Source organism: Coptis chinensis, chromosome 5, assembly GCF_015680905.1.
Source record: "Coptis chinensis isolate HL-2020 chromosome 5, ASM1568090v1, whole genome shotgun sequence".
In the NCBI taxonomy this organism is placed as follows: domain Eukaryota; kingdom Viridiplantae; phylum Streptophyta; class Magnoliopsida; order Ranunculales; family Ranunculaceae; genus Coptis; species Coptis chinensis.
Genome location: NC_141460.1, coordinates 84,162,351 through 84,223,298, shown reverse-complemented (window position 1 = coordinate 84,223,298; position 60,948 = coordinate 84,162,351). Strand labels below are relative to the sequence as shown.

Here is a 60,948-nt window from a genome sequence, read left to right as displayed (position 1 = left end):
GACACATTTTTTAGATTAATTCGTAAGTTGGGAGTTCTTGGCATTCACTCTCCAACTTGAGGGGGAGTATTAAAAGTTGTTCTGCATGTCAGAGTGCAGAGCGCGCATGCGCTCTATTCAAGTACAATTAGAGTGCGCCCACGCCTCACATCCTGTTTAGAAATCCATTGTTTGTGTTTGTACAAACTTGCACCGTTTGTGTTTGTTCCTATTTTAAGAACTTGTAATCTCTATATAAACCATTGTAATCTCATTAGAAATCAATCAAGTAAATATTCTTAAATCTCTCTCTCTAATTTATCAGTAACAGGGAAGTGGTCTTCCAAATCACTATATATATATATATATATATATATATATATATATATATATATATATATATATATATATATATATATATATATGGTAATGGTATGGCTACAACTCAGATGTCGGATTATGTTCAAGCACGCCCATGAAGGTTTCAATCTGCTTTAACGAATGCTCCTAATTATTAAGTAGTTAGGTTTCAAAATGGAGCTGTCGGTATGTGAAACAGATATACTAAGATCTAAGAAGTGGTAACTAAGAAAACATGAAACTTGGTAATAAAAGATTAAAAGTACCTTTCTTTACTTTTGCCCAAGTATAAAAAGAAAATGTAACCAGATATTTGAACAAATGAACTGCGGCATAGCAAGAAACAAGTTCACCATATAATGAAAATGACATTTGCAAAAGTAAGTCGAGTAACAATTTGTACTTCACTACTGTAAGCGTATTGAATTTTGTTCATTCCCATTGAATTGTTTTGGCATCTTAGCAGTTTGGCTAATAGTTGTGACGTGGTCCCCAAGTCCAGATCCGTCCCGCTCATTTATCACATCACACCAACCTCTAGGACCATCCAATGCTGTCAAGAACTCATTGCATTGAGCATCCGATGAAGAGTGATTATTACGTTTTGTCAGAAGTAGCAGGCATTTCCTTCCACTAAGAGTGCTGACATAACCAGTCATGCAGCTTGTTTTGTTCATCAACTGCTTCTGTTGGTCAGCAAAATGAACTGAGCTAAATATCCAAACTAGTATACATGAGTCCCTGAATTAGCATTTTCATTTCAATGAATTTGAAGCAATGAATTTCTCCCATTTGTTTTTGTGTGTTTGTTTTTTCTCCTCAGAAACAATGCATTTTGTATTGGTTGGTCCCCGACGTCTATGAGGATTCAACATCAGGCGCGCATAAACTAGTACGTATGTAGTAAGTCTTTATTTTATCTGTCATTAGAGGTTTAATAATGGTGTAATCCGAGGAGTGGGAAAACAATGCTAGACTTAATTAGGTTTGAAAATTCAAAGCTGAGGTTTACTGAGCAGTAAGAAACTAACTGATGCTGTCGGGAAAAAGTTCAAATGTAGGAACACTGAAAGATGAATTGAGACCAGAAAGATCCATGGTCTAGTCTTCTTCGGTGCAGTGAGAAAGTAGATTACATAAAAAGGTATGCAAATGTTAGACTGAAACAAAACTCATTACTGTACAGTGACCAAGGATCAGCAAATTTACTATCAAATCGACATGTCCCATTCATGATCTGGCCAATATTTCATATGTTACCGCTGTGGCAGTGTGCAAAAAGCATTTCTCAAGTATTACCATGGCTAAAAAGATTAATGAATGTAGAATTGTAGATTGAGATGATTTTGTGCTCTCTCTCAGTTAGATAGTTATACCAGTTGCAAGTTTTCAAAGAAAGGAGAAACTAAACTCATCAGAAAGATAGGCATTTAGAGTGAACTGAATGAAAGAGCAAGAATCGTCATTCAGCTGACCAAACATTTTGTATATTTTTATGTTTTAGGTGTCTAATTAACACAGACAACAGGAAACTTCATTCTTCATCTACCAAAGATTTTTGGGACCATCTAATTCATCAATATCCACTGACAGTGATGAATCTGATGATAGATTCTCCTTTTTCTTCAACTTAACACAACTGAAAGTGAATATATGAAATAAGTTACTTTTGTCTCCTATTCTTTTTACAAAGAACAATCCCCAGCGAAGTCTTTTAGAGATACTCTGGTCACCCCCCTTATTTCTACTGTTAACTTCATGAGCAAACATTCCTTCCTTCGTTTCACTATCAAGAGGAAAAACCTTTTTCGCAATCCCAACAAAAACACCATCAGCTGTTTACTTTAATACTACTGAGTTCCTTGCTTTTGACTATTTCTTTTTCCAGAACGCTATTTGCAAAATTGCAACAAAAGAATAAAAAGAGCAGTCAATTTAATTTCAAAAGAAACGGAAGAGAGGACTGAGGAGTACCGAGTATGAACTAGACCCAATAGAAAAGGAAAAAGAAAAGAGCCCCGGCTCTTCTTTCTATAACTGGTACACAATCACTGCGGCCAACAAATATCTATGATTTAATGGACCTAGTTTACTATTTTATTTGGATTAAGACCAGATCTAGCTATTTTATATATGCCTTTGAAGTTATGTTCTGAAGTTCGAGAATGTAAAGAGTAATTTACTAAACAAAGTTAAGAGAATCAGAGGCTTGTTTTACCTGCTAACAGATTTGTGAATATGCTATAAAAATTGGTATCTTAGCAATGGTCCCGATTTCCATAGATTAACTACACCAACCTATATCACAAGGAGCTCCTGCAAAGTTTGTTCCTTCAGAGTTCAAGCTTCAGAACGGGGTAATAAATTTTGCAGTCAAATTTACTGATTACAGTTGGGGCACTAGTACACAGTACAAAAGCAAAGACAGCAAAATGGAGATGTGAAGAACAATTATTCTGACAAAAGATTTCCTTAGTATGGTGTATATACACTCAGAGTTAATTCCACGACTGGAACATAAGATACACATTTTTCTTCCCAAGTCAGTACACACTCTAAAAATGACAATATATTCACTCCAAATATAGGAATGTGTCTGTATAACATACACGAGCACAAGAAACCATAAAAACACAAAGCGCGGCCCAGATGAAGAAAAAGGTGTCTCACTGATCAACTTTATTCACTCTTATCTCTATAAGTTCCTCGATTGGCTGACGACATATAGGACACTTGTTCGTCTGAAGCCTCAATTCTTTTGCACACTCACTGCACATACACTGAGAAAACCAATACAACCATTAAAACCAGAGCAACTAATAACAGTCAGAACAGCTTAGATAAAGAGGTTAATGATACAACTGCCTAAAACATCTCAAATATTAAGTAAAATGATGGCCATAATTTCAAATTATATAATTACAAACAAAAACCAGAATAACATCAAACTAAAAAGGAGGCCGGTGTTTGGAAAGAACTAACAACTATTTCTCATGATATTATCCAATATATCAAGAAACGTCAGTGATTTCATTGCATGTTTCGAAAAGAGCACAAGTGTAAATACAAATATTCTATTGGAGCAATTTTTCCTTGAGGTTAATATTTTCTGGGGTAATACGATACGATGGTGCGAAAATCCATACGAATATCTTATCCATTTTCACAAATAAGGTAATTCTCGATTATTTTTTCAGAAAAAAGGTTGAACAAAACTTTGCCACCGTTCCCTTAGAGCTGTTAAAATCAATGGGATCGAGAAGGAACCTTGGTATTGCAACAACATTCTAGCTTCTATTAGAGGTGTCTCCAGTTTTTTGTTTTTTGTGTGTTTTTTTTTTTTTTTTTAAGAGAATAGAGTAGCCGATCACTTGGCATCTATTCCAAGTGCTAATGAAACACAATTTATGTTCTATAGTCCTCCAAATAAGTGCTAGACTTGGTGATATCGTAAGGGACGATTAAGAAGGTAGAATATATGTAAGAGCTTAATTTAAGTGAATGCAGGTTGGGTCTGCCCAACCCCACCACCTTATTCGAAAAAAAGAAGAAATTTTACCACCATTGTGATCTGATCTATCGGTGGGCTTCCTTTTGAGCACAAACAAATCCTCCCCTTGAACAATTTCTTTAAATATAGTTCGTAGATGCTCTGCACCCAGCAGAGCCTCTCGAGTCAAATCAGAGGGGAGAGAATAAAAAAAAAAGAGGTGGTGGTGGTGGTGGTGGGGGGGGGAACCTTCTTTCTTTGTTATTCTCAGCTCCAATCAAAAGCTCAAAAAGGTGCGCAAAATATGAGAACCTATGAAATGGTCTCTTTCTAAAACTACTGTTCTCATTTTCTGTAAGCATCCATTGGTTGTTAAAGTTTGGAGTGTAAGTGTCCTTCACTCGGAGTAATTTCTTGTGTAGATTTACTTACTGGTGAGACCCAGTAAATGGTGAGTCGCATCTTGGCATGCACACCAAAGCACCGATACATACCTACTAGCTATTGCTTATATTGGTCACCCAAATAAAGAGGGGGTGTTATTTAGGAGCTCTTACCATATGTCGACAAGGCAACACAGCTGTGTCCTTTGGTTCAGACATGCAAATCACACATTCCTTTCCTGGGTCACTGTCGTCAAAGCTTGTTTCTGAAGATTTTCCAATTCCATATATTTCACGAAGCTCGTAGCGTACCCCATCAACCCACAAAATCTGCTTGATTACTTTCGCCTGGAATGCGCCTGCACTGTTCTTCTCTATGATGGCTTGAGTAATCTGTGCATTAGATGTAGCAGGTCGAGGATGATCAAATTGTTCATCAGACAGCGGAAGTGGTAAGCATGCTTCAGCTAGAATCACAAGTGGGAATACATCTTCCCCTGGAGATGGTTTTGAGAGATCATCCAACTCAAAGAAGCCAAGGTCAACACCAGTTCCTGAAGGCTGACGAAACTTTTGGCCCAATCCTTTCTGGAAAGGAACTCTTACTAACATACGGGCGTCAGGATACAGCGGCGTAAAACTACAGTCAACCCCTTCCTTTGCAAAATAGATTATGGTGATGCTGTCATTTAAACAAATAAAAGTATCATCATAAATAGACCAACCCACCAATCCATAAAAGGCTTCCTAAGAAATAAACAATGACGTATACAGTCATCAACAAAATTGTGATGCAAACTAAATTCCAGGTCAAGAGGTCAAATGTAGATTCCGTTACGCTTAGACAGCTTAGTGACAACCAGATAGGAGGATACAAGACCACCAAGTGCAAGTTTAAAATGGGTAGAGCCTAAATATGAATAGCCAGGTACCGTAGGGCACACCTGCAGTTTCTAGATTAATCACCGTATTCCTACTTCCTACCCCAACTAACTTTCATACAGAATGTTGACACCAGCATTAGAAAATGGTTGAGAGAATATAACACAGTCTCCCGGGGGGAAGTTCGGCAATCCAGCGTTATCAATTCATGGGATCAGATGCAATTGGCAAGACACTGATATTAGAAGAACGAATATAGGACTAGACAAGCTACATATTCTAAGTTCTAACATAAATTGTGCCACATGTCGACAATGTCAACACCTTACTATGGTACCTGTCTTCAGCCTTACCAATCTCCAAAAATTTCTTATGGTCGTCCCCAGTTATTTATAGAATTAATTGAAGACCAGATAATTATCCAGTTTTACCCAACCAACTAAAGGGTCTACTCAATTTTTCTTCTCTTTTTATTGATATTTGGTAATAATCATCTGCCATTTTTCTCCAAAATACAAAAACAAGAATTCCTTTGCACACACAAGCACAAAACATGAAGGAAAGCTTAGAAATCAATAAGACTTATATAATTTTCTATTTACAAGATGAACCATGTTCTCACTGTCATTGGGACAAGTTTATACCTGGGTTTGTCTTTTTTTTTATTAGAAACTGTGAAAAGCTCAGTCTAATGCAATTTATAAATAAGGAATGAGGGGAGCCTTTACAACCCTTAAGTCACACAGTATGGAGTTGAATATTTTGGAGCTTCAGCTGTAGGTCATAGATGACCCCCCAAATTCTATTCTGTAACACTAACACATACGTGGTCGTTATATTCATCAGGTCGTTGGCAGATTCGCTGGTCAACATGCTGCATGTGATCTACTAAAAAGAACAACTCCTAGAGAAAACAAACAATAACTAGTAAACTAGCTGGAATAAGAAATTATGCAGTGCCTAGTCATCCTAGTGGAAAATACGAATAAAAATAGGCTGTGTTTAGGTAAACTCGACAGTTTGGAAACCATAAAATCCGACCACCTCTATAACTTCCTTTAAAAACTTATTTTGCACTGGATATACATGGGTACCAAAAATAGCTGTTTAAAGCCTTTTCTCACTGCAAATTACAACTTTTAAACATGTCAAGGCACTTCTGGAGTATGATAGACGCCATTAACTTTAAAAGAAAAGAAGGCTAAAATACCAGCTTACGTAAACTCAAAGTTGGAAGAGTGCAAGCAAATATATATAAGAAACTGACTACAAGAGCAAACAGTAGCTAGTGAGCCTACGGATGGTCATAACACATAACAATAACACATAGTAGTCCAAGCCCCACATATAAAACTTCTAGGTTGTGCATATCTTTTCAACCTGCAAAGTATCAAGCAAAACAATAGTACTGAATATCCATTGTGATATAACATAATCGTCAATGTGTCACAAGAACCAGTAACTAAAAGAAATATCAGGTAACTCCACCCGCAACTTGGACAAAATAAAGGAAGGCCGTCTATTGATAGGATGATTTGCTAAGCTTTATCACTTGCCTTAAAATGTCACTTGTTCTTCTCAAGCCAAATAACACCACATTACAGCAAATGGGACTAAGCTCGACAAGTGATTAACCATTCGAAGAGTAAACCCTTGAAAGCCACGATATTACGAAAACCTTCACAATTTATACTGAATCATCAATCATGAGATTACGAGATTATGAGATTATCAGACCCATCATTCAAATGGTTCAGATGTTCAGTAAGATAATTTGCTAGAGCTACTAACGCGCATAACAGAATTGTGTTCAACCCAACTTATACTTGTAAGAGCATTTTGTGTTGCTTTGAGTCTGTTTTTCTGTTTGAAGATCAACATTGCCTAGAAGTCTTCAGGGTGGGAGGCGGCGAAAGCACTTGCTGAGGAAGTTGGTTGCGTGACAATTCAATAACTTGCAAATAGACTAAAAGAGGTACCGAATGTTATATTGCTATCAAATGTTCAAGTGCCTTTGCAATAAGAAGGCCTTGTCGATGGGGTAATCTCATCATTTGAATTCATTCACTCTAGGTCGAAGAAAAAGAGAGAGTAACCAGTAATATCAACATCGTGCAACTTCACAATCACATAATGTAAGTCTTCTTTATCTAAATTTGGGAAAGAAGACCCTTGTGAAAGTGGAGAGTTAGGATTGAATTTGAAATTTCAATTGCTTCACTTTTTATTCTTGTCAATGGATCATTAGTCGAACTATTAATAAGTTTAAACAGTCCAAAGCATAACTCTATAAACCACTAATTCTGGAAAAACAAATGGAAGGACTGAATTGTTTCATTCCATGCATTTATGAGGTTCCTTATAAATTATCAGACATGAACTGATATAAAACAGACTTGTTGGAGATAGCCTCAAAGACAGGAACCTTCCGTAAACTCAAACCAAGTTTATGACCACCTAATAACGTCAATCACAGTGCAATTTTACTCTTCTTGGGCAGCTATTCGAATCAGCTGCCAAGTGTATGAAATGAGGAATTTAAACTGCAGCATCAATAGATACCCATCTGACTAACACTTCACATCAGCAGGAGTGGTACTCATATCAAGGTCTACCTATATGGCTCTATCCATAACAAAGCCATGGAAACAAAATACTTATTAAACGATAAACCTAACCATTCTTGATTGACTTTCAACCATTTTAATATAATAGGTTCCCTTTCTCGGTAACTTTCAACTGAAACTGAAATCAATAAAAACTTGAATGAACACACATAGATATCAAAATGCATGGTTGATTCATCTCTCTCTCTCTCTCTCCTCCGCTAAATAATGTCACATTGAAACGCAGACACAAAGTAATTCAGTTACCAATACAATGAGTTTCACTCTTCACATTAGAATGCTTATTATGTTCATGTCCACATCTCTTATATGAAGTAATATATTCCTAAAGACCACTGATAAATATTATGCTCACCATCACACTACTAAACACGCTAAACATTAAAAGCACAATAGGAAATGAAATAATTTAAACTAAAACTCAAAAATTATCAATAATGGAAAAGTAGTAAAGACCAAATACCTGCCATCAACCAAAGCATCCAAAGTCAAAGAAACCAAAAGCCCCTCCATATTCTCCTCATCAGCTTCAATCTTAATAGTATCCTTGTGCACATTCACATCATTCCTAATCTTTTTCGCCATCTGATGATCCACATAAGGCACCGGCACAACCGGGGTTTGCGAAACCATAGGTGGTGGTCTAATTCCATGCCACCCATTATTATTATTATTTTGAGAGCCATAGTAATAAGATGGTGGATAAAAATTCAACCTGTTGTTCATACCAACCCCACAAGTGTTATACTGATAATATTGTGGAGGTAGTGGTGGTGCAGGTGGGTGTGGATAAGAGTTTTGAGGTGGGTGTGAATAGGAATAAGGAGCATTTGCTGCAAAAACATAGTTTGGAGTTGAAGAAGAAGAAGATGGTTGGTCAGTAGGGTATGATGAACTGAGTTGAGAAGATGGGTTTTGAGGATGGTGATGGTTGTTGGGTCTTCTTCTACTCAAGGAAATCCCCATGGGAGAGAAAGAGGGAGGGTAAAGTGGGGATTATATTATTATTATTAGATTGTGTATTCGAAATATATAAAACTTTTTCGACACTCAAAGATTGAAGAACATCCTCTTTTTTTCTTCTCCACTTTGTGTTCTAGAGAATAGAACGAAATGTTCCGATATTTCGTCGAACGAGATATGTACTATCCTATCCTAAAATGTTAATCTAATCAAGTATCATGCAAAAGTACATTTCAAAAATTGGTTAACCTAACTCTACTTTTTTTGGCAATTTGAAAGAAAATATGAAACTCGATAACTCTACTTCTTTGCCATTGGTAATAGACTACCAATGAATTGGCAACCACACTATTTTATTTACTACCAATTAATAGTTGACTACCAAGGGATTGGTGAATTTTTAGTGATGGAAATCCAAAATATATTAATTTTAATGTGGAAAATTTGAGCGTTGAGTTATTAATTATGGGGCCATTCATTATTGGCTAACATATATATAGTCTTTGAGAGATCAGATTGACAATTAATTTTTTTTATAAAATTCATATAATAACTGGATTCATTCACATAAAAAAAAGGGTGATCTTGGACATACCCATAAAAACACTTCCGTACCCCAACTTTGAAATAAATAAATAAACATCAAGACAGTGCAAAAGGGGGATCTACGCCTATAAAAGGAGGCGTCTTCGATCTCCATTCTTAGGGGAGACCAATTCTTCATCTTCTCGATCATCTATCTCCATCTCCCCTCCAATATTCAACCAATTAATCAAAAGCTCGAACTACATCTGACTTAATTCGAGTTCACTAAAAAACTCGATACATAGGTAGCTCGACATAAACGAGTTCGGTCGAACAAATACTGCCTCTACACAAGGCACGATAATGTCAATTTGTTCTCAGCTCGAGAATTATCAACAACTTATTGCAAAAAGTTGCTGAAATCCACAAATTGCTGATGAATTGCAGTGTGGTCTTGATGACCATGGATCTAATTAGGAAAAAAATGACATTATCGTGTCTTGTTTGGGAATTTACCCTTAATTATGCATGTGACAACATGTGGCGGTTTTGTTCATATTGCAGTAACATGCATTATAAATCAAAACTTGTATTTGTTTTCTTATGATTGGAATCTTTGCATTCTGGGGTCTCTACTAATTTCAGCATATAATAATTAAGGATATGATGCGATAAGGTTGATCAATCGTTTATGTCACAATCATTTAATTTGCTTGACTTATATATATTATAGCCAAACAGCATCTTAAGTCAAGAGATCCATTACGGCAATTTCAAAAGGGTAAAACTTTGGTTGGTCTTGACGAAAGAATAGTGAGGATCAATGGAGGGACAACTTGAACATGAACTGGAAGTAAGTGTGCCTGCTAGTGAGGTCTGGGATGTTTATGGAGGTCTTAAACTTGGAAAGCTTGTTTGTGAATTACTTCCTAATGTTATTGAAAAGGTTGAACTCGTTGAAGGTGATGGAGGGGTTGGAACAATTCTAAAGGTCGTATTTCCACAAGGTATGCTTTGATTTATAACTGTTGGTAAACAAATTTAGGTACATGATGATTTTGTATATATGCATGGAGCCTTTTTTCGCTGGTTTGGAATATATATAGTCGTGATTCCTACAAAGTTGGATAGACTTTATAGGCATTTTTTTTTCAATTCAAATCCAATAAAGTTGTTATGTCATTTTTGTTTTATTTATAACTGCTACACGTCTTAATTGGGATGGAAATGTTATGGACAAACTTAAAAGTGGATTGAGGTTGTTTCATTTCTGGTTGACTTAATTCTATATATTCATTAAGGTACGGTATCGTTTTGATTGATATCTGATTAGATATATTTAAGTAGATTAGCATTTTCTAGCTTAACTATTTATTTCAACTAACCGAAATTAATATATACCGGCCTTACAAACAGTTATGGAGTCTCACTGATGGGTCAGAATCGTGTGCGCCAGACGCATCTGACGATGATTTGTTAGTTCAATCCAGCGTCTTAACCCGTCGTTAGCATAAGAGTTCTTATGGGGATGCTATATCTATTTTGAGGACGATGAAAAATGTGGTTGCAAAATGATGGCTTAAGGTGTAATTCGTACCTATTTTGCTTAAACGGGAAAGGATATTAACGATGTGATCAGGGCTGGCTCTGAGGGCAGGCCAACTAGGCGGCCGCCTAGGGCCCCTAGCTTGTTGGTTAAATTTTGGGCCCCCAAATATAATTTTATACCCACTAGACCACATGTAAATGACTCAAGGTTGTTTAGTCCAATCAAATTATATGTAGTCCAGTCCACTCAAACATTGGCCTATGTCCCCTTGTGTAAAGACTTATTTTTTTCTCAATAATATAGACTTATTTTAAGAAACTCGCCTTGGGCCCCTCAAAGTTCAGAGCCGGCCCTGGATGTGATGAAAAATGATTTGAAATGAGTGATAAAATCAAAGTTACCTAGCTATTTTACTTCATTCGCTGTGGTATAATTTGATCGATATCACACCTTAAACATCATTTCATCCTTTTTGTCATTTATGTGCACTCCTCATTTATGCCGAGTTAGTATCACCAGTCATCATCAGTCAAGAATTATGCTTATGTTCAATTATATTACAAGTCATACCTTTTTTTGTTAATAGGAACACCTGGGTTCACATTTTACAAAGAAATGTTTACGAAGGTTGATAATGAGAAGCGCCTCAAAGAAGCAGAGGTAGTAGAAGGAGGATACTTAGAGCTTGGTTTCAGCTTGTACCGGGTGCGCTTTGAGATCATAGAGAAGGATGCAAAGTCCTCAATTATCAAAACAACCATAGAGTATGAAGTTGATACTGCTGCCAATGCTTCAATAGTTTCTAGCAAAGCTCTAGAATTGATTGCGGAAACTATTGCCAAGTACCTCACTGAAAACCAAGTATAATGCACGAATTCTGTGATTGAAAAGCAAGTTTACTGTAAAGTGTTGTTTGTGTCATTGTGTGAGCGAAGGAGAATGACTTGTCTGTAATTTGTTTGCCTAATTTGTTTACCAACAAATAAAGAACATTGACAAACTATTGGCCATATTTGCTGGACAATTGCAATTCTACAGGCCTACAAAAGAAAATTGTTCTTAAACAGTTAGATAATTTAAGAATAACACGCGACTAATTTAGGGTGATCTTGGATATACCCATAAAAACACTCCCGTACCCCAACTTTGAAATAAATAAATAAAATTGTTTAAGACACATTTAGGTTCCTAAATTACCCTTTCTTTTATTAAGTATATCAAAGACAAAACAAAACAAATGTTTATCCTTCCAGCAAACACAAACCCTTCGCACTTATTTTCCTTTTTTTCTGTCATTTTTTTTCTCCTTTACGAAAGAAATTAGAAAGAGATAAAATTGTATAATTTAGTCTTCCTCCTCCTCTCACTCATCAGCCATTAATGTATTTTTTTCTCATTGCAGCTATTTGTCTTTCTCATTTTCCACTTGAGAAATTTTCAATTTGATATATTTCTACTAAACTCCTCTAACCCTTCTACAATGATGAAGAAGAAGTAATTGCAATAAGAAAAAAAAAATCAAATTTGAAGCAACTTCTAGAATAGGAAAAAAACAATTTGTTTTTTGGGCATTCTTTTACTTTTATTATAAATTCTCTTATTGTGTAGTGTGTTGTAGTAGCACAAAGATTCTTCAAGGTCCAGAGTATTAATTTTCAATTTTTTTTATTTGTTGTTTTCTTTTGGAATGAGTCTCCCTCGGTCTTTTTGTTTTTTCTCTTTTTTTACCCCTATTGGAAATATCTCAAATTAATTTGGAAGATATTATTGGATTGAAGTGGTTATTGGAGTATGACAAAAACTGAGTTAGTTATGTGGTACGGGAGTATTTTTATGGGTATGTCCAAGATCACCCAAAAAAAAAAGCAAAATAATAGTTAACAAAATTTCAGAATTTGGTGATTGTTTATGTGATGAGGGTGTAAAATAGAAAGACAAACTCGGTGCCCACTTTTATAGCAGGATGTAATTGAATATAGTGTTGGCTGTTGGAAATTCTTACATAGGTGGAAAACTAGGACACAAGATATTTAAGCAAGCCATTCTGGAACGGAAGAAGTCTTGTTACCAATTTACCATTGAATAAGCTGAATTGAACTAGTATAAAACATTCATATTTTAAATTCCCTTTCAAAATATTATCGTTTTTTCTTTTTTAATCTCTAAGTTAAAATGTTAAATGTACCTCCATACCTGAATGATTCAACCAAATTCCTTGCAAAATCTGAACGCTTCAACAAACTTCTCAAGTTCTATATTGGTTTACTAATTTAAAAGGTATTAAAATACTCTTGGAAAAGAATATGAGTACCCAAAAAATATTTGAATCAGGGGCCTATATTAGGTTAGGCTAAGTCCAATGGTGTACCAAAACTCTAAATACGACAAAAATTATGATTCAATGGTGCGCCCAAAACATCAATATAGGTCATTTGGAAAAAATTGACTATATACAGGTCAAGTTATAGCACAGAAAGCAATGTGATTTGGCCTATGCAGGTCTCGAACCTGCGACCTTGGCGTTATTAGCACGACGCTCTAACCAACTGAGCTAATAGGCCAATTGTTGGCTAATATACCAACATTGTTTTATTTATTACAAAACCATTTAACATGGAAAGAAAAGCATTCAATTTTCTAAAATTTGAAATTGTTCTAACTCCATCGTATTTGAGTTCATGTATTGTCAAGATGATTAGGGGGAAAATTGTCATTATTAGAGCAAGTCCAATGGAAAACTGCCAAAATCAACTGCTAAAAAGGTGCCACCTCATTTTTTTTTGGCACTTTTAGTTGGAAAGTCAAATTTGACATGCCAATACTTTTGAAAACAGTTCCAATGGGTCGGTTCAATTTCTAACTGGTAAAACATACGGACAGTACAGTTTCTGCTGTTCGTTCATTAGTTGTTAATATAAGTTAGAAATAGATGGGGCAGACGAAACAATTTCTGCCATCCGTCAAAATTTAACACATGGACGATATAAATTGTATCATTTATCTCCTAAAACTTAATTATGACAATTGCTAGACAATGTCACAATTTTAGCTAAGTTTATCACACCAGCCAAATTTAAGATCCTTCTAGTAACTCCATTGGAATGATCATTTGGTATTTGAGTGCTATATGGCTTTTAGTAGCTCATATAACACCCCATTGAATTTGCTCTTAGGGTGCTTAATCCCATGGTTGGTAAACGAATAAAGCTACTCAAACTATACTTACTCACATAGTACAAAATATCATGATATGGGTGTTTATCGATACTAAATTTCTTGATATGTATCGTGAATATATAATTTTTTTGGAGATATTTTATATTGTTTGATATGCAAATATTGTTGATATATCTAAAATATCAACAAATATTATAAATATTATAGATATTTATTGATATATCACGATATATCATTTATATTTATTTAAATATAACGATAAATATTAAATAAAATTGTTATCTAAACAAAATATCACTAAATATCTCCAAATGTCCCAATATATCTTAAAATATCAAACATATCGTTAAAATATCACTAATATTTACAGTTGTATGTATCTCCGTGCAGTTTAATGGCCGCATAAGCCTATGCGCTACTACACCGATCCGATCAGGTAAAAAGTTTGAGGTCTGACTGGGATTGAAAAATCGGGTGATTTGTGCCGCTTAATCGGATGATTTCCGATTAACCGATTTCCAAAAATCGCCGCTTAATAGTTTTTGGTGAAGAGTGAGAAAAAGATTGGGTTTGATATGTTTGTGGGTTTGACTTTTAATGAGTTTTATTCCAAGTGTGGAGAGATGGGAGATGCTTTACGAGTTTTTGAAAAGTTTTGTGAAGTGGATGTGGTTTTGTATACTTCAAATGGTTACTGGGTATCTTCATCCTAGAGCTTGAGGACGATGGGTCAAGTCAGACACCTTTTGATGGGTCAAAGTCCAACACTTTCTGACTTTTCTAGCGAAAAAAAGAAAATAATTAATCAGAAAATTAGTCTAGAGGAGTTAGTTATAAATATTTAGTAGTCCTAAGACTCCTCTTAAATTTGTTTAGAATTTAATACCCCAATTTGACCAGAATATGGAACTAACCACCTGTTATCCAACTTTACCAGGAATAGACGAAAATATCCTCACTTGGAAACAAACATAACCGACTATCTACCGAGTAACATAGTGGGATACAAAACAAAAATTCACACAAAAAAATTCACTTATAACTACGCCTTCACATTTAAAAATGCATATATAAAAAAAAAGAGGGCATCTAGGGTGCATTAGAGTGTATGAGTCTTGCAGGAATGAGAGCCCTTGGACAATACTTCTTTCTTTGCAATACACCAAGATTTGTGCCTATATGAGTGGCCCGGATGCTTTATCTGTTGAAAGTACACCCTCAGCAGACACTAGCTTTTCGGTAATGAAAAAACTAAAAATATTATGCCTCCAATATTTTGTGGAGGCATTTGACACTAGTCGTTAAGTCTAAACTCCAAACCACTAGACACTAAACCTAAAATCTTTATAAACTAGACCCTAAGCCTAAACCCTAAACCTTAAGACACTAAACCCTAACCCCTATAAACTAGGCCCTAAGCCTAAAGCCTAAACCTTAAGACACTAAACCCTAATCCCTATATTCTAAATTTATAAACAATAAACTCTAAACCAACCCGTTTCATTTAATAGTAGTTAATCAAACCCACAAAATAAATAATCAAATGCATTTTGTATCAGTATTTTAAAATCGTGGTGTGTGTATGCATTTTAAAATGTATAAGTTTATAACGTAGTGCATCTGCATTTTAAAATATATAAGTTTATAATGTGGTGCATCTGTGATTTTAAAATATATAAGTTTATAACATGGTGCATCTGCATTTTAAAATGTATAAGTTTATAACGCCCACATTAGGATGAAACAGTAGTGTCAAATTTAACTTTTGGAGCAATACACGGTACTTTTTGCTAAATTCTATTCAAACCCAAAATCTACTCTTTTGTTTTTTGTTCTAGTAGTTATCTTATCTAAAAGTAGTTATCTTATTCAATCTTTATTATGGTAGTTATCTTATCTACAAGTAGTTATCTTGGAAGGGTGAAAAAAGAGAATAATTTATATTAAAAATAGGTGTGGCACCTTTGGTCTCGAGTCAAAAGCTTAGATTCTAAAGATTTTCTATAAAAAAACACTTATGGCGAATAAAAACAATGTAGGGGTATTAAAACCCAAAAAATTTATGGATAGGGCTTTAGAGTTGTTTTTTTTTTTTTAAAATGAGACTCTCTAGCCCAATTTCTTGAATAATTAATATGGGACTTGCCAATAATGTGATTCAGACCCATCTCTTTGGGTTTTATTTTTTATAAAAAAAGGGAGAAATTAAGTCATAAACAAATATTATGGTAAATAAAATAAATTTAAATTTAATTAATTGCTGATTAATTCTGATTAATCGCTATAAGCCCTTTGGGCGATTTGTTGCCGATTAAGCTTAAATTGAACATGTATCTCTAAACTTATAATTATATTTTGGGTGATCTTGGACACACCAATAAAAACACTCTCTATTCTAATTTTAAAATAAATAAATAAAATTATTTAAGACATATTTAGGTTCCTAATTTTTTTTTATTATTTAAAAAAATAAAAAATGTTCTTGAATTATTCTCTAATAATTTACCTCGCTCTCTAACAATATTTCTCTCACCAATAAACATGATTACAAATCAACAACTAATTATTTTGAATTATGAAGTGCAATATTATAAGGCCAGGTATTGTTGTTGCTGTATTTTTTTTTTTTTTTTTTTGCTCTTATTGGAAATACCTCAAATGAATTTGAGAGATATTATTGGATTGAAATAGTTATTGGAGTATGACAAAAACTTTAGTTAGTTATAGGGTATGGGAGTGGTTTTATGGGTGTCTAAGATCACCCTATATTTATGTATCTTTTGTTGAAATTGTGATATTTATCGCGGTATTTTGCTGAAGCCCAACTCGTGTTACAAATTTACAATTTGAACCGAACCTGAACATAGCTTGATGCTCAGTAACTTTTTCCTAGATTCTTCTCTTGCAGACTTCATACTCAAATCAGTGATTGGAACCTTGAGATGAGCCCATATCCAAAGAAAGTACGGAATGCATCGATGACATTGTCCAAAACACTGTAGAGTTCCATAAAGTAATGAAGTAATATCATTGAGAAGCTATTTAGGGCAACAGACAGATAGTAGAAGATTTTTCACCAGAAAGTGGCCTGGCCTAAAGCAATTACATTCTTGATTCTTCATCAACGTTCTTTGTTTTATAGTTGTGAACTTGTCTTGAACTCTTGATGAAGTAACTGAATAAATTAAAACTTACATTTCAGGCAAATAAAATAACTTCCTGTGCATGAGTTTACAACAAAGTCAGAAATTTCTGGTAATTTAATCACCAGAGTCCTTCCTTCAACATCTTTAAGAAATAGGACAAACTAATGTTTGGGACCTCCATAGAACCGGATTTCTTCTTCTTTATCCTCGTCATCTTTGACATTTTTCCATCCTTCGATTTTGTAACAGTTACGGAGACCAAGTCATAGAACTGTTACGAAAATGACAAGAACGACGTTAGCTGTTTCATAGTTCATACCAAGGGAAAGCCGCGATAAATAAAGCCAAACCACTTATATTAACCATAAACTAATGAATGACACATTGACTCTGTGTTGGTATCCATAATGATGGTTGACATATGTCTGACCATCTAAAGGCACTTGAAGTCAATTGGGCTGTAACTGTGGAATCCAGCCTTGTATATACTTTTATAAAAAAGTACCACAGTACCCAAACAGAAACTAAACATATGACCTAATAATATCTTGGACAACGTATAATGTGATAAATCAGTCAAGCACATGATTGGGCTCGGATATTTAAAAGTGTTGCAAGCTTAGCAAAGGAGCAACATCTGAGTTTCGGTCTAATCAATCCCTTTACAGCAACTCATTTCTCCATTTAGTCAACTATACCGGCATATAACTGAAAAATTGGTTTCAAAATTGTCTGAAGACCAAGGACATGGCCTTACCTCTCTCTAATAAGATCATAAAGTTCGAGTTAAAAATAACAGCTTGAGGCTGTCAACATGATTCACGCTATATATTTTGCAAATTAAAGTAATCTCGGAAATGTATACAATGAAAACTCACCTCACAGACGCCATGGAGCAACAGTCTGCGAAAAGGATCTTGAACATGTACTACGAGCATGTCTCCTTCTCCAGTCCCCTTGACGAATGTCCGTAGACATTCCTACGAAAATATAAATTTATTTCCGTTAAGGCCTGATTTATTGACCGACAGAATTATAACAAATATAGTTATGCAAGGCATAAGTAGGAGATGCATAGAAAAAAAAAAGACCCTTACATAGTTACGTGGCACAATCTAATCAGCAGGGTACAATGTGTTAAATATACGGTTCTAGAACCTAGATATCAGGCTACCACATACTAATGTCGAGGTCTTCTGAAACCACTTGGCACCAGATATTATAAGAACTCTAAAGTTAAACATGCCCAGGAAGGATCAATGCCAAGATGGGTAACCTCTTGGGAGCAACAGGTGAGAAAAATGTTTATTCTTGAAAGCAATAGGTTCCTATTCGGTTAGTTTTTTACACCAACTAGGCAAAAAGAAATGTATTACTAAAACCCACAGAGGCACAGAACAATTATGAAAGGAAGACACAGGCAAAACACAATAAAAAACCAGTTTTTCAGATTTCACATGCCTCATAGCCTTCAATAAGTTCGGAAAGAAAACTACGTCGAAGTGCCTCTCTTGTTCGACAATCTACTCGATACCATGCATTGAGAGCAGCCATCTTTTCAGAGTCAACATGGCACTTTTTCTTTGCAGATGATCCTTTGAGGGCTTCAATCATACTAGTCTGCCACCATATAGAAAACAAAGGAACCATAGATAAGTTAATAACCTTAACAACGTGAGGCGTGCAGTGCTTCAACCCATTAAACTATATTGACAAACTAAAGTTTGGAATAATTCCTTCGTAATTACACTCAGAAATGAGCAATGTTTTGAAGTGCACAATTATTTAGTAGTTATTTCGGTTCAATAAGGTAAAACCTACAACAAATTAAGCTGGTTCTGCACTTCTGCACAATCGAGTAAACTTTGGACACGATTCTATTTATTCATCTCTGCTTGCCTCAATGAAAATGCAGCACTGAAACATGCTTCTGTAAAGCCAAAAGACACAAACCTCTTCATCCATGTCAATATTCCTAAAAGAGTCCCACTCTCCCACATTTGTCATGCAAAATGGTGACAAAGGTACACTATCACCTGCAAGGATGAAATGTGTTGAATCACTCAATTAAAGAGAAATCATTATAAGGGAGGAAAGTATTCAGCATAAGGAAAGATATTCAAACGCATGAACACACTCGGCTGAAAAAGTGAAAAGCGTAATTATGATTCATAATACACAAAAGTACAGTATCACAAGTTAAACGGTATATTTTTCTTTCCCAAACTTCCAACCTTAAAATAAATAATGTCAGTACCAATAAGATATTATATGTATAAATAAAGATTAATCACTCGACAATGCAACATCACAAACTGAAAGGTAACTCTTTTTCAAAATTTTCAACCTCTAGATAAAAAAGGTGTTACAGACATAAGCTATTAGCAAAATGCTGCATCATATGCATTTCAAAAAAAATTACAACTCTAATTTTTTGGGGCAAGTCATTACCCCATGGAGGTGGAGCGAAGAGCCCTCTGATCTCCTCTGCATCCAAACGAGGGACAAGTTCAATCAATAGTCGATCATTCAACCATCTACGAGAACGTCGATTGCTAACCTGTAATGAGTACGTTGGTTAACAGAAAAAATAATTATATCTAACAGCTTTCCTCTATTCAAATATGTCAAGATTACAATACGGACCAGCAGTTGTTAAAATATAAAATTGTCGCACATGTTCCAACATATAATGGGGATTCTACATCACAATATATACTACTCCAGAGGAACTTAAATTTGCCTGGACTTTCTTTTTGTTTATTTTATTTTATTTTGTTTATTTTTTGTTTCCTTATTCAGTTCTGATTGGGGTTTTGGTTTGTCATACTCACCTTTATCCTGTTTTCTTTAACACCATCTTATTAGGATTTGGTAATTGCTTATGCGAGATTTCAAGTTACATTCAGCTGGGACTCGACTGTATAACAGTGGCATGGCTTGTATTGCGTTTGTCAAACTACTCCTACTCTTAGCTTCTTGTGAAAAACGAATAGATATGAATGTCTGCATGTGCTCAAGAGTGAAACTATGCAATAAACTAATGGCAGAAATATATCTAGCCTTATCTAAAGAGTGTCACAAAATAGAAAATTTGTGGACCATCAGATTAACATGCAGACAACTTTGGCAGGGTTCAGAGAAAGTCAGAATAAATAAAGTTCGGAGAGCGAGCCCAAGGTTCCGGTACTGTTTGTCATGGCGCCAAAATCTTTAATATAAACATGACTAATAAATGCCAAGTAAACACAATAATACACATAGTAATGGATTACATTAATTATAACACATAACTCACATTGTAGAAAATCATAACTGAACTAACATGTTTAATCTCGGCAATTCACCAGAGAATTTCCATATCTGATGAGAGGCATTAGTAATATTCCGGTGCTATCATATCAAAACGGTAACTTACAAATCATATCACATATTTTCCACTTACCATTCACTGTCAACAAATATCAAAAGTCTATATACTCAAGTCATTATGTTAATACATCAAGAACTCAGGACCTCTGATAAAAAAAAACCTAATGGTGGCTGACAAAGTCATTTCTAGTTAGATTAAAGTTTCGAAAACAACTGGAACTTCATAATTTCTTCCAGTTAGTATTGGCATATTGCACATTACTAAATTACGAAATTCACACTCGAGTACTTGCATATGTCCTAGAACAAAAATTCTTAATTCTTCTTCTTCTTCTTTATGTTTCTAATTTAGCAAGTTCAGTGATTACCATATGTCACATACCAAATATGACTAACAAGTCCTACATCTACGAATGTTTTACCTTTCCAGCTAAGTTCTCAAGGAAGTCAATTTTCTTCTCAATCAACACACCACGAGACTTTACTTTCTCTCCTGCAAAATTTTACCAAAACCACCAATCCATACAATTTCACAATATCAAAACATGCCCATCTCTCAAAAATCCATTAAAAATGTTAAAAAACAATACTTTATGAAAAATTACCACTTGGGCAATCGAATATAGAAGAAGAGAGCACATCTTCTTCTAGTCCTCTCTTCAAAACGTCTGATGTCGTCATGATTGATTTTTTTTTTTTTTTTTTTTTTTCTTGTTCTGACTTCTGAGATGAAGAAGAATAAATGAAACAGTAGTAGCTAAGATCTAGTGCACCTGCAAACCGGTTAAACTTCCTTTTCTTTTGGTTAACACGTGTTATTATGGTGACACGAACAGTGTAATGTAGCTGTTGAGACACGTGGTGTTTGGTAAGGAATGAGGGTAACGTAAGAATTAAACGCCTGGATGTAGAGGATTAATAGAGGTATAATATTCTTGTGGATTTCGGGTTAGTGGATCTTCTTATTTTAGAGAGAATGAGAATCTAAAACACCAGTTGGGCCGTCAAATGCTGGACCCATACAGAAAAACTTATGTTAGCAAATAGCCCAATAGCTACTAGGAGGGAAAATGCAATGCCAAATCACTTTGATGGGAAATAACAACTTATCATTTTATGAACCAAAAACAATAGTATAATACAAGGGTAACAAAGAGGATAGTTTTTCACTAAGTAACAATAAGGGTAGCACTTGCTACGGAGATAGCTGCTAAGGTGTGGACTTCGGACATAACATTTTATTCCGTTTTGTGTGTGTGTGTGTGTGTTTTTCATTCCGTATGGCGTGTGTATATATATATATATATATATATTTTCATTTTGTATATTCAGATGGAATAAAACATTTCATCCAAATAAAACATTTTTAGTTTTTTAGTAAGGGCACAATGATGTTTCCACCTCCACATAGTCCATGTAAAAGCCACTAGGATTTTACACTCTTATAATAAAGATATATGGCTCTTCCAATGGTGGTATGAAAATATATAATATATGCAAGTTTGCAAAAGTAAAATATATATATATATATACTTATATATATATATTTCAAAAATTTTTTTTTTTTTTAGCATTTTGGTCATGGCCCGTCGCCAAATGAAATATTTTAACTTCCCGCGCTGTTGAAAAACATTTCAAAATCCAAATTTTGAAGGGAATTTCCATATTTTTAACAATAGCTATTGTATACGGTTTACCCCTCCATTGAAGAGTTTTTTCAAAATAGGAGTGTAAATTAGTAGTTTCTCTCCATTGGAGATGCCCTAAGGGGAAATAGTCCTATGTGAAGGAAAAATTTGTTGTTTGCATTTGGGAATGGGAAGAGTTGCTTGCATTGGAAATGGAGTGAAGGAAAAATTTGTTGTTTGCATTTGGGAATGGGAAGAGTTGCTTGCATTGGAAATGGAGTGAAGGAAAAATTTGTTGTTTGCATTTGGGAATGGGAAGAGTTGCTTGCATTGGAAATGGAGGTAACAAGTTGTTGTTTGCACTGGGAATGCTCCAAGTGGCTTATTAGGACATTAGTATGGGTGGCACTAAAAACATAAAGGGAAAGGAAAGGGTTTCTAGAGACATATATTACTAAAACACGTAAACAAATTGATAATCGTTGGGGTATTTTTAAATTTTAGACCAGGTTATTTTTTTATGTGTATATGATTTCATAAGTATTTTAAACATTGTCACAAGAAATGATTCTTCAAATCGAAAACTTATACCTTATTGAATATAGTAAGCTAGAGTAATATTGGAGTAACTTTGGAGTCCCTATAAAATGGAATTCATATAACCATCCCCTACAATAATTGAATTATAAGACCTAGTTTTTTTTACCAAAATCCTAAAAATAGAATATTTAGAAAAGAAAATAATCGAGCAAGAATCAAGTCTTCATTATTTGAGAAAACAGGTTTACTTTGTTCCCTAAAACATGAGATGAAGCTCTTTATCTACCTCTGCAAATAACATTTTGCCGAGGTACAATCTAAAGAATTATTGGTCATCCAATTCTCGAGAATTAATCAGAAATCACTTCTCCAGATTTAATAATAAACTGATCTAAATTGTGATTAATTATGGAGAAGTGATTTCTGATCGGTTTTATTCCCATAGTTCCTTCACTCAAACAATCTAATGATCTAGGATAGTTACAAATGATCCTTTCTCTCCAATTTATAGGGTGAGAAAGTTGAAAAATCCTACACACGTCGCCTATGCCTAAAAAAGATATAATAATTAATTTCCAATGAAAAGGGGGTAGATTAAGTAATTTCACATCGTGCATGATCATGCATTAATATATGTACGAACCAACTACACTCCACTGCACTCTGCAGCAGCAGCAGCACACAAGGAATAAAAACAAACAAAAGAAGCTGCCTCCTCATTTCTCCTTCAAACCCTGAAATCTTCTCCTTCAAACTGGTAACAACTTCTCTCTTTTCAGCTATGAGTATTTCTCTGTTTTCATTCTTGAGCTCAAATAACATAGTGTTTTAGACTCTGAATGTGTGTTGTTTATGTTTATGTTAATGAATGGTGATACTTTATTACTTTTATTCATGTTTTGTCAGGGTACAAAGTTTGCATATAGAACTAACTACTGTTTGTTTTGTTTGTGTGTATGCATATAAATTATAATGAGTGATATGAGGTGGGCTTATTTAATCTTGTATACTTGTATGAGTCTAAAGAACTAGTACTCATTTTGGATATAAAAATATAGTGATTTGTAAAGGGTAATTTATTCTGAGGTTCTATGGTCATTTCAAGGTCAGAGTTTGCGAGTCTGTTGCGGTCGAAAATGAATGATGTTTGATTAGAGTATTCATATTTGCTACAAAAACATAGAAATACAGTATTGTGCTGATTTTAGTCTTATTTTTTGAAATAACCTCTTTTCCGTTGCGAAAGAGGATTTAAAGCCCAAGTCTTGTGTTGAATTAGTCTTAGGTGCATTTTCGAGTTATAGAATTTCCTGAAATTTAGTGTTGGGTACAACACAGCCATCACTCTATTATCGCGGTTTTAGTTTTTTTTTTATCTTTGGGGTTAGGTGATTTTAGTAAATTATTATTGGTTCGAAAAATGGTTTTAGAAGACATTACCCCATACAGTGGAGCAGGATGTTTAACCCTTTTTCAAGGAGATACATGATAGATATCTATTTTTACTGGCTACTGCCAGTTAATCCACAACAAATTTGCCTTTACATAAGAGATAGGAGGTAATTATTGTTTTGTTTAAGGGTTCTCAACCCGCTTCAACATAAAGTTGTTACGGTTTTTAAGTTAATTGATATTGGTTGGTTTAAAGTTCTGATTGGTAGTGTATTACACCTCTGAAGTTGCATTGATTTTTGTTCCAGTGACACCAGAGCTGAACTCTTGCTTGTTCAACAATGCGTCTGAGTGCTTTCGCTAAAACTAGTTCAAGTATAAGTTATGGTGGTGACATAAAAGGAAAAAGCATTGAGGAGATCCCTGTGAAAGCAACATCATTGGGTGAAGTAAAAGGTAAAATGCACAGAAAAGATGACTATGCTATGGCACTACCTCTTCCCCCTAATTATAGGCAGACATCTCGCAACCAAGTTGGATTTGCTGCAACAAGTTCAACAGTAATGCATGCTGGTCCTTCTAAAGAAGTGCCTAAAGGGGTAGTTTTACTAGTTAACAGCATTCAGGCAGTAAAGGGGGTCTTTCAATTTGGAGAAGAGAAAATATATAACAATTCAGGGAGGACATCTGATTGTGGTCCTATCGATGTTGCTCGTGATAAGGATGCTACCAAAACAGATTCATCCACGCACTTGGTCAACAACAACAATCACAAAGCTTTGGTAATTTTCCCAAATACTTGTTTTTCTGATCAACATGAACAGTTAGCAGGGAGAGAATATCATGTGGTTCCAACAGTGACATTGCTATAGTATTTTGTACTATTACCATTTATGGTTATGATTATGATGGTGCCAGTTTAATGTTTTGAAGGCTTGTTTTTGCTGTAGGGAAGAGAATTGGTCCCATATGGCGAGGTAGGGCCGGAGAACCAGTTCCTGAGTACACAAAACTGGTTTACTGGTCTAGTATTGCTCTTTACTTTTTCTCTTTTACTTTATGATATACTCCCATTTCTCCCCTCATAATATTCATTGTAAAGACCTCCAGATTGGCTTACCCTGTAACAAAAAGGTTTAAATGTTGACATTTTCACTTGATATGATGGAACAGAACCACACTTTACCAACAGCAGAATTAATTCAAGAGGGGTGTAATGGTTTTCAAGCCCCAAAAGTAACAGTTGCTGTTTCCGGATCCCCATCCAAAAAGAGAGCTTCTACCAGACGTTTAGCAGCAGATCGTGTAAGCAAAACAGTTTTCCCAGGCCCTATACAAATGCATTCTAGTCTGGATATGGCTAATGATTGACTGAGAAGCTTCATACTTATAGGCCTTTGTTTTATTCCCTCTTCTTGTTTTTTCAATTTTTTGGCACTAGATTTTAATTCAAATCCCACACATTTCTCTCCACAACTCCACAGAGCACCAATTGTTTTGTAGCAAAGAAAAAAAAACTTTTGCTGATAGGATTGTTTAACTGTCTTTGTAGGATTTTTCTTCATGCATGGAACTTGTGCATGCATGTAGTTTTCCTAATTAGTTTGCTCTCATTTCAGGTCCGAAAAGCTAGAATTACTGAAAATCTCAAAGCGCTGGAGAAACTTCTTCCAAATTCTGGCAAGGTGACATTCATAGCTTTCCACTTATATCTATTGTTCATTGCCACTAGAAGTGTAATAACTAAATAGCATTACAAAGTAGCTCTTATGTTAATCTGTTTTCTTACCAAGCCAGTCCTGCACAACAAACCAGTAAAAGAGAGCACAGTACCATCCAACCCTTATGACTATGTTTATTCTTCTGGGTTGTTGGAAAAGAAACAGTAAAATAGAAAGTTTGATATAAATAATTAGTAGTTGTGAATTTATAACACGACAGACTACAAGCTAAACACAACTTCCCTAGTATTAGGACAGCATGGTACTTATTCTGCACAATCTGCAAGGCTTGTCCAAGGAACTCAAGGTAAAAGGGTCTATCATGTCTAATTGTCTACATATCCAAGAAAATCTATGTATTTTGTGTTTGGGTATAGATGTTAGGTGGAGCAATGCAAATGTAACGAGCTTCTTCGGTCTCTGTGTGTGTGTGTGTGTAGAGAGGGTCATGAAGTATTTCTTCTTTTTAACTTTTTCTTATTTTGCTCCCAGAGGATAGTCGGTAAATAGTGTATACGTAATTCATAAGCTCTGTTATGACTCAAGACTCTGTTTATGATATCTCTAGATAAATCTCGAATCTTTTACTCCTCCTGGATTTGAAGTTTTCTAGAAGGTTAGTGCTCTGCTGAAGAAGAATTGCCGAAATAAGGATGTGATGTACTGATGTGCAATCTGAAATAGAAGTCACAGTCCAGTTTGTGATGCATGCAGAAAGCTATACAGTTACCAAAATTTTAAAACTGGCAAAGTAAACATAACTGATTTACTGGGCGCATAGATATTGTAAGATTTTACATGTCTTTTAAATGGACATCTACCTTATAAGATTCCTTTGGTCCTGTAGGGCAATAAAGATGCTGCATTGGATGATATCATTGACTACATCAAGTATTTGCAGCTTCAAGTTAAGGTTGGATTTTACCTTTCATTTTGTTATACAGGTCTCTCTTGCCTAGCATGCATGGGTGACACATGTGAAGTTCAGTATTTCTGTATTTTTACAGCATTAACAAGCTGCTTTTGGTACTTCCTAAATTCCATGGAGCTGAGAATATCAGTGTAGCCTGTAAGATGTATATTTTGATCTATCATTTTCTTGACCAGATTGTTATTATTATTTTATTTTATACATATTCAGGATTTATATAAGAGTTCATGCATGTTAAAAGCTCTAGGATTGTTCATAAAACACTATTATAAACTGCTATAACAGAGGCAGGATTACCAATTCAGGCATTGTTATTTGGAATGCTATAGTGTTATACCATTTACGGTCTCTTCAATAATTGTTAATATAAATACCCTTGCACATGTTGTAATCCCTCTCTGCCCTCCTTTTAAAGAAGAACAAAATAAAAATAAAAAAACACCAAATTTCTGGTAGAATGATGGTAGCATCTTCTGGTCAGTATGAGGTGCTGGCTCCTCATTCTAGTTCATCCAGAACTCCTCTGTTCGAATAATTAATTAGCAACTGGAAATGCTGCAAGGACCTTGTTGCCACATGCATCTTTTTCATAGAGTCTTCATCTTCTGGTGTTGAAGCTGATATTTCATGGACTGTTAAAACTTAAAAGAAGAATTACAGCATGAAAAGTTATTCACTCAGCTCAACAATGCAGGCCTTGAGTGAAAGCAAATTGGGTGGAGAAGCAACCTATGATCCCTTTGTTCATCTCGAGGTATTACTGATGCGACATATTTTCTTAGAAAGATGGTTTTAGCACTGTTTCAGATATTAATCCTGTGATATCTTCATGTCCTGTTAGCACAGGCCTATGCGGTAAACACTAAACTAGATCTCTTCTGTGAGATTCTGACCATTTGTTTCATAGCTCTTTACAATGACAATCACATTGAAGGGTTTCTGGGCTTGTGTTTTTTATACTTTATATCTATTTTCCCCCGATGAATGAGCTTCTTACTAGTGTAGCACTGTTCTGTACCCTTGCTCCAGCCCCTTAAATATAGAATGTTAAAGCAGATTTTATATCATTTTCGGTTATATAACATAAAGCATAAATTTCTTGTGCTGGTGTCTTCACTAATAAGCATGTGTAAATAGCAATGTTCTTACCTAGATATTATCTTCTTCCTCTCGATATGGACTCTATCATTCATGTGATTATGTGAAACTTCTGAACAGAATTTTACCTCAAAAGTATATAAGAATGCTAAAGTTGTCATACTACGTCCATAATGTAAATTTTATGAGATGGCACTTCTAAATGTCTTTGGTTTTGCAGGGATTTGGCCACTATCTTGTTCATCAGCATATGCTGAATGAACCTCTAGAAGAGATAGTTGGAAGATTGATGGAAGTGAACATGTCAGCAGTGATCCAGCTGTTGGAGACCAAGGGACTGTATGTGATGCCGACGTCATTAGCAGAGGAGCTTTCCAAGAATCTCTAAGGACAACTCTGCCTTCTGCTTTTCTGGGGTCCTTTTATGCGAGATGGGAATCCATTTCTTGAGTATCTCAGACTTTTTGTCAAAATTTGGAGCACATATGTTTAGAAAATCCGGGCCACTGAATAGCTTCAAAAAGAATTCTTTCTTTCCGGTTTAATACGTACAGGGAATTTCTTGAATTTAAGAATAACAAAACACACTCTAATTAGACGCTTATGTTCCAGACAATGTTATTTGGTCTTGCTTATGTATGCAGTATGCCTGCTGCTATTACAGACTGAATTACACCTTCAGCCTTCTTATTCTGTTGTTTCTCTTGTTATATTTAGTAGGAACATTGAACAGAAGGTGCAAGCTTGTAAAGCCGCTGTGACGACATCCATCGGTACACAATGATGTTGAAATCAGATACCAAATTGCTAAAGACTAGAATATAATGTTTTAAAACGCGAAAGCCCGAGGGCGAGGCGTTTGACCAGCTCATGACGAAATGCGTAAGCCTCAAGCGTATGACATTTTCTTAATTCTAAAAATTTCCTATTATGCAAGTATAAAAAGTATAAAGTTCTAAGTCACAAATCGAAAGTGAACAGACAAAAATCAATAAAGTGAAGTAAACTTTGTGATACACCATTATATACAACAATTACTTCATAAACTTGAGATTTACTCAGATTTTCATATCATTAAGAGTGAACAATTATACTCTATTTTGCAAGACAAGAGGGAAAAGTTAACATGGGTTAGTTTAATACTATTTAATGTTGATGTCTACTTACACTAAAAACTCAAAATCGTCAAAACGAAAGTGATGGTCTATATTTTTTGCAATGTGAGGCCGTACGCTTCAAGAACGCCTCAAAGCTTCAGGAACGCCTCACACACTGAAGCGTACGTTGCATAAGCGCCTTACTAACGCCTCAAACGCCTTTTAAAACAATTCTATAGAATGCTGCAACATGATTATCTTCTGCAACTTTTTGGAAATAACATAACTGAACTATTTTGATGGGAAATGCTGATTAATAATTCCATCACGAATTACATAAGAACTGCAGAATTTTTTCCCTTGATCCACTGGGGCGAAATTTTTAACACTGATCATATGAGAAAATATTGTTAAAAGTGGCGCAAGATACGCTCAACAAAATTCTGTTCTCTGTTTCTTGAGAACAGAAATGGAACCCCTTTGATGGTCTCTGAAGATTTTAATCTCAGAGAAGTACCTCAGATCATCAAGACTAATATATTGTTGCTTCACCATCCGTGACGAGTTACCCACGCAGTCATGAATCCAAACGTAAGGGTGATACATGTCATCATAGGAGTATAGCAAGTTCTTCACCCCACCACCATCATCACTGTATTTGTTTGGCATGTAAGTCCTGTAAATGCTCTTGCACTTTAGCTTCTTGGATGATCCTGGCTTTAAGGTATGCCTCTTCTTCAATATTGATCCCACCCTTATCTGCAATTCTACTGTTCTATCAGTCAGGTTCCAGACTCTTGTGCCTAGTTGTGATTTCTGCGTACAGTCACGACATCCATTAAAACAGCCTCGAATCCATACAATGCTGGAGCCCGACATTTTCTTCTGTGGCCTAAATGACTGTTAAACTGATGCTAGCAAACCACAGCTAGTTGGGTAATATATCAGCACTTGTGAACCATGTATGAAAGCAACAAAAGCTTAGTGTTCCACCATGTACATAGAGGAGTGTAGTGTTCCACCAAGTTGAGAGGGCCCTTATAGCACCAGTTTGCCTAACATACTGGGATAGACAAAAATCAAAGTGCGAAGCACTAGCCTTTGTTTCTTTAAAAGCGTAAAGAAACCAATAGAACACCATATTTTCAAGCTTTATGGTGAGGTAGTTCATTATGTTGCTTCAACTTTTATCATTGATATTCAATGCTTTTACTGTACTCCACTCCTGTATGTATTCTACAGAAGGATCCAACTTAGAGTAAGATGAAACTTTAATTTATGAAGGACGAGCTACCTGGTTATCAAAGTGGGAAATTTCTTTACATAATTATGTTAGATTCGAGTATTATAGGATTGAGTTGTGCACTTGTGCATATGATTGTTGGAGATGCAGGAGGCCTACACAATGATGCAGTCCTCCTCCCAGATTAAATTTGTTGTTTTTTTTTGTATGTTCTCTTACTCAGATCTCCACCTTCACATAACACAGCAAGCTAGCAAAAGGAAAAAGAAATGCGACTTGATCACCTCACTGTTGTCTGTTGTAAACTTTACTATGAAGATCACGATAAAATAAGTTTTATTCCTTCTCCTTTTTTCTCCTCAATAAATTAGAGCTGGGGCGCGCGCTTAGGTTCAACTAATGTTGCCAACATTCAATTGAAAGGGTTTTACTCAGCTAGTATAATGCGATTTCAGAATTAAAAAAATTAGTATTTTTCACTTTAAAAAAGAAAATGAAAATTGCCCATAAAGCGCAAAAGAATTGAGTCTGGTTTTCTAGCCAAACTTCCCTAGCATATAACAAAAAACCAAAATTCTTTAGCAACTCATCAGGCAGGGGGTGCGTGTGTATTTCTCAAAAAAATACTGCAAATCAAGGTCTCTCTGCTTGCCACGTCATTGTGTTCACAAATTCGGTTCAAAGTGTGTGTTGCTGTAGAAACACTCAACAAAAAAAGTACTTCATAATCGTACTTTAAATAATGACAACAATCAAACCTATCATGATATTTTGCAACCATGAGACCTTAGATTCCAAAATAGTACCAAAAACCATAGTACAAAATATCCTAATATATCGTGATATTTGAGGATATCTATCTAGATTTCAAAAAAATATATATAAATATCACGATATGTTCAGAAATATATACGATTGCAAATATCAGCAATATTTTAAAAATATTTGTAATATTTGAAGATATTTTACGATATTTTGCGTTATTTGGTAATATTTTGTGTATATAACAATTTTATTTAATATTTACCATTATATTTCAAATAAATATAAATAATGTATCATGATATATCAAAAAATATCCACAATATCTATGATATTTATCGATATTTTAGATATATCTACGATATTTACATGTAAAACAATATCAAATATCCCTAAAGAAAGAAATATATCCACGATACATATCCAAATACCCATATCCTGATATTTTATACTATGCCAAAAACTATATTCTCTGTTCCAACTGAAAAAATATTTACATCACAATTTCACAAAGTACATTTTTTTAATCTATAAAATTAACCATATTCCACTAAGACTACGTGTACAAGAAAAAAATCACTATATACTAGAGATTCAACTAATTACATCTTTTCGTGGTAAATGAGGAAATGCTAGGTGAAGAATTTACATAAAACATGCATTACTTTTCGTGACCATCGAAGGAATCTATCTTGATTATGAGTGGCAGGTGGAGATCTGAGGACGAATCAGTTTTTATGGGTAACTGCTGAGAAACTAAATCACCTAACCCACCCTGCTCTGCATTTTCAGCCAGTGCTTTGTCCAAAGATGACTTTGCGACTTTAGTAACACACACCATCAAAACCACTGTCCACAAAGTAAAGAAAATTAATCGCATATATATTAGCCATCTTCAGAGTTCATTATTCAGCAAACATAAAAGCTGTAAACAGATGTACTATGTAATTTGTCCATTTTTCCGTTCTCAATTATTGATGTCTCATAATAAAAAGACCATATATCATATTTTGTCACATCAACTCAAATGCTGCTCTAGTTCTTCAAAATTGATTGGCAGTAATTACTTTACCAAGAGATATAAAACTTGGCCTTTCTAGACTTCGCTTAAATATGGTGAATATAAAGATAAAAACTATCATACTAGTTTGCGCCTTACCAGAAATCACAAAACCCAACACCATAACCACCTGCAGTTCAGTAGGAACAGTGAGTCAGATTATTGACATATCGACAAATCATGAGGCGATAGCCAGACCTAAGACTGACACAAATAGTGAACTATAGAAAATGCTTACCAATCGAGTTGTTGATATCTGTCCCCATCCATGTGTCACATCAGAAAGATCCTTGAAAGTTGTTCCAACATAGACCAGTGTGATAGTTATTGGCTGTAACAAGATCAAAAAATTACAACATTATCTGATGGACCAGATGAATCTTAAAAGTTCAATATATGTTCATATATAATTGCATATTCCCCTTTAAGTGTTATAATACTGCAGTACTGCACTATTAAGCAGAAACACAGAAAGTTTATTTGGTTGAAGTTTCAACCCCAAACAGGACCTTTAGCATGTACATGCATACCCCAAAGTTTGTCCATTTATAGTATTTAAAGACTATTTGGTTAAACTAGGGAGTGGCTCTACTCTCACATATTTGTGTTACAAATACAGATAGGCCAATCTGGCCAAGTATTTGAAAACCTTCCAGCATCTTTTACTTGTCCAGACTAAAGGTATAGAGAGAAGAAATACTATGAAGCATGCTACTTATTAACATAATATAAATAGAGAAGCAATTCCTCATAGCTTCCAAAACATAGCATATTTTACGTTTAATGTAGTAGATTTCTCCGAATTTAGTAATCCCAGCAAATAAAAATGAATCTCTACACATAATCACATTAAACTTTTGCATTGGGCAATAAAAAGAAAAAGAAAAAGAAAAAAATATAGAAATGCACACTTCCATCATTAGTTTAGAAATAGATACAACCAGATTGACATGAAAGAGAAGTTTTCCCTTCTATTCCACAAATAAAAAGAAATGAACAACCCAAGTAGGAAAAAAAATTTCTTCCCGGACAACAATACTGGATATAGCGCATAAGCATTCTAGCAGTTGTACTTACAGTAAATCCTGAATGTTAAAAGGACATACCATCATTCCTAGCCACGAAGCCAGCATATATTCCCCTAGACCAACAGGAGTTACCGAGAAGAGGTAATTCATGATGTTGAATGGAAGGAGAGGAACAAGTCGAAGAAGCAAGACAATCTGTGTAGTTAGTAAAGAAAAAATTAGTGATCTTGTCCTGAAGTACATATACTCAACATGCCACATAAAAAAAAAATTAATGAAAGGGAAGTAAGGAGTAACAGGAACATAAGTTCATAACTAATAACAAATTAAACATAAAGCATGCATGATGTTTTTAAGTATTTGAATAGAGTCTGAATTTAGTTCAGTTACTATGCACTAAACCACTGGAGTATCTTATGCTGCACTTTCCCATTGTTGTGTCTCTGTGCCTGTTTGAGTTCCTATGGTAGCTGCAAAGTAACTTCTCAAGATCTCGCACAGGCAGATGAACATTTGCAAAAAGAAGGTTTAGATTATTTGAGTCCGCTCAGCTGGCTGAGTAAGTACTTCAAAGCGTCAACACAGTCACAGATACACTTAAAAAAGCATCCTCCAATTTTACATAAGTACATTGCCGATATTACATGTAATTCTGCTTCCTGCTGAACTGAAAAATGATCTGATTCGTTCAAGCAGTAATTCGTGAGATCGTGCACCTTTTTCACTAATATAATAATATTAATGAAAATCCTCCATATCCCTTTCCTCCTTCTCAATGACTCATAACTGTTCACACATTTGTTTTTAGGAAAATGCAGTTTCAATTGCACATAAGGTTTACTTATCCCCACATGATGTAGAAGCAAAAAGGGGATGGTGGAAGTGAGGACTGAGGACTCCAATTGAAACTGAGTAACAAGACAATTTAGCTTCTAGGGTTGCACCCATACCAGAAAGTCGATATAACAAAATAATGGTATAGAAGTAACAATTCGTTATTTGTTTTAAATTATTTTCATATATTACTACACTATATGGTTTTAAACAGGAAGAGTACGAATCAACTGCAGATAGTATAATAGGCTATAATATGTTTCCCACATATTAGCATTTTAGACTTTTCACAGGCACCAAGTCAGCCAACTCGTATCCCTGTTTGCAACCCGCGTGGTCCTTCAAAAAAAAACCACAAAGCTCTTGAAGGAACTCATTGGCTCAAAAATCACTGCATTGTAATATTGTGCTCACCTAAAGACTTCAAATCAACCTCTACTTACTCACTTCAGGGTATAATTCACTATATTTAGTTTCCATGCTAATAATGTCCCCAACCACTCATCTTATGGGATTATGAAACTATATGCTACTAGAAAAAACCACATTATAATTACATCAGAAAATAACAAGTCTATATGCAACAGACACTCTGAGATACAGTTATCAAGTACAAAGAACACATATTTATAACAATTACATTTATCATGGAGTTCATTTAATGTGCATCCAAACCTTAAAGCCGGATCTCTGAGTTGCAATAGCAACTGCCTGAAACTGAGGATAGTCCTTCAACTTGGAAATAACAAAAGACCTCCCAATCTGCATCAAGAGAATATACATCAGAAAATTTTGAAAGTCCTACTAGATAATGAAGAATTGTGGAAAGAAACCCTAGAGGTAAAACTGAGAGGAAATTATAAATGTTGAAGTGCAAGTAATCAGAGACGAGTGGGAAAGATTCTTGACCCGGGTAAAGAGAGAGGTTCTCAGTGTGTATATCTGAATGTATTTTTGAAATGGAAGACATATAATTAGATAAGGTCAGTAAGTGCCTTCTAGCTTAGTTGGTAAAACCTTTGGGTGATGATACCAAAGGTCTGGGGTTCGAACCCCGCTACACACAATTGAGTTATTGATCTCTTTAAAAACAGGCTTGCCCACACATTTTTTAACCTAACAAAAAAAAATTTAGATAAGGTCATAAGCTGCTAATGTTAAGCAACTAATGAGTACTTGTTGAAAACCCATGTTGTCAAAGGGCGGAGAGTCAATTACTTAACTAGGATCCAAAAATTCTGCCACATTCCCAAAGTTGATGTCATCGTCGGACAACACTATCGACACTGACCCGATGGTAGCCCTTTCTCTATTTTTTTGGCGGCTACACCCACCTATATTCATTATTCAATGACTTGGCACCTTTTTCTTTTACCAAGGCATTTTAATCCAGCCTCTAGGCTGCCCCTCCCAAGGTTCAAACCCTGGATGTGATATTGGCTATAATACCAAATGTTAAGCGACTCACCAATATTTCCTTAAAAATCGAGTCGTCAAGGAGTGAAAAGCCAACTACTTAACTAGGATCCTAAAAGATAAAACATACAATAGACGTGATGACAATTCACAAGTTACAAAACTTACTGTTCTGCCAAGGAGGAAAGCAGCTGTGGCACCAAGAGTAGCACCAATTGAATCAGCAAGAAAGCCTAAAGGCAAACCAAAGAGATAGCCACCCCCAAGCTGGAATACAAAGAGAAGGCACCATTTGTGAGACTTAATAAAGCTACATTCCACTGACCTCTACCACTCACAGTATAGGCACATGACCAGTGGTCATAAAAGTTTAAATTTCAAAATTTAGTCGGAATTCCCATTTTTGGGACTATCGAAATTTCCGAAATCCTTAACCGTGCCTTTGATATTGCTCAAGCTACTACATTAGAAAGTAGCTTAATCTACTTTGTCAATTCCATATATTTCTTAGGAAAAGTACAGGTCACAAGGCAAAGAATATGTGTTGGTGACTAGTGGTTCCAACTTTGCTTCATCCAAAATTATGAGAAAGATTCATGTGAAGGAAAAAGGAAACCTCAAAATTGAAATTTCAATCATTGGTTTCATAAAGCATGACTAAATTGGCACAAACTAATAGAGATTTATCGGACTAAAAACATGCAGAAATACCATGTATTCACGAACAAGGGGTAGGGGGATCACAAATCACGAAAAAGGATAAAAGAAACATATATATCTTTCGAGTTTCAGAGTAGGGGGGGGGTGCTGGGCTCTTACAGTGAGTGCTGAAGCTGGTACAGCTAGAACCGTTAAAGGAATGTATGCAACAGCCCTGCACATATTGAAAAAAAATTATAGAACTAAAATTAAAGGTTGTAACCATCCTAAATGCATGTCCTTCACAATGTTCTATACAATATACACTACAGCTAAAGTCAAGCTACAACCCCACATTAATTGACAATGAAAACTTGCTTTAGCCACAAAAAAGACCTCCAGTCATTTATTTAAAAAGAAAGAAACCTCAAATATACAAATTACAATGCCATTGTACTTATATTTATATTTTTAAATCCAAGTACAAAAATAGAACAATTCTGAGATACTATAGTTTGTATGCAAGATTGCAATTGACTTACAACACAAGTGGCCCCCAACGCCCAAGGTTCTGATCGATCCATACCAAAAAATTCTTTAAAATCTGCAAAAGGAAAAAAGATTAAGTAAAAGATGAATCTATTATTTGAGGAAAAAAGTCTTAAAGTGACGCACAGATTTAATAGACAAAACAGCCAAGAGCTACACAAACTGGATATAGTTACTGATGTATTTCATATCCAATATTCCACGAGGGATATCATATTCTCCAAGATAGGACAATGGGAGCAAAGGAGATTCAGTCCTTGACATGTAAATGATGCTCTTGCACCTTTAAAGGCGCCAAATAAGTTTCTGAAGATTCTCGAAAGTGAGAATTGATGTAAAGAGGTGCCTTTACCAATAATTCCAGCAATTCTATTTTCAATCTTTCCGCAACCTAACAGTTAACTCAGAGAATAAGAATAACTCAATTGGTAAAGTTATGATATACAAAGTGCTAAAGTGGAATTGGTTTTTAGAGAATTATCTATGTATCGAGCTGCACTGTTAAACTGGCACCAGATTTTTTTTTCCCAAATAACATCTAGAGGAGGCTTTTGTGTCTGCAGTTAGTCTTTAGTTTTATAGACTATTGAGTCTAGAGTTAGTTATGGTTGAACTGAGACTAGTAAAGTCACCACTCTACAAAGTTAGGTTGAGTTCAAAAAGGGTGTCAACTACACAGTTTGGACTCTTCGGAGGGCAATGGGTTTAAAGTTTGCAAAGATGCCCAGAAGATTGTTCATTGTTCTGTGCCCTAATTTATTCCCTGTCAGAGTTTTCATCAAAGGTAGTAAGATTTATCTCCACGGATCTTGGCACTGGAAGAAACACTAATAGTGCGGAAGTAGACTCCAGAGCCTCCCAGCTAAAGCTTGACCTCCTCAATTTCAGTTCGGAGAATGAGTATTAGAATGTTTAGTCCTTATTTCAAACAATGGGCTTCAGTGGTCGGAAAGTTTTGCGAGAAACCACTAATGTGGCATCTATGCAACTATTAGCCCCCATTTTGCAGTCAACCATACAGTACAAGGCAAATAATCTCCTTCACAACTTGATCCTAAAGTCTCACAAAGGGTGAAGCTATTTTTCCCTCCCACATTAAATGTGATGGATAACACAACTCTCTTACGTTCACCTATACTCTACGCGCCGGTTTACATAAAAAGTTCCATGAAAAATTAATACATTACGCAAACTAATAACCTTAGGTCCTAACAATGCCATCAAAATTTGCTATTGGGTTCTACTTCTGACAATTCGCTAGTGATTGTGAACAATCTGAGAACTACAATCACATTGACAACATATAAAAAGTAAAAAAAATAAAAACTTTACAATACCCACTACTCAAAAAATAAAAAATCTCAAAACACCCATTCATTAAAATTAAAAAAAAAAATACCTTTTCAATGGGCAAAGTGAGACAAGCAATCCCAACAGCAGCCAATATAAGAAAAACAATAAAAAATCTAAAGACGGCACGTTTTGTGACCGCCATAGATAATCTACGTCTCCAAGGGGGTCTACAAGCTTCTTCTTCTTCTTTGTTGAATGATATTACATGCTTTAATAACAAAGATCTTGCTCTTAATCCTCCAATATTTGCCAGCTTTATAAATAAAAAAAAAAATTTGTCTTTTTTACAACCAACTTGCACTAAAATTTTGTCTTCACCTCTTTTTTCCACATTGAATGATTTTAACCAATGCCCATAAAAACTTCAAGCTTCTTCGTTTTTATCAAGTGTGAATGTTACTGAAGTGCCATGTGGCATGTGTTTCTTTCTGTTTATGTTACGCTGTCTCTACGTGATCAAAGACCCAAGTTTTAAGCCCATCCTGATTTTAAATTTGAGCCCAGTGGATCCTCCAATAAAAGTGTTCAGTATCACTTATTCATGTGGTGAATTTCAAAGGAGTTAATACATGATTCATGAGTAATCTTTTTTTCATGTAATATGTGTAGTTGGCGTGACAAGTTTGTCATGGACATACATGATTTTTTTTTTTTGAGAAAATATTTATCTATTTTTATTATATAAAAGAAGTTGTGTGGGACATCTTTTATGATGGACATCTAATTTTTTTCTTTGGAAAATCTATAATCGGGGCTATCTATTTTTTATTATATAAGGAAGAGCAGTGTGGGACCCCAATCTTTTTTGAATGCAGATAACACGGTTACAGAGATGATTTCTGTACTCGGTTGTAGAGATCTCGAGTCCTTGTTCTAAACTGGTACACCCAACTTGATGGGACATTAGATGTTGAGTATTTGACTATTTGTCAGATAGGTCTGGTTCTCCACCAGCTTATGGGCATGTTTCTCTATGGGCCGTAGAGTCAACAAGTGCTGCTGGGTCTAGGCTTGGTTCTCTACGGGCTTATGAACCTGATTCTCTACGGGTTGGGGGCCTTCTAACAGGATCAGATACATTGGAAAAACACATAATGGTTTTCTTCTTCGGTGCTTAAAGCCGACTTCATCTGTGTCGGAAGGCACAAGCAGTTCTAGTATAAACAGTAGCAGAGTCAGGGTCAGAGTATGCCCTTGCTCACCCTGAAATTTGGAAAAACTGTTTTGAGTTTGTCAACTGAAAAAACTTTGCCCCCAGTATTGTATGAATTATTGAGTAAGGGCTTTCATTGATGCAAAAATGATAACTATAAAGGCTGATTGTGTAATTGCAATGTTATTTGACTTTGACTTAGCCTACGTGAATTTAGTGGGAACCAAAACCGGCATTACAATTTACTAACATTTTGGGCACGCTCAATGAGCGTGAAATTGAGAGCTGTCCAATTAACCAAACTATTAAAACAATGTTGATTTTAAAAAAATTGCAACCGAATCTCAGTCAAAATAAACCTAACCAAATTGCAACCGATACACTTATTTTATGCTACTTATCCGAAACTAAAATCAATCGGGTTAATAAAAAACCCGATTCCAAAATTCAAATTTAAATCGATCATAAAAATTTTAATTTCCGACCCGATTTGTTGCTCTAGATGTAAATAGGTCCCACTAACCCACTAATTTAGACTAAATGTGTTAAATTTGTTGAGATAAAAAAAAATAAAATAATTTTTGAATTTTAAAAGAGCATGAAATTGAGAGTTGTCCAATTAACCAAGCCACGAAAGCAAGCCCAACAAAAGCCCAGTCTATGTTAAAAAATTGCAATTGAAACCTACTCAAAATAAGTCCAACCAAATTGCAACCGAAGCCCAGTAATAAAAAGCCCATCGAATTTCAGCCGAGCCGCAATTGTTGACCAATCTAGTTAGAGTTGAATATTATATTTATACATTTACTCTTACCAAATATAATAAAATATAAATAAAATCAGATTATACCATTATAAATAGAAATTATGAGTGAGGGCAAAATTGGAAAGCAAAAAATCCAGTTGATGGAAATAACACTGTTGATTGGGGAGTTTTCTTTATAGGTAAAAGATATAATAAAATATAAATAAAATCAGATTATACTATTATAAATAGAAATTATGAGTGAGGGCAAAATTGAAAAGCAAAAATCCAAGTTGATGGAAATAACACTGTTGATTGGGGAGTTTTATTTATAGGTAAAAGATTCAAAAACGGGCATTACAACTTATTCACACAAGTATAATAATACATTAATCCTATTGTAGTTTGTGCTTGATGCTTGTTTCAGTGTTACAAACCATGTGGCATTAGGACATGACATTTCACAAGTGATCTTTTATCAGGAACAGAGGGAGAGGACAAAGTGAAAAAAGAAAAAATTATATTGTAGACACCTTATTTAAGAAATAGCTATATCAATTAGTAAATCAAATAACGTAAAGAACAAACTTATGCAATTAATCCAGTAAACTAGACGCTAAGTGGGTGTTTGGTTCTCATTTTTTCAAAAAATTATTTTTTCTTAAAAAACACTTTTATGAAAAAGAAATTTATTTAAAAAAGTTTTTAATATAATTTTAGTTTTTAAATTTTTTTAAAAAATATTTTAAAAATAGAGAGGGATACACTATGTTCTCGATATATTTCCATCGATATCAAATTGAATTAAATCATTTAAAGTGGAAAACATTCAGGGAGTTCATTTGCCTTAAAGCACCAAAAAAGTTTTCCAATTTGAAAAATAGTTTTTTTAACTTAAAAACAAGTTTTATTTTAATTATTAAAAAACAAGTTTTTGGGACCATAAAAAGTTTTTTTGGATTAAAAACTATTTTTTTTTAAATAGAAATCAAACACATTTATTTTTTCAAAAATATTTTTTCACTAATAAACATTTTTTGGCAATAAATAAATAGGATCCAAACACCCCCTAAAACTAGTTGATGTTTTTTTTTTTTTTTTTTTTTTTTCCGATAACGGACTACTTGATGTAAATTGGGCGATCCAACACTTACGAATTAAGAAATTTCCATTTATTGAAAATATTAATATAATTTTAGTTTTTAAATGTTACCAAAATAATTTAAAAATAGAGAGGGATAGAGCTACTCCCGAGCTACTCCATCGACTTACAAATTGAATTAAGACCCGATTTTTTCTGGATATAATATTCTCACAATGCATAGTTTGCCTACACAATTTTATATATCCGGATATATAACCTGCGAATTCTATGTTAAATTTTAAACATTTATCTAATCCAACAGATGCGAATTTAATAATAACATTTGGAGGGTAGTTTGGGATATATTTGAATGAATCTCCTCAAATTTGGTTCGATCTATATGTTATTCAATTGGTGGGGAGATCATATCTCAAAATAAAATATCAAGCTCCCACTTCTCTCTCTCTCTTAAATTGATATGAAGCCCAAAAAAATTTTAATTGATGATTTGTTGCCAACTGTTTTAATTCACCTGGTAGAATGAGATATGGTCTGTACGTTTTGAGAATGGCTAAGGAGTGATTCTAATGTGAGTAATTCTATCCCTCCCCAAAATTTCAAAATAATCGATTTACATAATATATATATATATATATAACCACATGTCTATTTTTGGTTTTCTATTCACTTCCATCCGACAGATGCGTTTGTTTTAACTAAGAATTAAGGGAGGGTAGTTTGGAAAAGATTTGACCTTCAAATGACAATGAACGACAAATTTTGGTTCGATCTATTTAGAAAAATTTCTCCTTCAATTCTTGATGGAAAGTTTTGTTTTGGAGCTAACTCTAAAGTCTGGTGTCTCAGTTTTTTTAGCTTTGTCAAGCTCCAACTTCTTCTTTCTATTCTTAAATCGAATGAAACCAACACAAAATTAATTGATTTTGATTTTGTTGGGTTGATGATTTGTTGTAGCTGTTTGCAAACGGAGATGAGTTTGGTTAAAAGTTTTTTGTGATTGTTGAGTCCTTTGATAAAAACCCTGAGAAACAAGAAGTCCACCTCACTGAGCTTTGATCCATTTCCATTCTCTGATGAAAACTCTATTTCCTCATTATTTTCCCTGAAGTAGACAATGTACCTGGAGTCACCAAGAACTTTGGAAATGACGCCAACCCACCACCCTTCATTGTACAAAGCATCAACTTCTTCAAGCCGATTAAAACCTTCCACTTGAGGACTTTCTGGAGGGGGGGGGCCTGATGTGTAAAGCGTCCACTTCCTCTTTCAATAGCTCAGTCTCATCATCGGTCCTCATGGTTTGGTACTCCACCAAAAACTTATTCTCCCCAACCGCTTTGACAACTATTGCAGTAAACCAAGCACCAACAAAACCATCTTCGTCACTGCTGACTTCTACATGCATTCCTTCGTCAAAATTTACTTCCAATTTAGACAAGTTTTTATTTTGATCAATTTCCAACTTAGACGAAGTACTCTGCATAAAAAAGAAACAGAAAAGGTTCAAAAGCAGAGCAATAAAATTATCTATAAACAAGAAGCAGGTGTTAAGAGTAAATTACATGAAGCTGATTTAAGAATAAAAAAATGTAGAAACAGGGTGCCCAGCATTAGACTGTAAACTATCGAACGAGGCCAATCTTCTCAATAAACATAAGTGAGATGCTTCAAAACCTCCAATTATTCACCAAAAACAAGTTCCAAATGCTCCACAGGTTCCACATATTGTATCATGTCATTTTCACAATATTCATGACATTCAACTTTTCATAAACGAAGGTGAGAAATCAAATTCAGCACAATGATCCTACATTCAATTAAGAGAAAACGACCCTACATCTAATTACACTAGTAAGTTACATGGACATACCATATTTTAAAAATAATTCGTATAGGATATGTGGACGTGTCGACGTATCATGTCAGACACTACACGCACAAATTACGTGTGGTTGTGGTTTACCAGGATTTTTGGTAATTCGCTGTGTCAGACACAGATACACGTACTCGAGTTAATGGAATTTAGTTAAACCATAATACCTTAGTAATAGATGACGTATGGTTTGTTAAAATCCATAAAAAAAACAAAGAAACATGTATCATCATCCAATAGGCACAGGTTTCAGTTTCAGAGTACAGACACAAGGAGCCCAACCTGCCACAGCACTGCACACAAACATTAATTCCCTCAACTGTGATCTACTGTTCCATTTTTTTCATTTCGATAAACAAAACCCTTTTATGAGTAATCATCATATAACAAGACTACACGCAGTAATTACGTATACCATAATCAAAATGCACTCTTCATGTTAGATATATAATATTGACAGAATATACAGACAAAAAGGTCGTATCAGTCAACTCGAAATATAGAACTGAATACGCTGAAATTTTTTATGACGTAATGTTGGCTGATACGATAACATAAGTACGTAACATTCATCGTCATGATTTTTCCACTACAAACATATCTTCAAGTTGTAAAACACGTTTCAAGCACAAAAACCTGAGAGAATCTTTCTGATGTATATATATCAATCAACATATAGTTCCTAACTAGTTAAAGTTGTTGCATGTGGTGCGTCCCATAAACTTGAACGGAATTGCAGTCTCTTAGTACTATTTCTGTTGAAAATTCTACTTTCGTGAATAAGTAAAAGTTTTTCGTTGACTAAATATCTGAAGTATGATGTCAAATGTTTACTTAGACAAGATACATATGTCGATTGAACGTACATACGCATCTAACAAAAAGGAAAGGCTACAAAACACTTAATTATGTTCAATATATTAAAAAACACTAGGCGGTAGTTGGGCAGTGCCTGGACGGGCTAGGTGCCAGGCAGTTTTTTGTTCCTAATATACATATTATTATATATAGTCATACCCACCCATACTACAAGAAACGAAGAAATCAAACATTTACCATAATTTAATAAATAAATAGACAAAATTACTTATTACAAAAAGGCATAATAGTTGAAGACTTGAAGACGATGGCAAGTGATCTGCTCAAGTTGAAAGGGAGGCCAAAGAGTGACTTCATATAAAAACACATTCTCTTTCTAAAAGGACATGTAATTTACATTGGGCTTTAGTCTTTTAAACTCGTTCAAATTTTAAGCCTTAATGGGTGAATTTTGTTTTCGAGAGAGCAGGCGTCTGGTCATTATTCATTTTTCAATAAAAAAAGAGGAGAGCCAATTGAACCGGAACTCATCGCCCCACCTAGAACCAATTACTTACCTAGAAAGAAGTGAATTAGCTTTTTAGAATGAGGTGCCAAACAAAATAAGTGAGATCCACCTCGAGAGAGCAATATTAGTCTCCAATTTTAACAACATGTCACTTTTTTTGGTCATCATAGCTAGTGGGTTGGGTGCTTTCTTTCCACAAATAAAAACAGATCCTCGTCAATCAAACCCCATCTAGTATTGCTTAAAGGCCAATCAAATAATCCTTATAAAAAACCATTTGTCCCCGACTCAACGCCCACCTAAATCAGCCCATTGCTTTTGAATCGACTTAGGCCTAGTAGGAGAGTCAGTTTGGCACTGCCTAGCGATTTAGGTAGCTTTTTTTTTTTTAGAACACCGATTATGTTTAACAACTAAGGCTGCACATTGTATACCAGCAAGAATTGAGTTGGTATAAGATACTAGTAAAATTAAGTTGTTTTAAGCGCTTTGGGTAGGTGGTTGGTGGTCCTACTACCAAAATAACTGTAATCAATGACGCAACCTTAAAACAAACTTCGATTCCATTTTAAAAATACAAACATTTGATGGATTTGGCATCCATCGCATATTTGCACGACAAAGAAGTGGAATTTTCCCAGGTAATGACCACACAGGGAGTATATTGTGAAGCTAGCCACTTCTTGCCAATTTTTAATCATTCATAACTTCAACAGACGAAGTTTGCCTTTCACGAAGAAAAGAAACCGTAGGCACTCAATAGACAATTCTCCGTGTCTCTCTTCAGTTGAGCAGTAAAGACATGGACATTTGCTTACGTCCAAAAGTTTATCTAGAATAAACATTAGGATAGTAATACAACTACAACTTTCCAAGTGAAAGTTCGATAACATCCCTCACCAAGATGGCAAGACACACTTCTTTTCCCCTAGGTACCAACATGGCAGGATACCACTAGGATAATTTCCCAAAGACATCATTCATGATATGCATGGGTGCAATACAAACTAGTAGACTAATGCGAGCCGCGGGAACATGTATATAACGTTCAATATCATAAACTACAACACAAAACAAGGACTTGGATACATTATATCCTGGATTCCAGCATTCCAACTAAGCAACCTATATAAGTAGGACACAGGGACACACTAACTAAAAAGAGAAATATCGCTTTTCTTTAGGTACAGAACTAATTCTTGGGCTCAAGACCTTACAAAGTGCCCACTCACAAATAAATAACTACGAAAATGGCATATCATAGAGTTGTAATGATGTTAACTAATTATTTTCTTGAAACCCTAGTTAGAAATCGTATGTGCAATTAACTTTTTTCCTTTGTATAGATTTCTTTATACCATTTTAAGCTGTAAGTCGTAGTTAGAACAACTCTACTAACACAATATTGTCAAAATTCCATTTCAATTTCATCACATCCATGATATATGCATACACCACACAATCTTTTTCTTGTACAAAAAAAAACTCCATACAAGTAAAATTCTCATATCAAACCCTAAATCTTTTTACTTTATATCGATTTCTTGGATACCAAATGAAACAAAGATGCAACATTTGAAGATGAATTAAAGAAAAAAAAAGAAAATTACCACATCCAGCATTGTGAATGGCGCTTCTTCCCCAAACAAAGGAGGAAGCCAAGAAGCATATTCCCTATGAAGTCTCAAATCAGATTTCCCAAACTCAATTTCTTCCTTAGAACCTCTAAAATAAACAACAAACCTGTCACCCTCTTTCTCCATAGTAACAAAACCTTCCCACCATCCATCATTATAATAAGCATCAACTTCATCATTCATTTTAAAGTTATAATCTTTCTCTCTAGGTGGTAATGGCCTCAAATTAACCATTAAAACAAACTCTTTCAATGGCTTTGTCCCCTTTTCATCTACAGTTAGAGTGTGATATTGTTTCTTTTGTTGAATGCTTTTATTACTGTTGCTATAAACCATGCTCCTCTTAAATCTGAATCATCACGGAATTGCTCTTCACTCCCCATTTTCGATATCAGGGGAGAGAAATATATAATAAGTTAATAACAAATGGCGGGAGAAGAACTGTTTTATGGAAATACCCCTTGGGTTTTTGTTTAATTACGAGTTTGGGTTATGGTATCTTGTGTAATTTGTTATGACATTGGAGTTTCATATGTCCATGCGATCAAAGAAGTAGGCCACGCTTGCCCGAAATTGAAGTATTTGACGTTAACACATGTTGGATATATTGAATGGAAAAATTGAAATTGTATATTATTTGCGAGTTAGTTACTAAGTAGTTATATAACTAGGGTAATTGTCTGAATCCGTCCTGATAAAAGCACATTGTGCTCTAACCTATTAATTTTGACCTTTTCAACGGGTTTTTGACTATTTTGTCCTTCCGTACAACACTCTATATTGACATACACAGTACTATTTATCCGTTAGATTCTCTTAGCGATACATACTAGTGATTAATGACCGGTGGATTTCAACCCAACAAAATGAAAACGGGCATTAGCTATTGTGGGAATCAGGAACCAATAACTTATGGATCTACTATCATCAACTCTTTCGTTGTTTTTGTAATTCAAAAACGAGACAATATTTACCTTGTTTTTTGTGCCAACCTCAAATTTTTTTTACAAAGCTACACTTTTTTCTCTGGTCCTTCTTTTTTGTTCCTCTACTCTGTTTTCTCCTTTTCGATTTTTCTAAGGATTTTGATGGATGAAAACAACTCAAACCTCGATAATGGTCAGTTTTGATGTTTGTTTAGTTTTTTTTTTCTCAGTAAGCAAAAATTTGTATTGATAAAGGTGGTTGTGGGGGGGAGGAGGAGGAGAGTACATGAGGAGTTACTTACGGTCTACTCACACAGTAGCACTATAAGAACTTAACAAAACCTATAATAAACATGTTCGGAACCTCCCATTTGGTTATCCATGGGGGTTTTACAATAAACAAACAACTTGATCATTGTCTTGCAACCGACCGAAAGTACTTTGCCAATTGATCTCTTTGTAAAATTGGCTTCTCTCCAAACCGGAGTCAATTTGCGATAGTCTAAAAGATTTATGCATCTCGCCATCTCGCTTCATACACCAAGGTACACTTGAAGTTCCAAAAGCATTAACCGCAGATGTCGAAAGTCGACTCCACCCATACCTTCCTCGATTTCTCTTAATAGCATACTCCACCGCCTCTAGAATTGCTAAACATTCAGTTATGAAATTAGTCGATGACCAATATTCCTACAAAGACACGCTAGGAACACACATTCATAATTTCTAAAGCACACACCATAGCACGAAGGGCCGGGATTACCACAAGAAGCCCCATCGACATTAACTTTTATGATATCACCTTCGGTGGGTACCATTTGCAATCTTTAATCCTAGGTGCCCTCCTAACTTGTCTTGCAAACCCCAATTCTTCAAGATCTGAGGACTCACTACCCCCTCTTTTCATCCGACTTGTAGCAAGGCAAGAAGAGAATGGATATTAGTCCTCAATTGTGCTTTTCTTTGACATAGACAATTTTGTTCCCTTCAAAGATGCATCGATTTCTACTTCTCCAGTTGATGACCATGCCGCTAATACCGTCGATACCCACAACCGCTTAACGAGAGAACCACTTCTTCTATGTAGCCTAAGTGCCTCAAAAATTTGTAAAATTGTCGTTACATCCAAACTGAAATCCAACCCATTCCCATAACTTCTTTGCCTCTGTACAATCCCACAAAATATGTTGGAGTGTATCGCAAAGCATTACATCCCATGTAGCATCGGAAACTAGTTTAACACCTCTTTTTGGAGAGACTCATCGGTGGCAAAGACAGGTTCCTCAATAGCTTCCAAGCAAGCATGCGAGATCTTTGGTTGCAACCAATTGTGCCACAAATGTTTGCACCACCAAGAGCCCGGTGCTCTCCTTCTAATTGTCTCAAATGCAGATTGAACCGAAAATTGACCTTGTTGGTGGGGCTTCCAAATCGCATGGTCTGCGCCCATTGATAATAGGCGGTGATTTAAGTTAAACCCTGCAATCATAAGAATGACTTGAAGAGCTCGAGGGATAGACCATGCACCATCGGAGATAATCGCTAACCTTAGCTTTACATCCCTTGAGAACCTCGGTTGTAATTGTAGCCTCTGTTGAATTGATTGCTCCCCAATCCAGCAGATCTCTCCATAGATCTACCTTCTCACCGAGCCCAAAATCCATCGAGCCCTAGAAGAAACTTCGTGCAAAGCCCACTTAATTCCGGCCATATAGTAGACTTTTGCATAATAGTTTATCAACTCTCCGTCTCTAGTAAAGAACTTCTTTCTCATGAAAACAACATAATCATCATCATTAAACCTTATATGCCAAGCTAATTTCATTAACAAAGCCAGATTTAACTCCTTCAATCTTCTGATACCGAGACCACCCTCTTTCTGAGGTTTGCAAACTTTTTCCCACGAGGTTGTCACTAGTCTTTTCGTAGCTGGATTGCCCGTCCAAAGAAAATTCCTTAATAGTTCTTCAACTTCTTTTATGATGCTTACAGGCCACTTGTAGACTCCCATGTTGTACACCGGAATACTAGACAGGACCGACTTTATGAGAACACTCCTCCCTTGAAAGGATAGTAATTTTCCTCTCCAACCTGTAATCCTCTTTTTTATCTTGTCTATCAAGGGAGCTAACACAACTCTAGTAACCTTACCTTTGATCAACGGCACCCCCAGATATTTCTCGGGTAGAGCTCCCACTTGAATATTCAAGAGTTGTTGCAAGTGATGTATTCTTTCCATATTCATACCCCCAACAAACATCCTACTCTTATTCTTGTTCATAATCTGACCCAACGAAACTTGATATCTCTCCATAAGATCAGCTATGTTAGACACACTTCTAGCATCCCCTTTGCTAAAAATAATAACATCATCTGCATACAAAAGGTGATTAGGGCTAGCAGTCCCTTTAACCACTATAAGAGGTTTAGATAAACCTGTCACCCTCAATGAGTTGAGACCCCTGCTCAAAGAGTCCTCTGCTAGTGCAAACAACAGCGGGGAAAGAGGATCCCCCTGCCTTAAACCTCTTTTTGGCGCTATGAACCCAATAGGACATCCATTTAACAAAATAGACAACCTAGCTGTGCTAAGGAGAGCCAGGATTAGCCTATTCCATTTTTCTGAAAAACCAAATCTTTTCAAAACCTCGAACAAGAAATCTCAACTCAACGTGTCATATGCTTGAGTTATGTCCACCTTGATGGCTATACTCCCACCATATCTCTTCTTATCCAGTTCATTTATCATTTCCGATGCAAAACCAATACTAGCTTGAGAGTTTCTGCCTTTGACAAATACACTTTGTTCTTTTGAAACCAGGTCATCAATGATAGTATTGAGCCTTCGTTGCATAATTTTGGAGAAGATCTTGATCAGAAAGTTACTCATACATATAGGTCTGTACTGCGATAACTTAGAAGCACTCCTATCTTTTGGAACTAAAGTAATGAAACTCGCATTTCCACCATTGGGTATGATACCTTCCCTAAAAAAAGATTTGACCGCATTACAAACATCATACCTGATCAAATCCCAGCAATGAACATAGAAGTGGCCATTGTATCCATCGGGGCCTGGAGAGTCTGGTAGCCTTCATGTTATTCATCTCTTTGTCCAAATTTCACACTCTGTAGGAATTCGCGACAACATCATATTGCTGCATCGCATCCGTTACTTTGTGTGGGATCAAATTCAAGTAGCTCTTCATCCATTTTCACCTCCTTATACGGGAACTTGTCGGTATAATATTGGACAATGTAATGGGAGATATTAGCTTGACTATGTAGTAGGACATTATCTTGAGTTGCAATTCGATTATTAGAGACTTAGTGCGCTTTTATTTGACAGATTCTGTGAAAATAAGCCGAATTCTTGTCGTTACCATTCAACCAAGAATCTTTGCTTTTCATATTCCAAAAAGTACTTCTGTTCTTTCTGGCCAGCAGCAGAGCCTCTTCCTTCTCTTCCATTTCAGTTTTGCATCGATCATTTGTAGGATCATTGTCGGCCTCAGCTTGTGCCAATGCAAAACCTGCTTGGGCTTTATTCACAGCTTGCTCAATGTTACCAAAAACAGATATGTTCAAGGTTTTGAGTGACTCCTTTAACATTCGAAGCTTCTTATTCATACGGAAAAAGGTTTTGATGTTTGTTTAGTTGTCTTTAGTGTTGGTTTGTTTCTACGTAGGTTTATGTTTAGGTTTGCTTCTTTGTGGTTTTACGTAGAAGTGTGAGTGTTTTTTTTATAAGGTTTACATAGTTGTTTACCATTTCCATATTGATTTTGTTGTCATAGTTATGGTATTTAAACAATGTCATAAATGTATAACAATAAATGAAAGAATTTTATTGTCGTTTTATTAAAATCTCCTACTTTTTATTGTGCTAACTTTGTATTTTTGCAGGTTCATTCGATATGCTCATTTATTATGATGGCGAGATGAAATCTGACAATCATGGTGTGATGAAGTATCTAGGGGGTGAGGTGAAATTGAGAATGTTTTATGTGGATACCCCCTTTAAAGGATTCATATGTCTTGTTGAAGCTGTGTCATCGCGCATAAGATTGGGTTTTCCTGTTAGGTATTTGATGAACAAGTCCCCTTGTAGAATCGATGAAAAAACCGACTACTTGAACATGATTAAGAAGCAGAAGAAGACTTCAACGAAAGCAAATAAAGTTTGGGTTATCAATGAAGCAATCGTCATCACACCATGTGGTTTGGGAGCAGGACACATTAGAAGATCAAGTCCTGAACAACCTACTGTGAATCAAGGCCCAAAATATCGATATTGGTTAATATATCGGTGTACCCAAAAACCGATATATATCGGATATATCCATTTTTTTTGTGACCAGTCCAAACTATCTAAAATATCGGAAATATCAGAAATATCGGAAATATCAGATATATCGGTGGACATAATAGCAGCATTTATTTATCAAGAAAACCATAAAAAAATATTGACAAATAATTAACCACAATGTCATAATCTAATGTACTCAAAGTCTCAAATTACAAAATAAGATAAATAAGTTACATCAAGTCATCAATACATAAACGAGTGACGTGGCTGGTCAACTTCCATACCCGATTATTGAATCCTAACTGCTTCACAATACCCTACCCAAGTGTATACAGAGTTATACCCACCGTTGAGAAATTGTCGAACATGCCACTCATATTTTTGTGTTGGAAATTCTAACATGATTCCAATTCGAGGAGTGTTGGTGTAACTATACATCATGCAATGCAACAAATCCAGTGCAGTTCAATAGATTCATAACTTGGATAGAGTTGTCCATATGTTGGTTCAGGGTTGTGGATTAAGCCATAAGGTTGTTGATCAACCCCCATCCAATATCCATATGAAGAACCATATGACGCACTACTCGCAGGGTGATTGATCATGCCACCAGAAGAATCGTTATCTCTTGATTGGTTGTATCCCCAACCACTACTATATACACTCTCATTGTCATGGCCGTGTGTCCCTGAACTCATACTCATTGCTTCAAAATTAGAAGAAACTGAATCAATATCAACATCATTTCGTATAATGTGTCCTCGTTGTCTTCTTTGACCAACACTTCCACGCCCTGGCTCATACATTCTTTGGGAATTGTCATTAAGAACTCCTCTACCACTATTGTTTCTGGCTGTAACCTCATATACTTGTGGGTCCAATGGAGTTTCCTCATCAGTTGAGTCATGCAATTGAACGTTAAAATTACCTCCACCTCCACCACCACCACCATCACCATCACCATCACCATCACCATCACCATCACCATCACCATCACCACTATCATCATCATCAGTATCAGGTTCTTGTGTCTCGTCATCACCAGAGATGTTCTCGGACAAATTATCTTGTGTTTGGAGAGGTGTGTCAAATTCGGGGCCCAAACTGAAACTAGGCGCATCGCCATCTTCTCTTATTACTCTATCGACCATATCTTCAACATTTGGGTCAGGCCTACCTGATTCCGTATCCAACACAGGTGCTAAAAGATTTTTATCAATAACCCAGTCAGCCAATGGATCAACTTGTTCACTATCCATAAATACTTGGGTGAGGTCAATAATTTGATCATTATCTATATTTTGCGCACGTCTTTGCTTCAAACGCAAGTTGTAGTGAACCTTCACCAACATCATCAATTTTGGTGTGGCAATATGGTTCATAAGTTTCATGTGAATTAGGCCGAATGTGCTCCAATTGCGCTCACACCCAGATAATGAAGCTGTTTGAGAAAGGATTTTGATCGCCAACTCCCTTAGCTCTTCTGTATCACCACCATACAACTCCCACCATTCAGCTGCATTATTTAAACAAAAAAAAACACATATTAATTATCTATGGACAATGCATTTGAGTGATTGAGAGTTTGAAAAAAATATTTCATTTACCAGGGTGTGAAATTACTATTCGACTGCTGCTGCAGAAAGTGTACCAAATTCCCTAAATGATCCGAAGCGGCGTCATCTAATTGACCAAAGTGTTAGTGACCCAAAGATAAATGTAAAATTCAAATTCTAACTTGAGAATATCAATATTCTTATTTTTACCGATGCAATGCTTTTTTGCTTGTTTGCGACCATCACTAAATAACACTTTTTGCTACTTTTATAACTGCTTGTTTGTGGGGATAGGAGAATCCGAGCTTCAATGTGTATTGGTACTCTGGGTTCAGATACATTGCTAGTAGAAATAAACATAACTTTTAGGAATATTTGAAATAGAAATAATTTAATTAACTCAAACTAAATCAAATAAACTCACCAGCTGTGTGTAGCACATGCAGTAATTGTTTTGTCCATCTTTTGTCGATAATATCAAGGACCCAACCACATCTAGGGATTTCAGAGATCTTCTCCCTCATTATTTCAAAGGCTTGTTGTACATATGGCATTGTTGGCTTCTTGTCACCATCCAACAACCTTAGGCATCTGTACAAAGGTTCAAGAATTTGTAAAACATAGTTAACATCATTCCAGGAATGCTCTTGAGTGACTTGCTCCACAGTCATCATACCCTCTACAGAATTAGCCGATGGGGTGTCGAGATATCTTTGATCCACGAACATTTGCCTAAGCGATATCTTTTTCTGTTGGAGACTTTTGAGAGACAAGTAGTTTGTGGCGAATCTAGTTGCTGCAGATCTAACTATTTCGCCACCACATGTCTCCCTCATTAATGCTAAGACCCTGGATGCATTGTAAATGAACTTTGTAATTGCATGAGCTTTACGATACACGCCACCGATGATGCTTGGCAATATCTTTTAACATCAAGTCTATGCAATGACAAGAACACGGTGTCCAAAATAAATTATATCCTGGTGTCTTCATCAGCAATTTTTCAGCCTTTTTGTAGGCAGAACCTTGATCAGTTACTATCTGCACCACATTTGGTGCACCTATCTCATCAACAACCTTTTTCATTAACTTAAATACGGTTTTGTGATCTTTCGGCTCAATGCTGATATCGAAAGACTTCTTGAAAATTGTTTCCCCGTCACAATAGACCATAAAGTTAACGAGGGATATCTTTCTTGTCCCAGACCAACCATTACACATGATGGTGCATCCATAAGTTGGATACTTCTCTGCCACTTCCATTTCGAATTTGTCGATATCATCATTTTCCATCTTTAAATATTTTCCCAGTACCTCTTCAGCAGTTGGTCCTTTCACTCCAGTAGGACATTTCGTGATGAAATCAATAGTTGGTTGGTAGTATGGATTGTTTGTCGTTAATGCATGTGGAGGTACTCCGGCAAAATTGAACCATGAACTGATCCGTCTACCCAACTTCTGCCTCCATGTCTTCATTTTACCCATGTCTTTGACACTAGGTTGGTCGTGTCCCGGCTGTCTAATAGTGTATGGATCAATTGTTTCTTGTCTCATGGTTTTGGACTTCCGCAAACCCATGAATCCCTTTCCTTTGTTGCTTGATCCAGAGCCACTTCCTGACATAAAAGTAGTATGATGCCGAAAACGTCTTGCATGTTCTCCTTCCCTTTCTAGTTGTCTTTCTTCCCATTAGTCAGCTACAGAGTTTCTTCGTGCTTGTTGCATGCCCTGAAACTCCTCTGCTTCTTCTTCTGCGTCAGAATCATTGGAATCATCGTCCAAATTAGCGCACATTGTCTCCTCAACTCGAGTTTCACGCTGCCGTCTTTTAAGTGTTTTATTTGTGTCATCCTATAGTAGGTCTCGCATTGCAATTCTTATATGTCCGGGGACTTCCTTACACCTTGCCGGCCACTTGGTTACCAACCCCAGATAAGTGCTGTTTTAGGCGACTGACCCCACCACTATGAAATTCTAATTGACAGTAATTGCATTTAAACTTTGCCTTGTTGTTATCCAATGCAGACCATGAGACCAACCAATATCCGGTTTTCTAACCATTTTTCTCTTAGACAAATATGTAACTAATTAAAATAGTTTTTCGAACGTTGAAATGTTTGACATGAACAAATATAACTAATTAATCAAAATGTAAGACATACATTTAAAAAAGTGTCTACTCTTCAAATAGTCAAATACTACAACGGTACAACCCAATCCAATTTGAACTCCATAAAAAAGGATAGACATACACCGAAAGGTAAACAATAGTGATCGAGCTATGCATATAACAACAATCGATGAAAGAAATTGTTTTGATCTGCCGTAACTTTGGGCATATACTACTACCTTAGGCAGACACCGCCATCAAACTGATAACAAAAAGGATTGGAAATAGAAAATGTAGAGAAAGATTCTATATTTATCACTACTGAACCTAGCCCGCCCTCAGTCGGCAGATATTTATCTAAACAATCGCCTATACCTCTTCGCTGTTTCACCATCGATGTCATCTTCACTGCCAGATTAACCCTTGTAACATGAATCGAATTTCAATCAAAACTACTACAAAACACTTGTCCAAAAGGTAGGAAGATAACCAAGACGAACAATATCCCAAGTTCACTGATCAAATTTATTCTGGTAAAAACAATCAACACTAATCACTAGGTAGCTAGCTAAGCACAACAAAAGGAAAGAAGAAGCTCTAATCCAAGGCCGAAAATTTCGGACGACAAATCGATGTCGCCGAAATATTTCGTTTTTTAAGCAATCCGAAATCAAAAGATTCGATATTTCACAGCCGAATATTTAAGCCTTTTTAGCCCGATATATATCGACAAAACCGAAATATATTTTTATTTCGACGATATAATTGATATTTTTGACTTATTCGACATATATCTTTTGACTTTGTTGACTTTGATCGATGTTTGACTGATTTTTTATTATATTTCCGATATATATCGATATATATATCCATGAACCAAAATATCAACGATATATATGATATATCGCCGATATATATCGGTATTTTGGTACACCGACATCGATATTTCCAACATATATCCACCGAATATAGAACCCTTTTTTCCCGATATATATCGGAATTTTCGATATAAAACTTTATATCGCCGATATAATCGATATATCCGATATTTACGATATATATCGGTTGACTTTTTTACCATTTTTTTATATTTTCGATATATTTGATATTTCCGATATTTTAAATAGTTTGGACTGGTCACCAAAAAAATGGATATATTCATCGATATCAATATTTTGGGCCTTGTATATATCGACGATATTTCTCGATATATTAGGCCTTGGATTTGTTAGTGGCTTAATGCGTACAACATAAGTCACATGGTGATATGGCCATATGAGATCATCATTTGGTAATTCAATTTGGCTATATGCATTGATTCACATTTGATCAAAATGATTACTGAAATCTACTTTCTTAATATAAACAACTCACCCAACATTCCCAAGTTCAGATTAAGTAACATTAAGAGCAGTACCAATATTAACAACTTGTGAATCACAATATAAAGTAATCTCATGATCAAAGTTAACATTTTTAGCAAACCTCTTTAACAAAAATGAAGAGATTGGTTTTGCAGCTAAATTAGTAACTAAGCAGAAAACAAGTAACAACAGAACTGAAAATGAGTACTGGTACGAGAAAATGCCGCCGACTTTTTTCCCAAGTGATCTTTGTGATTTTGGTTTCTGTTTTGGTTTATGAATTTGTGAATCCTGTGATGAGTTGGTATGAAGGTTGAGGAGAGGTTTTTTTTTTGTGAAGTAGTGGGTTTGCTGACATTCACTGAATGGAGTCCTTTTTCAATGACTAAAAGAGATGCTAAAGCTAAAGCAGAAACCTTTTTCTTTTTCACTTTATTCCAAAGTCCAAACTCTCTAATCCTTCGAAACCTTTTTTTTTTCACTTTATTTGCATTGTGCACATATATATCGGATATCTCGCTGATATATATCGGATATATCGGAAATTTCGGAAATTTCAATATTAAAAATTGGTCAAAAAGTCAACCGATATATATCGATTATATCGGCGATATAAAGTTTCATATCAGAAATTCCGATATATATAAGAAAAAAAGGGGTTCAATATTCGGTTGGATATATATATCGGAAATATCGATATCGGTGTACCAATTTACCGAGATATATCGGCGATATATCAGATATATCGGTGATATTTTGGGCCTTGCTGTGAATAACAAAAAAGTTCGTACTGAGCTGTTTAAAGTAGATAGTTGATAAGAGCCAAAAACTGTAGTTTTAACCCCTTAACAATAATACTTTTAGACCAATTATGCGAGTAATTAATAAGAATTAATGCTGATTACATGCTTTTATATATTTCAGGCATTTGAGTCAATTATGTACAGAAATGTGTCACTTTTGCGAGATAAAGGAGCAAGGGTTGGTTACTAAGAAGTTTTGGGATTAAAGGCCAAGATTCAAGGAAAAAAAGCCTTTTTAAAGCCCGATCAAAGCTGAAAAGTAAAAGTTAGCAAAACTTCCAAAGGTCGTATCTTTGGACTCAGATCTCAAAATGGGCCTACCTTACGTCAAAACGACCGGCTCGGAAAGAGCTTTCCAATGGTCCAAACTGTGACCCAATCAGAGGAGCAGAAGTGGACGAAAAGTCTATTAAAGTCAAATCCAGTTGAAAAGGCCTCTGTGGACTGAAGAAATTGGGTTTTGGGCTCGATTTTCTGGCCCAAAACATGGCTCCAAGCCCATGCACGAAATTGGGGATCTCTTTCTCCTCTTCAAAGGAAGAAAGGAGGCAGACTCATTAGTTAGACCTAGATTAGAAAATAAATTAGGTTAGACTCCATTAAATAGTTTTAAAACTTAGTTTTTAGTTAGTAAATTAGTTTTTAGTTAGTTTTTAATTAGTTTAGATTTAAATAACTTTGTTTAGATATAGTTTTATTGCATTAAATTAGTTTTTATAGATCAATCTAATTAGTGCTTAGAACAAGATTTAGTTTTTAGAATCAATAATTAGTTTGTATTTCAAGTTTTAGTTTCTAATTCAACATTTGATTCTTAGACTATTGTTCTATTCGTTTAATTAAGTTTAGTTTAAATTAATTATGTCTTCCTATTATTGTTTATTATCAATGAATCCAATGAAACTAGGCTAAAATCTCCATTAGAGGAGGTTAAAGAAGTCATGTCAGGATGATTACTTGTTAGAATAGTTGTTATTTAGAATAGAATTTCAAGTTCATTATTATGAATGTTTAGAGATAAACCTCATAATGATGAACTAGAGTTTAGAGCCACCATCAAAAAGATTTGTGGTGGAGCTAAACTCTCATGCTAGTGGAACCTTGATTCGAGAGGACTTGGTATTCACTAGAGATCAATATTCGATTCGATGACTAACTAATAGCCAATCGAATTACATGGTGGAATTTCCCCCCTCTATGTTCTTCCAATTCATTAAATTCACCTTTTAATTGCTTAGTTAAATTAGTTAAATTTATAATTAGTTTTAGTTTAAATAAATCACAACACATTACTCTCACAATTGTTCTTTGTGTTTGATTAGTTGAAATTCGTTAAGTCTAGAGAGTTAAGAGTGGAACGAATCCTGACTCTTTATATATTATTGCATAATGAATTGAGAGTAGGAATATTGATTAAGCACTTATTTAGTTAATTGATTATTTGTGTTTACGCATAGATAGTTAATTTACATGTAAATTTGTCTTTATCAATAGTGTTACTCCTGAAAAAGGTGGTGAACAACCTAAAGTGAAGAATAAACCGGTTGGTAGTGAGCTATATAAACAAGAAATGGTTAGAAGCGCAAGTCCTGGATTAAGTTATGGAATTCCTAGTACGAAGAAGAAACAAGTTTGTAGTGAGCCGTTTAAACCTTCTCTGCCAAAGAGTGCTTGTCCTGGATCAAGTGGTGGAGAACATTGTATGAAGAAGAAACTCAATGAAGAAATTCCAATAACTGATTCTCCAAGAAAACAATCTTTTTTGAAAGAAAAAGTGCTAGCTCGGAAGAAATATTCTTTCAATCAATTTAAACTTATGGATGAACCAATAGGTAAATCACTAATTTTATTTTAGTTATTCTTAGTTCCAGTAAATGGTTTGGTTGCTGACAGTTATAAACATTGTGTTCCCCAGATAGTTCGCTAGAACAACCTTCAACTGCGACTCGTCAATTACAAGATGTGGAAAATGGAAAATGAAAATGTCCCACACAGCTTGGAGATGTTCGAAAAGGTCATGGCAGGTGAGGGATGGCGAACATGTAGTACACCTGTAAATATGTTAGTTATTGATATATCCCTGTTAAATTACTCATATTTAGTAACCATTTTAGATTTGTTTCCAAAGGGAAGCTCAAGTGCAGTTGGTAGTTGCAAATAAATAGACGAAAGGATACCTCTTGCAATTGTCATTGAAGGTGAGCAGTATAAACATTATAGGGGATAATTATAGTTTGAGTCGCTGATAGTCCGTGCACTAATGGTTGACCTATGGTAATGCAGAGGATGATGTCACACCCCGAATTTCGACAGAATTCGGAAAACATTATTTGTTCCCGACTCTTCGATCTCCGAGGTGTGACGCACTCTCAACTCCCAAAAACCCATAAACAGTTTAAATATGTGGATAATAAAAACCAATAAATTTTTTAACTTAGACAAAAGTCTTCTTCATGACAAAGATTCACAAATAAGATTAGGTTACAACTATCCTTTCAATAACTCTTTAATAAAATTTACAAATGAAAATACAAAAACATTGTCTAGACTAAAATTCTATATCACCTCAAGGAAAACAAAACAAATCCTCGAGATGCAACGCTTAAAAAACCACAAGCAAAGAACCACTCTTCTTCAACATTAAACCTGTCAAAACTTATCAACTATGTTCATTGAATGAGCACACCAGATAAGCAAACATGCAAATCGGAGATTGACATTATAAAATGCTTGGTGTGAGTAGCTCTAAAAACAACATATACTTATACAAATATATACATAATCCATAATGGCGATTAGTTCCTCCACCGGGCTTTAACTTTCAACGACTAATATAACATACTTAAGTACAATAATCTAGGCAGGTAGTTCCTCCATCGAGGCCTTTTAACTTCCAACAACTAATACAACATACCATAACGATAATAAAAGGCATTTAGTTCCTCCACGAGGCTCTTTAGGTTCTAAGTAAAATACTAACCACCAAATCATATACAATCATCTATCTAAAGATATATCATTTACCAACATATTACCATAATTATATTAATTTAGACTTTCTTTGTGTGTCCCTAAAATCACGTCGTATCTATGTCTTACCTAGTTTCCCTGGCTACCACAATCGCTACCCAACGCCGAACATGTACATCCACATGCCTCCCCTTACATAATGAACCACTCTCGTATGCGAACCACCCCGGCGGGATGCCGCACACCAGGTAAATCCTCACACGGAAGCAATTATGTAAGTAATGCCACTATTCGGCATAAAATATTGCACATCATCGTTCTATTTTGCGAACGGAATAATCAAGCCACTATTCGGCTACGCCAGGAGGGCCATTCAGCTTTATTGAAACGCTAGAAGGGCCGCCCGAAGGCCATTCAGATTAACTGAAACGCCAGAAAGGCCAATCACATGAGTTGTGGTAGCTAGGTTCTAGGATTTTCGTTACGTAATTTATTCAAGTGTCATACATTAATTACTCATAATAAATCCACTATATCACGTGCAGGTCAATTGCCTTATTGCACTAAGCCACAATATATAGAAATATCTCATAACTATTTTCATACTTTCACGTGCCAATATATTATTGCACTACACCACACTCCCGTGGGCAAATATTCACCAATACTATGCTACCTCATAGTAGCATCTCACATATATAATAATGGAGTGTTTATACATTTATGTCTCCAAAACTATTCCATTTAATATATATATCCCAACATATATATGTTTTACACACTACTCACGTCAAATCTTAATTAGATAATGACAACTAAATTTATATCAGCTTCCACAGCATTTCCACATTTAATTTGTCCATACAATTTACAACATAAAATGTAGCACAATTATACAGTCTACAATCCACAATCAAAGCCCAATATATATATGCTTTACACACTACTCACGTCAAATCATAATTAGATAATGACAAACAACGTTATATAATATCGACAATATTTTATTACTATATTTGTCCATACAAATCAAATATGTGAAAAACTGGAAAAGTCAACATTCCACAATCAACGGTCAAAGTCAACAGTCAACGGTCAAAGTCAAACTGTCCTGGTCAAAGTCAACATGTCATGGTCAAAGTCAAAGTCAACAGGTCATGGTCAAAGTCAAAGTCAACATGTCATGGTCAAAGTCAAAGTCAACCGCCATGGTCAAATGTCAAAGTCAACCGTCAAAGTCAACGGTCGATGGTCAAAGTCAAACTGTCGTTTCCGTGTTCGACAGGTTTAGGGTCATAGCCATAGTTCATGGCTAAGGTCAATGTG

At 35.3% G+C, this 60,948-nt stretch overlaps 7 protein-coding genes and 1 non-coding gene across 14 annotated transcripts; 2 read left to right on the top strand and 6 right to left on the bottom strand.

The window, feature by feature from the left end:
* Nucleotides 1–2,790: 2,790 nt before the first annotated feature.
* Nucleotides 2,791–9,009, bottom strand: LOC147499480 (putative E3 ubiquitin-protein ligase LUL2). The gene is made up of 3 exons (XM_086561243.1): nt 8,185–9,009; nt 4,387–4,894; nt 2,791–3,119 (listed from the first exon to the last, which is right to left on the bottom strand). Exons 1-3 carry the CDS (start codon nt 8,685–8,687, stop codon nt 3,006–3,008), a joined length of 1,125 nt encoding a protein of 374 aa, XP_086417369.1. The 5' UTR covers nt 8,688–9,009; the 3' UTR covers nt 2,791–3,005.
* Nucleotides 9,010–9,929: 920 nt separating this feature from the next.
* Nucleotides 9,930–11,770, top strand: LOC147499479 (norbelladine synthase-like). The gene is made up of 2 exons (XM_086561251.1): nt 9,930–10,216; nt 11,345–11,770. Exons 1-2 carry the CDS (start codon nt 10,033–10,035, stop codon nt 11,623–11,625), a joined length of 465 nt encoding a protein of 154 aa, XP_086417377.1. The 5' UTR covers nt 9,930–10,032; the 3' UTR covers nt 11,626–11,770.
* A 1,475-nt stretch (nt 11,771–13,245) lies between these two features.
* TRNAI-AAU (transfer RNA isoleucine (anticodon AAU)) lies at nt 13,246–13,319 on the bottom strand. The gene has a single exon. It is a non-coding gene; the product is annotated as a tRNA-Ile (tRNA).
* Nucleotides 13,320–16,939: 3,620 nt separating this feature from the next.
* On the bottom strand, nt 16,940–21,357 carry LOC147499477 (R3H domain protein). 2 transcript variants are annotated; one of them, XM_086561250.1, is made up of 7 exons: nt 21,059–21,357; nt 20,876–20,946; nt 19,533–19,641; nt 19,035–19,117; nt 18,543–18,701; nt 17,960–18,061; nt 16,940–17,352 (listed from the first exon to the last, which is right to left on the bottom strand). In XM_086561250.1, exons 1-7 carry the CDS (start codon nt 21,132–21,134, stop codon nt 17,200–17,202), a joined length of 753 nt encoding a protein of 250 aa, XP_086417376.1. In that variant the 5' UTR covers nt 21,135–21,357; the 3' UTR covers nt 16,940–17,199. The 2 variants fall into 2 exon arrangements, with proteins under 2 accessions (XP_086417376.1, XP_086417375.1); XM_086561249.1 differs by having other exon boundaries at nt 18,981–19,117; nt 21,059–21,242.
* A 1,865-nt stretch (nt 21,358–23,222) lies between these two features.
* On the top strand, nt 23,223–28,453 carry LOC147499476 (uncharacterized). 6 transcript variants are annotated; one of them, XR_015195885.1, is made up of 9 exons: nt 23,224–23,378; nt 24,322–24,795; nt 24,964–25,041; nt 25,187–25,318; nt 25,633–25,698; nt 26,582–26,647; nt 26,742–26,803; nt 27,360–27,419; nt 27,984–28,046. XR_015195885.1 is itself a non-coding variant. In XM_086561244.1 (8 exons), exons 2-8 carry the CDS (start codon nt 24,355–24,357, stop codon nt 28,149–28,151), a joined length of 1,011 nt encoding a protein of 336 aa, XP_086417370.1. In that variant the 5' UTR covers nt 23,223–23,378; nt 24,322–24,354; the 3' UTR covers nt 28,152–28,453. The 6 variants fall into 6 exon arrangements, 5 of the variants coding, with proteins under 5 accessions (XP_086417370.1, XP_086417372.1, XP_086417371.1 ...); XM_086561244.1 differs by lacking the exon at nt 26,742–26,803 and having other exon boundaries at nt 23,223–23,378; nt 27,984–28,453; XM_086561246.1 differs by lacking the exon at nt 26,742–26,803 and having other exon boundaries at nt 24,964–24,990; nt 27,984–28,453.
* An 839-nt stretch (nt 28,454–29,292) lies between these two features.
* Nucleotides 29,293–29,739, bottom strand: LOC147499475 (uncharacterized). Its single transcript, XM_086563484.1, has one exon. It carries the CDS (start codon nt 29,737–29,739, stop codon nt 29,293–29,295), a length of 447 nt encoding a protein of 148 aa, XP_086419610.1.
* A 1,551-nt stretch (nt 29,740–31,290) lies between these two features.
* On the bottom strand, nt 31,291–38,196 carry LOC147499474 (uncharacterized). The gene is made up of 9 exons (XM_086561242.1): nt 37,791–38,196; nt 36,385–36,446; nt 36,023–36,077; nt 35,372–35,470; nt 34,463–34,549; nt 33,032–33,148; nt 32,164–32,256; nt 32,025–32,055; nt 31,291–31,714 (listed from the first exon to the last, which is right to left on the bottom strand). The coding sequence occupies exons 1-9, from the start codon at nt 37,884–37,886 to the stop codon at nt 31,527–31,529; spliced, it is 828 nt and encodes a 275-aa protein (XP_086417368.1). The 5' UTR covers nt 37,887–38,196; the 3' UTR covers nt 31,291–31,526.
* Nucleotides 38,197–41,819: 3,623 nt separating this feature from the next.
* LOC147499473 (protein AGENET DOMAIN (AGD)-CONTAINING P1-like) lies at nt 41,820–45,968 on the bottom strand. Its single transcript, XM_086561241.1, has 2 exons — nt 45,558–45,968; nt 41,820–42,224 (listed from the first exon to the last, which is right to left on the bottom strand). Exons 1-2 carry the CDS (start codon nt 45,918–45,920, stop codon nt 41,946–41,948), a joined length of 642 nt encoding a protein of 213 aa, XP_086417367.1. The 5' UTR covers nt 45,921–45,968; the 3' UTR covers nt 41,820–41,945.
* Nucleotides 45,969–60,948: the final 14,980 nt, after the last annotated feature.

Coding starts and splice junctions, on each gene's coding strand:
- LOC147499480 (XM_086561243.1), bottom strand. CDS start 8,687: ATGGGGATTTCCTTGAGTAGAAGAAGACCCAACAACCATCACCATCCT. Junction 4,895..8,184: donor GATGCTTTGGTTGATGGCAG/GTATTTGGTCTT, acceptor TTTAAATGACAG/CATCACCATAATCTATTTTG. Junction 3,120..4,386: donor TGTTGCCTTGTCGACATATG/GTAAGAGCTCCT, acceptor TGGTTTTCTCAG/TGTATGTGCAGTGAGTGTGC.
- LOC147499479 (XM_086561251.1), top strand. CDS start 10,033: ATGGAGGGACAACTTGAACATGAACTGGAAGTAAGTGTGCCTGCTAGT. Junction 10,217..11,344: donor AAAGGTCGTATTTCCACAAG/GTATGCTTTGAT, acceptor TTTTGTTAATAG/GAACACCTGGGTTCACATTT.
- LOC147499477 (XM_086561249.1), bottom strand. CDS start 21,134: ATGACGACATCAGACGTTTTGAAGAGAGGACTAGAAGAAGATGTGCTC. Junction 19,642..20,875: donor TTGAGAACTTAGCTGGAAAG/GTAAAACATTCG, acceptor TACTCATTACAG/GTTAGCAATCGACGTTCTCG. Junction 19,118..19,532: donor CTTCGCTCCACCTCCATGGG/GTAATGACTTGC, acceptor TCATCCTTGCAG/GTGATAGTGTACCTTTGTCA.
- LOC147499476 (XM_086561244.1), top strand. CDS start 24,355: ATGCGTCTGAGTGCTTTCGCTAAAACTAGTTCAAGTATAAGTTATGGT. Junction 26,648..27,359: donor ATTTGCAGCTTCAAGTTAAG/GTTGGATTTTAC, acceptor TCAACAATGCAG/GCCTTGAGTGAAAGCAAATT. Junction 27,420..27,983: donor ATCCCTTTGTTCATCTCGAG/GTATTACTGATG, acceptor TTGGTTTTGCAG/GGATTTGGCCACTATCTTGT.
- LOC147499475 (XM_086563484.1), bottom strand. CDS start 29,739: ATGTCGGGCTCCAGCATTGTATGGATTCGAGGCTGTTTTAATGGATGT.
- LOC147499474 (XM_086561242.1), bottom strand. CDS start 37,886: ATGGCGGTCACAAAACGTGCCGTCTTTAGATTTTTTATTGTTTTTCTT. Junction 35,471..36,022: donor TACCAGCTTCAGCACTCACT/GTAAGAGCCCAG, acceptor TTTGTATTCCAG/CTTGGGGGTGGCTATCTCTT. Junction 31,715..32,024: donor GTTGGGTTTTGTGATTTCTG/GTAAGGCGCAAA, acceptor CTTTGTGGACAG/TGGTTTTGATGGTGTGTGTT.
- LOC147499473 (XM_086561241.1), bottom strand. CDS start 45,920: ATGGTTTATAGCAACAGTAATAAAAGCATTCAACAAAAGAAACAATAT. Junction 42,225..45,557: donor CATTCACAATGCTGGATGTG/GTAATTTTCTTT, acceptor TTTTTTATGCAG/AGTACTTCGTCTAAGTTGGA.